We start from the raw sequence: 71409 nt of genomic DNA on the forward strand, positions 1-71409 counted from the left end.
CTTTTTTATCTAAGGGGTCCCTTAATACACCAGAGTCTTCTAAGGGAAGGGATAGCTTTTTAGAAGATTTAGCTACTGCGCCATCAATTTTAGGCACTTTATCCCAAGTCTCGGAATCCTTCTCCTCAAAGGGGTAACGTCTTTTAGAAGCCGAGGGCAGATTACCCGATTTCTCCGGCTTTCTCCATTCTTTCTCTATAAGGGCCTTTACTTTGGAGTTAACAGGAAACGTACGTTTTCTTTTTTCCTCCAAACCCCCGAACATAATGTCCTCCAGAGATTTGGTTGTTTTCTCATCTTTTAGGCCCATTGAAGCTCTAACGGCTTTAACCAACTTGTCCATGTTCTCGGTAAGAAAACACGGACAGCCCCCAACATCACTATCTGAAGAGGAGCCAGAGGACCTATAGGAGGAGGAACAGGGAGACAATGGTTCCTCCTGACATTCCTCATCAGAATGAGAAACCTCGGATACAGAAACTGGTTCTGGGTCTCTACTACCCTTTTTCTTAAGGGCCGCTTTAACAGAGCCTTCTACTTCTGCTCTAATTATTGCCCTAAGACTAGAGGCAAAGTCAGGGGTCTCTTCCTGGATGGTCTTTTGGATACAATCTACACAAAGATTTTTCTGCCACTGGACTGCCAACGGAACTCTACAGAGGGCACATTCCTTATTCTTTGTCTTGGAGCTAGCCTTCCTCGGCGCCTGCCAAGTAAACAGAAAATGTAGCCCATTACCACCAGGGTGACATTCACGAAGATCACTCACCACCCGCTGACCACAAACGGTACCAGATTCCGAGGCGGACTAGGAGCACGGGGAATGTTTCTCCTGGAGGTAGAGGAATCCTGAGACGACCGACCAGGACGATTGCCACTCCTTCCACTCGAGCGGCTATCCATTTTAGTACGCTGGTGGTCAGGTGTATCACCTGAAAGGGGCTCTTGCTGCTGCTGAAGCTCCATACGATCCTCCATCTCTGGAATAGCTGTATGGAAATGAGCGTCGTTTCAGCGTTGATTTACCCTTAATAAAGGGTCCTCCTCCGTGCTCTCCACCTCTTCCGGTGACCATTAAGCTATTTTTCTCCCTCTGAACACCGCCGGGAAGCCTGCAGCGTTACCGGCATTTTTTTTGTTTTTTTTTCATGGGCGCCGCCATCTTGGATCCGGCGCGCAGGTCTGACGTCACGCGGGCACGCCCACTCCCAGCGTACCTTGCGCGCAACGCCAGCCGCGCGCCCGGAAGTCGCCCAGCTGAGGGGGAGAGAGCGGCGTGGAAGACAAAGACCGGCCCCAGGAGTCCGGACTGTGCTGGACCGACGCCCGCATGTGCGCAAGAGCCCCACGGGATCTGCGAACGGCGCTACCGTCTCCTTAAGGCCGACATACAGGCGTCCTGCCTGTGCTTCCAGTGCCGGGACAGGAGCGGGTAAGTGGATCTTCTATCAAAAAAAGAAACTGCCGTCTTTCAGCACAAGGGTTCCCATCAGGACAGGAAACCCAACTGAAGCGAGGGAGAGGTACTGCCCTTTTATTTCAGTAGGTTTCCTGTCCTGACTGGGCGGATCCCTCTCTCAGGTGTGCTGTCATGGGAGACGGGAAAAGAAGCCCTTTCCTCCCCTGGGTCGCTTGTCCAGGTTGCTCCTGTCTCGGTCTCTGTACTGCTGCCTTCAGAATTTTTGGCCTCTCCAAAAGGAGCGACGAAAGGGCTGAAATGGCTGTTTCGGAAAGTTGTTCTTTTTATCCCCGGCTTTCTCCAACCCCTCGTCTAATGCCGGTCCAAACAGGAAGTTCCCCTCGCAATGCGAAGAGCAAAGCTTCATTTTAGCCTGAGTATCTCCCGGACAGCATTTAAGCCATACGGCACGGCATCCTGTGTTGGCTAACGCTGCTGATTTTGCTGCCAGCCTAGCCGAGTCTGCTGATGCTTCAGCTAGAAATACAGCCGCTGCTCTCATGGTTGGTATTGACTCTAGAATAGCTTCCCTGGGAACTTTTTGCTCTACCTGTTCCTCCAGGTTGTCTATCCAGATTTTAAGGGATCTGGCTACACAAGTGGCCGCGACAGCTGGCCTTAGTGCTCCTGCTGAGGCTTCCCAAGCTGTCTTCAGAGAGCTGTCCACCTTCCTTTCCAGAGGTTCTTTTAGAGAACCTAGGTCCTCGAACGGCAGGGAGGACTTCCTGGCAACTTTTGAGACCGCCACATCAATTTTTGGGCTCTGTCCCAAGATGAGGACGCATCCTCTTCAAAAGGATACCTTCTTTTTAGGGAGGTGGTTATTTGGGACCTTTTTTCTGGCTTTTTCCATTCCCTTTTAATCAGTTCTTGTAGCTGTTCATTAACAGGGAATGACCTCCGTTTTTTCTTTTGTAGACCACTGAACATAAGTTCTTGGGCTGTCTTTTTGGCCTTCTCATCTACCAGCCCCATGGTAGAGCGAACCGCTTTAATAAGCTTATCCGTAGCCTCTGCTGGAAAAGTGTCTTCCTCCTCTGAGCTACTGTCAGAGCAGCGGGCCGTATCTGAATCCTGCTCTGACCCCGAGGAATCTCTTTGGGATCCTACTGAAGGGCTGGATCTGTCCCTAGATCTGGCATCTGTGTCAGCTGTCTAATGCTTTTACGGACCTAGAGACTTCGGACTGAATCAGAGATCTTAGGCTGTTCATAAAGGAGGGTGTTTCCTCCGCCACAGTCTGGTTGATACACTCCTGACACAGTCTTTTACCCCAAGATGTCTTTAAAGGCTTTTTACATAAGGGACACTCCTTATTTTTAGTTTTTCCCTTATACTTTTTGGGGACCTCCTATACTCCACCCCACAACGTATGTAAGAAAAGAGGGGAGAGACGGAGATGAGAAAAGAACAGACATTAGCGTGCTGGACTTTCTCGCAGTTCACTCACCACTCGGACGCTTTCAAAGTACGGGTACCGGATCCGGAGGTTGGCTGGTTTTCTCCGTGTCTCCCAATGAGACTAGGGACCCCTCCTTGGTATGACGATCCGTCCGTACACTGTCCGAGCGGCTTCTGCTGCTGCCATGGCGGATCTGGCTCTTTTCGCTTGAGCGAGACCGCCTCTCCTGCACCTCTTGCTGTGGCATCAAATGCTCTGGTGAAAAACTCTCCATTATACACACCACCCCGCAGCAAGAGCAGTCACCTTCAACCTGGCCTGGTTTAGTGACACAGGGCAGCATTTCTGGCTCGTTTAAATAGATTCCTTTTTTTTTTTTTTAATGGATCACCTGGTTGATCCTGCCTTTACTGGTCGCTTCAGTGATCAGGTGTATTTCCGCACCTGTCACGAATGATTACCTGGCTGATCGTGCCTGCACCACTTCCGGTGCTCCTATAAGCAATCAGACACCTGGTTGATCCTGCAGCCGCAAGCGCAATGCCTGCGCTGTATGATCATATCAGAGCGCGCACCAGGCAACCACTTCCGGTGCGCGCTATTAGAGCCACCATCTACCTGGCTGATCCTGCCATTGTCCGCTGCCCTGCGCGACGCTTGCGCAGTAAAGTGATGCCAGAGCGCGCACCCGGCAACCACCTCCGGTGCGCGCTCCATTCACCTGGCTGATCCTGCCTCCGAGTGCTGCCGCCGGGTCCCACGCGTGCACACGGCTATTATTTCCGGTGCACGCTCATTCACTTCCGGGCGCACACCCGGCCTTTACTTCCGGTGCGCGCCGAAGATTCTGGTCCCCCTGCCCTTCTGCCCACATTAAACGTTCTGCATGCTGCCGCCGCACGTACCTCCATTCCCGGATACCTGGTGCTGGCTGGAGGGAGACTTCCAGGAGTGTCCACGCCACAGACGTCAGGCAGCGCCGTTACTTCTTCACTCCCCACTCTCCGGACACCGCTCCAAACCGCTCTGCCTCAGGTACCGTCAGGGAGGAGGGGGAAGGGGGGAGACCTGCTATGAAACTCAACAGGGAGGGCCCCAACCTCCGAGGAGACTTACTTAGCCCGGGCACCGATGTGCCTCACGGGCTGCATGGCCACCAGTAGTCAACAGGGGGGGCACCATAAGGTGACCCCCGTGGACAACAGGATTTTAAAATCAACAGGGGGAGAGCGCCACCTGCGGTCCCCGTGGATAATTTTCACCCGGGCGTTCACCTCGCGGGCTGTGGCCATGCTTCGCTCAGGGGGGGCATGGTATACATTGACCCCCGAGGCGACTATGGGTACCTGGTGCAGCAGACCAGCGCCCGCCCAAATCCACCCGACCCAGGCATCCTCTTCTATCTTCAGACGTCTTGCATCTTGAGGGTTCCCCGTCAAGGACAGGAAACCAACTGATGTGGAGAGAGGAGCCGCCCCTTTTATCTTGAAGGTTTCCTGTCCTTGATGGGTGGATCCCCTCTCTCGTGGTGCCGTCATGTATGATGGAAAAAAATCTTTAAATGAGGTGTGTCCAAACTTTTGGTCTGTGGTGTGTGTGTGTGTGTGTGTGTGTGTGTGTGTGTGTGTGTGTGTGTGTGTGTGTGTGTGTGTGTGTGTGTGTGTGTGTGTGTTTTTTAATAAATGTCACTTTAAACTATCACTATCAACGTCTATATATTTATTAATGTCTATATTTATTATCTATCTCGGGGTGTTACACCGACACCTAATGACTGTAAATGGGGTCACGTTACAGCAGTCCCAAAAAGTCCAACCCTGATTGATTGTTGGACAGTCAGATCACATAAACCATTTCAGAAACACAACTGAGAATTGGTGTCCTGTCACCAGACCACCATGTAGCCCTCCGGCCTTATAAGCCAATCATCAAGAACAGCTAAGAGGGCGGGGAGGAATGGATGACGGAAACATTTTATTATTACATGTAATAAATACGGGCCCATAAGAAATCAGCGGGAAACTTGGAAGAGGTTTCTCGTGTATATACATTTTATTGGAAGCAGATATAAGATATCCATGGTTAACAGGTCATCTCAGTCGATATTCTCCAGGCCCTGAAGAAAAAAAGAAAAAATGGAAAAACAAAATGGTTAATAATATTTTTTTTTATATAGCGCCAACATATTCCGCAGCGCTTTACAGTTTGCACACATTATCACCAGGGCCGCGCCGAACATCTCCGGCATCTCCCACAGAGCAGAGCGGTGACGTCACCGCTCTGCTTTATGGCCGGCACTTACACAGGATGCAGGAGGAGTGCAGGGAAGCGGACGCCGGGCACCGGAATGTGAGTATGTGTTTTTTTTTTTTACATTTACAATGGTAACCAGGGTAAACATTGGGTTACTAAGCGCGGCCCTGCGCTTAGTAACCCGATGTTTACCCTGGTTACCAGTGAAGACATCGCTGGATCGGTGTCACACACACCGATTCAGCGATGTCAGCGGGAGATCCAGCGACGAAATAAAGTTCTGGACTTTCAGCAACGACCAGCGATCTCACAGCGGGATCCAGATCGCTGCTGCGTGTCAAACACAACGATATCGCTATCCAGGACGCTGCAACGTCGCAGGACGCTGCGATATCATTGTAAAGTCGCTTAGTGTCAAGGTACCTTAAACCACAATCCCATTTCAACAGATTTCTAAAGTCTACTATGTATCTACATCTCCCTCTATAATATATATGTATTTAATTTATTTTAAAATAAAATAGCCAGCCTGAATTTTGGTGCACCTTGACGCTTAAAGTTTTTTTTTTTTTGTTTGAAATCGAAAATGATGTTTAACAAGTACGTCATCAGCTTTTTTAATGCATGAGAAAAATGGACAGTTTCATCAGTTTGTTTTTTTCTCTGATTGGGGGGGGGGGGGGGGAAATTCTCCACCTTCTACGAGTGAAAAACATACAGCACACAGACGCCATCTGATTACACTGACCATAGACGTTCATTATGTATTTTGATCCAACACTTGAATCAATATTGGAAATGTTTCAGTGATTTTGCACTCCGAAGAAAAAAACGTGGACATGTGAACATGTACTGCCAATGGTATGATTGCAAACAGTGGAAAAAAAACTCGGATAACACTGGTATGTGAATAACTGACATGCGATTGTGCCATGAACATAAAAGTCAGGTCAGCTCAGATTAAATCAATGGGAGAAGGGGAAGAGTGTGTGCTGGTATAAAGTGTTGGTGGCCCCTAGCCCCCCAACCGAGAAGTCATGTCTTATGGGCATAATTCTAGAAGACCGTAGCTCTCCTCCAGTGATGATATTTTATTATTTCATCAGCTTTAAGAAGCAGCCCATCATAACTGCAACATTTAGATCTAGTCCCGGGACACCGTCACAGTCGATCCATTTGCAAAACACATGGATAGAAACTACTATAACCAGCTCTCCTCCCAGTACCTGCGCATTAGAGGATAAAGACAATACTTTTGTTTGTTTTTTTTTAACATTTACATTTTTTTTTTTTTTTTTTAATAAAAATCATTTGATGCAATTGGATTTCACACAACATCTTGCAGTTTGCCTTTTATAGCTCCTGTGCTGAACAGTTTTTTGCTGGCTGCAGAATGATTTAAGGAGAATCCATCAGTGATCTCATTCTGATAGGAGAGTTTATTACGCTCATCTTCCTTTTTCTCTCAACTCCTCTCAGCTGATTTATAACTACATGAAATTGACTCAAGTTGAACTTTTGGTGGCACCAAAAAAAATTGAATAAAAAATCTACTCCAGCACGTCGACTGAAAAACACATCCCAAGTTAATTCTGCAAAGTAATGCGGGCCATTATCACCAATATTCCACGTAAAGTCATCTTACAGCCGAGTTAGACTATTACTTACTTTTGATTTATAGTAACGCTGCTCCCCAGAAACCCTCTTGTCTCTTTGTAAAAGATACCACTGGTAGGGGAGCCGGGCAATCCGCTTGTCCTGTGTACGGCGACACATTAAATAAGTGACACATGAGAAATGTCTTACCTGTACCTTTAATATAGGAAATATTCTAACACCTGCATTATAGAAATTGTAACCACGTGATCTCCATCTTACTCCGTGCCCTGACTAGGACACTTCAGAATGTAAAACTATAGCTCCATCCACATTGGAGAATATACCAAACCTGCATGAATTACGCTACGTTCACATTTGCGTTGTGCGACGCAGCGTCGGCGATGCAACGCTCAACGCAGGAACAACGCATGCACAACGCTGCGTTTTGCGACGCATGCGTTCTATTTTTGAACGCAAAAAAATGCAGCATGCTGCGTCCTCTGCGCCATGACGCTTGCGCCAAAAAGGACGCATGCGTCCCAAAACGCAACGCAACGCATGTCCATGCGCCCCCATGTTAAATATAGGGGCGCATGACGCATGCGGCGACACTGCAGCGTCCGACGCTGTGGCGCACAACGCAAATATGAATGTAGCATTAGATTTCTACTCACCATCACACACGCTGTTTTTTTAATTACTTGATAAATACATATTTTAAGGGGTTGTTAGGGGCGAGAAGAAAAAAAAAATATTATTAATTATGTGGGGCTTGTATAGATATAAAAACAACAAATCATAATCTCCTGCTGTCACCTTACTGGATCCAGCGCAAGAGGCTCTGTGGTCTGCACAGAATTGCTGCCACTAATAATTGGCTGCAACGCTTAGATAACGTAGAGCTGTGTGTCAGAAGAAATACATCCAATGACATCTGGTTCAGGTTTATCTGACTGCTGTAACCCATTACAAGCAGGGGTCAAGTGGCTGGTTGATTAAGGATGAGATCGAAGCCTAGTGCAGATCATAGAGCAGCGTGCAATGGATCCAGGAGGGTAAGAGCAAGCATGATTAATTCTCTTATGGTTTAGAGAATCAACCCTCCCCGCCCCCAGGTAGGTCAACTTGCAAAAGCAAGTGTTATATAGATATTTATAAATACTAATGTGAAATAGTAAATACATCTATGTATCACTTAGGCTAAGTGCACACGTTGCAGAATTGCCGCGGCAATTCTGCAACTCCCTGCTGTGGGTATAACGCATGCAGAATTGGCATGCGTATTCCCGCTTAACACTAGCGTTTTGCAAGCGTAATTAGCTTGCAGAATGCTAGCATTTTCCAAGCGATCTGTAGCATCGCTTGGAAAACTGATTGACAGGTTGGTCACACTTGTCAAACATAGTGTTTGACAAGTGTGACCAACTTTTTACTATTGATGCTGCCTATACAGCATCAATAATAAAAAGATCTAACGTTAAAAATAATTTAAAAATTCGTGATATTCTCACCTTCCGGCATCCCCCACAGCCTTCCCGCTCCTCGCGATGCTCCCGTTCCCAGTAATGCCTCGCAGCAATGACCCCAGATGACGTAGCATCACGCGAGACAGCACGTCATCACAGGTAATTGTCGCAAGGCATTATTGGGAACGGGAGCATCGCGAGGAGCGGGAAGGCTGTGGGGGATGCCGGAAGGTGAGAATATCACGATTTTTTTTAAATTATTTTTAACATTAGATCTTTTACTATTGATGCTGCATAGGCAGCATCAATAGTAAAAAGTTGGTTACACTTGTCAAACACTACGTTTGACAAGTGTGACCAACCTGTCAATCAGTTTTCCCAGCAATGCTACAGATCGCTTGGAAAACGCTAGCATTCTGCAAGCTAATTACGCTTGCAAAACGCTAGTGTTTAGCGGGAATACGCATGCCAATTCTGCATGCGTTATACCCACAGCAGGGAGTTGCAGAATTGCCGTGGAAATTTCCACTGCAATTCCGGATGTGTGCACATAGCCTTATTCTTATTGAATGGAGGCAAAAAACCAAAATGGCTTTCCAAGTTTCTTCTAGTATTAGCCAATGAAAAACAGACATTACACAGACGCAACTCGGATGGCTCCGTGTGCAGTTTTTTTTCTGAACAGATTCACTGAATGGTTAAGTTTGATCCAGAAATCGGATCAAAATCTGAAATGTCTGTAAGACGGCGCAGACTACAATAAATTAAATACCTTTGTAATATGCGAACAAGAAGAAAAATGGCTAAGAACGATACGCTGGGATGTGTGTATGGGGCTGAAGAGACAGCAGCAGGGAGGGGGAGAAGGTCGTTTATAGATCAGCCTGCAGAGGGGAGAAATCATCTCGTGACCAATCAAATTGTCTGAGGAGGTGTACACAAATTTTTTTAATTTTTTTTTGCAGAGCTGCTCCAAGACCCTCTACGAAAAAAAAATACTTGAAAAACTGTTTTAATTCCTTTGAGAAAAGAGGAGCTTTGAATTATTATTTTTTTAACTGAAAAGTTTCTAAAAACACCTGGTAAAAAACAAAAACAAAAAACCAAGAACAAACAAAAAACAGTCACTTCTTTTAAGGAGATCTGCACCAAACTAGGCACAGTCCAATCAAGAGGAGGAAAAAACACAAAAAGTTTTAGAAAACAAAAAGAAAAAGACTTAAAAAAACGCAGCATTTTCTTAAGCAGCCTCCACTTGAAAAACATGTAGTTTTTGAACACTTAATAGAAAATCCATGTGAACATTGCCTAATGGTAGTAAGGATAAGGCAGCAGGTGCTAGCCGCCCGGGGAATATAACCATAAGGAGATGACTGAAATTAAAGGGAATCGGTGTACAATACCTACCCTACACAGCTGACAGTGGTACACCTAGTAGGAAAAGCCACCTACAGATGTCCTCACTGAAAAAGGCCTTAAAGGGGTTGGCCAGGCTTGGGGTGCAAGTCTACAGTGCTGGTGTTGGGCAGTCATGTGATTTGTGTATTTCCAGACACATTCCAACTAGACTGTATCCGGCCTCGCTCAATTCACTTGCGCTGAGCAAGGCCACATGACTGCAGTCACAAGCCCCCCTGCCCCCAGCAAGTCCTGAAGATTTACAAGTCTGCAGTCACAGAAAGTGACTGCAGACTTGCACCCCAAGCCTGGACAACCAATCTAACAAGACCCTGTCACCAGGACAGACACTAGTTAAGAGGTGTTGCCTGATTAAGAAAAAAAAAGTGATGACTTGTTGATCAGTGGCGGTCACATCGCTAGGACCTGCACCGATCAACAGCAACGTGTAACCTGGTTACAAGATGAGAACAGGTGGGACGCCCGACCACTATTGTATTCTCTACGCAGATTAACAAGGATAAATGTTCCAACTTGGGACCCGCACAGATCTGTATGCTGTCACCTGTCCAGAGCACTGCTACATCTGCAGAGAAAACAGGAATATTATCACAACTGCAGCAAGCCGCTCAGTGACACATTGCTGGAATCAGGGTCTCTGTCTCTACATCCTGCTGCTCTCAGAATAGGTGGCGACAGATGAGTTATGTGCCGGATTCTCTCCAGAGAAACCTCACTGTACAGATGCCACCTCTGCGGTGAGAAAACCGTCACTGCTCGTCAGTAATAGGATAAGACTATAGAACATATAGTATATAATAATACAGCCGCCGCCGGCCGGTGTGACCTGTGCCCAGCACTCACCTTGCCCCCGTTAGTCAAGCGGTTAATATATATGGTGGACAGCCCGGGCACCATGAGGCAGCCGGCCATCAGCGCCACCCCGGGCAGGATCTCATACCACATGGCGCCGCTTCTCCAGGGAGAATCTCTGACTGCACCACAGACCCGACAGCAGCTCAGGGTCACAGCGCTCGCCCAGCATGCTCTGCGCTAATACTGTCACACATGGCCGCCATATTTGTTACTGGCAGTGTCGCTAACAAATGAAAGAATGATGACTATAAACCGCTATATTTTCACTCGGTGTCTATGGTTGATGTCAATTTATTGATAGGGTATTATTTTGTGTAAAATGGAGAAAATAAAATATTTGACCATGTCAACAATGGCGCCTGAATACCGGAAGTCAATGAGTAACAAAATCTCGCGACATTTTCGCGAGACTTGACATCGCTAGAGAAAAAAAAGGTGAATGCACAGCAACAGATGACGTCAGTGCGCAGCCATGTTTTGAAGGGAAAAGTTACTACAGATGATAGGTAACCTATGCGTAGAAACAAGTTGTGCGGCCAAGCGAGAAGCGCACGGTGCTCCGGCCTCCGGTGTCCACAGAGGAAGGCTCGGGATTTCGCCATTGGTATCGGTTAGTATGTGTTAGGTGATTCCACGCCCAATGTGGCGGCTGGATGGTGCTACTGCTGCTGGTCACGTGACGCGGTGCTCGTCCAATCACAGGACGCGGCAGGAGACTGAGAAGTGCAGCGCTGGAGTCAGTTACTAGGTAGTTGTGGCCGTCAGCGCTGGTGTCCGCCTGCACGAAGAGAACCATGAAGGAAGACAAGGAGAACACGAAGCCCAGGGAGAAGCGAGGGGAGCAGGAGGAAGGAGACCGGCCCGAGAGGGTGAAGGAGAAGAAGGAGGTCATGAGCAAGGTGAGGACGAGGCCTCCTGAACACAGGGGGCCATAGTGACACTTGTCAGCAGGATGCATCTGTCACCCGTGACCCTGCGGGCTGTGTATGTATAGCAGCGGGCACCAGTGGGCCGTGTGTATTGTATGTAGGTTGTGTGTGTGTGGTCATAGGGGAGGCTGTGGGGTGTGTGTGTGTGTGTATGGTCATAGGGGGGGGGGGCTGTGGGGTGTGTGTGTGTGTATGGTCATAGGGGAGGCTGTGGGGTGTGTGTGTGTGTATGGTCATAGGGGAGGCTGTGGGGTGTGTGTGTGTGTGTATGGTCATAGGGGAGGCTGTGGGGTGTGTGTGTATGGTCATAGGGGAGGCTGTGGGGTGTGTGTGTGTGTATGGTCATAGGGGAGGCTGTGGGGTGTGTGTGTATGGTCATAGGGGAGGCTGTGGGGTGTGTGTGTATGGTCATAGGGGAGGCTGTGGGGTGTGTGTGTGTGTATGGTCATAGGGGAGGCTGTGGGGTGTGTGTGTGTGTATGGTCATAGGGGAGGCTGTGGGGTGTGTGTGTGTGTATGGTCATAGGGGAGGCTGTGGGGGGGGGGGTGTGTATGGTCATAGGGGAGGCTGCGGGGGGGTGTGTGTATGGTCATAGGGGAGGCTGCGGGGGGGTGTGTGTATGGTCATAGGGGAGGCTGTGGGGGGGGGGGGTGTATGGTCATAGGGGAGGCTGTGGGGGGGGGTGTATGGTCATAGGGGAGGGTGTGGGGTGTGTGTATGGTCATAGGGGAGGGTGTGGGGTGTGTGTATGGTCATAGGGGAGGGTGTGGGGTGTGTGTATGGTCATAGGGGAGGGTGTGGGGTGTGTGTATGGTCATAGGGGAGGGTGTGGGGTGTGTGTATGGTCATAGGGGAGGCTGTGGGGTGTGTGTATGGTCATAGGGGAGGCTGTGGGGTGTGTGTGTGTGTATGGTCATAGGGGAGGCTGTGGGGTGTGTGTGTGTGTATGGTCATAGGGGAGGCTGTGGGGTGTGTGTGTGTGTATGGTCATAGGGGAGGCTGTGGGGTGTGTGTGTGTGTATGGTCATAGGGGAGGCTGTGGGGGGGGTGTGTGTGTATGGTCATAGGGGAGGCTGTGGGGGGGGTGTGTGTGTATGGTCATAGGGGAGGCTGTGGGGTGTGTGTGTGTGTATGGTCATAGGGGAGGCTGTGGGGTGTGTGTGTGTGTGTATGGTCATAGGGGAGGCTGTGGGGTGTCATGGGGGAGCCTGTGGGGGGAGGGGGTCATGGGGGAGCCTGTGGGGAAGGGGGTGTGGTCATGGAGGAGCCTGTGGGGGTGTGTGTGCGCGTGTGCGGTTATGGGGGGAGCCTGCGGGCTGTGCGTGTGCGGTTATGGGGGGAGCCTGCGGGCTGTGCGTGTTGTAACTGGCAAGCACTGCCCACCGCTGGATGGGTATTGCGCACATTAAGAGCATTGCATTTTGCAGGAACTTCTGGGTATCCATGGTTACGACCACTAGCAACTAATGAACTGTCACTTTATCAGTGGATGTAACCATGGATACCTAAGGTCCTGCAATGCCTGCACAATAAGGAAAGAGACATAGCGAAACTATGCTAATTTCTAATTGGAGGTATTTGCTAATATTATTATTATTACACCCACTACATATTGGGATAGGATCTTGGACATGGGAATATATATTGGAGGGGGAGCATGATGGGTGCTATGTACCACTTCTAATATGTTGTGATACTTTCTGTTTACTCCCATTTCACCCCTTAATGACAGCCAATACGTCTTTTGACTGACCTGAGATATGAGAATAACCTCCCCATACAGGTGACAATCCAGCAGCTGTCGGCTGTACACTATAGCTGACAACTTGCTACATCAGCCATGATCAGTGTTGGCATCGTCCATGTCTGTTTAACCCCTTAGATACAGCTGTCAAGTGACTATAGAATATAAATGGTTAAGGTGTGTGGGGGCTTCCTCTTTATCCCCATCAGCACCCTGAGATCATGATTGTGTGGTCCTGATGTTTGCAATGGCAATTCAAGACCAAATAGCGGCCTTATCAAATATAAAGGAGGGACAGCACCACAGCAGTTGTGAAGACGAAAAAATTACGTTTTTATTCCACCTCCTGCAACGTTTCGGTCCGCAGACCTTTTTCAAGCATGACATAAAAACACTCCAACCACCATTATATACCAATAATCCCGCCCCAGCAATTGACTCACAGCCAATGGGACGGTTCAATACAAACAGAACAGATATAAATTACATCAAAACCATGACAATACAGTTAAAATTCATAAACTATGCATAGCCCACCACATATAATCACCCCCCCAAAAGTTACAGCCTCCCTGATCGCTCTTTTAATATACAGCATCTCCAAAAAAGCCAAATATAAACTCCCCACGTTCTATTTGTGTACACCGGCGATCGCACCAATCCATTCAATGCGTCCACCCCTGCCATAGTAACAGGGCATGTCCATGATTACGCCGGTCCAATCACATCAACAGGAGTCCAGCCCAGCAGATAGACGTCATAACACCGGCATGCAACGCTCTCTCCAGCAGCCGCTCTTTAATGCGCATGTCCATGACGTCATCTTCCCTTCACTCCTCTGTGCACAAGTCACCATTCCGGATTACACACCCTTCCAGCGTCGGGAAACACAGCGCAGCTGCGCACATTATACAACCTTCCAGCGTCGGAAAAACAGCGCAACAGAGTACATTTCATGGGAATCTCCTCTAATGGCATCTCGAGATCCCAGATATGTAAATTGGTCTAACCCATAACTCAGGAGCTTCAAAATATTTCACCATTTCAGGTCCATAGGCAGGGAACAAACTCAACCACATCTCATGGACCTGAAATGAGAAATCACATGTACAAGGAGAAACCAACATAGATCTATGCAATAGATAAAGGCTTAAAGGGACATGCATTACCATAGAATTATGGTGTATAAACATATTCCAATGGAGATACATATACATATATATATAGTTAATCATAAACCATCAATAACATCATTATCCCCATATAGAGTCATCCATGGAAAAATTAAATGCATAATGTCCCCAATGGAGGGTAATTTCATAATACTGGGGCTATTCCAATACATATCATAAAACACTATATAACAGAGGTTAAAAACAAAATTACACCAGCAAGAAGCTACAATAGAGCACCAGAGCGTTTACAGAAGACAACCCTGTGGATAGTCGATATTTAAACCCCTAGGGGAGAGTGTATCCAACTCATATATCCACTTCAGCTCTTTTCTTTTAAGCAGAGAAATCCGATCCCCCCCACGTCTAAGCATTGGTACATCGTCAATAACACGATACCTAAGTTGATTAATTGAGTGTCCCAAGTCATGAAAATGTCGGGGTACTGGGAGGTCAATGAGTTTTTTTCTTATCGTACTTTTGTGTTTAGAAATTCTCGCTCTGACCTCCATTGTGGTCTCCCCTACATAGTAGAGGCCACAAGGGCAGCTCAAGACATAGACCACATAACTGCTTGTGCAAGTATACCGTTTATGTATAGCATATTTTTTCCCAGTATGGGGGTGATGAAATGATGCCCCCTTCAGAAGATTGTTGCAACTAGCACAGCCGAGACATGGGAAATTACCCATGCTCGGACGGCTCAAAGTGGTCTGTAGATCTCTCCTTGAACTACCCACATCAGAGGTCACCAACTTGTCCTTCAAACTCCTATTCCTCTTATACGAAAATAAAGGAGGAGATTGAAACTCATTGACATTCCCATGTCCCCTACTCAGTACCGACCAATGCCTCCGAATAATTTCTGAGATCCGTCCACTTTGATTATTAAAAGTTGTAACAAATGGAATCCTCCTTGCCAAAATAGGAGCCACCCTGGGGGTCAGGAGCTCATCCCTGTTTTTACTCAATGTTTTTAATTTAAATTTGTCCAAATCTCTCCTTGGATATCCTCTTATTAGAAATTTTTGACACATTTCATTCAGTCTAGTGTCTATTCTGGACTCATCAGAGACGATTCTCCTGACCCTCAGGAGCTGACTCCATGGCAAAGACTCCACCATTTTACGTGGATGTTCACTAGTAAAATATAACAGATTATTTCTGTCGGTCTGTTTAACAAATAGGTCAGTATGTAACAGCCCCTCATGTTTGTAAACATTCGTATCGAGAAATTGTATACTTGTCTGGGAGCTCTCCATGGTGAAACCCAAGCCCGGATAGATGTTATTCAAAAAGGAGTGGAACCGCACAAGCTCATCATACCCTCCATCCCAAATTAGGAAAATGTCGTCGATGTAGCGCCGCCAGCCCCTGACATGACTCCAAAACGGTGACTTGTACACATGCTCGCCCTCCAGGACAGCCATATAGATATTAGCATAAGTGGGGGCCACGTTGGACCCCATGGCTGTCCCGCGGCGCTGAAGGAAAAATTCATCACCGAAGAGGAAAAAGTTCGGTGGGCTTTCGTTTTGCCCTTCAAGTAATGCGAATTGGTTTAACATTGACAATGATTTGTATTTGTTCTTTAGACGGTTAAAATTAGCGGCATTTTTTTCAGAGAAGGAGAGGTTGGTGACACCAGATTCCAAGACACAGCTTTCCCTTGATGAATTAGGTCTCTTCAACAAAAGTGATTTTGTGCCTCCTGTTCAGGATCCTGTTGTGGAGACCTTCTGTAAATTGGTAAAGGCTGATGTAGCCAGACTTAAACATGGTGGTAATGGTAGTGGTTATGGTAATGGTCGTCCAAACCTAACGTATGCAGAGCGTAGGGAGATTGATGTCTTGAAGAACAATAAATCCATCACCATCAAGGCGGCCGACAAGGGCGGAGCCTTGGTGGTGATGGATACCACATATTATGTGGAGGAAATTAAATCACAACTTGCTGACATGAATGTCTATGAGAGGCTCCAGGTGAACCCAGCCCAGAGGTTTAAATTGGAATTGGATTTGATTATTGAGGATGCGCTTATTAGCGGTTTAATCGATGGTAAACTGGCTAAATATCTTAAAGTAGAACATCCAGTGGTTCCTGTCCTGTACACCCTGCCTAAGATACATAAGGATCTACAAAGACCCCCTGGTCGCCCGATTGTATCGGGTAGGGGGTCCCTTTGTAATAAAGTAGCAATTTTTCTGGATCACTTGCTGAGGAAATTTGCGATTGCAGCACCATCCTATGTTAAGGATACAAGTGATTTCATTAGATCCTTGCAGGGTGTACAGGTCAGTGAGACCACATGGTTAGTGTCATTTGATGTGACATCATTGTACACATCCATTGAACATACGAGGGGATTATCTGCCGTCGGTGTGGCGCTGGCCGGCTCCGACATGGCTCCTGACTGTACACGGTTCGCCCTGACGCTGTTGGAGTTCATCCTGGGGAGGAACTTTTTCCTCTTCGGTGATGAATTTTTCCTTCAGCGCCGCGGGACAGCCATGGGGTCCAACGTGGCCCCCACTTATGCTAATATCTATATGGCTGTCCTGGAGGGCGAGCATGTGTACAAGTCACCGTTTTGGAGTCATGTCAGGGGCTGGCGGCGCTACATCGACGACATTTTCCTAATTTGGGATGGAGGGTATGATGAGCTTGTGCGGTTCCACTCCTTTTTGAATAACATCTATCCGGGCTTGGGTTTCACCATGGAGAGCTCCCAGACAAGTATACAATTTCTCGATACGAATGTTTACAAACATGAGGGGCTGTTATATACTGACCTATTTGTTAAACAGACCGACAGAAATAATCTGTTATATTTTACTAGTGAACATCCACGTAAAATGGTGGAGTCTTTGCCATGGAGTCAGCTCCTGAGGGTCAGGAGAATCGTCTCTGATGAGTCCAGAATAGACACTAGACTGAATGAAATGTGTCAAAAATTTCTAATAAGAGGATATCCAAGGAGAGATTTGGACAAATTTAAATTAAAAACATTGAGTAAAAACAGGGATGAGCTCCTGACCCCCAGGGTGGCTCCTATTTTGGCAAGGAGGATTCCATTTGTTACAACTTTTAATAATCAAAGTGGACGGATCTCAGAAATTATTCGGAGGCATTGGTCGGTACTGAGTAGGGGACATGGGAATGTCAATGAGTTTCAATCTCCTCCTTTATTTTCGTATAAGAGGAATAGGAGTTTGAAGGACAAGTTGGTGACCTCTGATGTGGGTAGTTCAAGGAGAGATCTACAGACCACTTTGAGCCGTCCGAGCATGGGTAATTTCCCATGTCTCGGCTGTGCTAGTTGCAACAATCTTCTGAAGGGGGCATCATTTCATCACCCCCATACTGGGAAAAAATATGCTATACATAAACGGTATACTTGCACAAGCAGTTATGTGGTCTATGTCTTGAGCTGCCCTTGTGGCCTCTACTATGTAGGGGAGACCACAATGGAGGTCAGAGCGAGAATTTCTAAACACAAAAGTACGATAAGAAAAAAACTCATTGACCTCCCAGTACCCCGACATTTTCATGACTTGGGACACTCAATTAATCAACTTAGGTATCGTGTTATTGACGATGTACCAATGCTTAGACGTGGGGGGGATCGGATTTCTCTGCTTAAAAGAAAAGAGCTGAAGTGGATATATGAGTTGGATACACTCTCCCCTAGGGGTTTAAATATCGACTATCCACAGGGTTGTCTTCTGTAAACGCTCTGGTGCTCTATTGTAGCTTCTTGCTGGTGTAATTTTGTTTTTAACCTCTGTTATATAGTGTTTTATGATATGTATTGGAATAGCCCCAGTATTATGAAATTACCCTCCATTGGGGACATTATGCATTTAATTTTTCCATGGATGACTCTATATGGGGATAATGATGTTATTGATGGTTTATGATTAACTATATATATATGTATATGTATCTCCATTGGAATATGTTTATACACCATAATTCTATGGTAATGTATGTCCCTTTAAGCCTTTATCTATTGCATAGATCTATGTTGGTTTCTCCTTGTACATGTGATTTCTCATTTCATGTCCATGAGATGTGGTTGAGTTTGTTCCCTGCCTATGGACCTGAAATGGTGAAATATTTTGAAGCTCCTGAGTTATGGGTTAGACCAATTTACATATCTGGGATCTCGAGATGCCATTAGAGGAGATTCCCATGAAATGTACTCTGTTGCGCTGTTTTTCCGACGCTGGAAGGTTGTATAATGTGCGCAGCTGCGCTGTGTTTCCCGACGCTGGAAGGGTGTGTAATCCGGAATGGTGACTTGTGCACAGAGGAGTGAAGGGAAGATGACGTCATGGACATGCGCATTAAAGAGCGGCTGCTGGAGAGAGCGTTGCATGCCGGTGTTATGACGTCTATCTGCTGGGCTGGACTCCTGTTGATGTGATTGGACCGGCGTAATCATGGACATGCCCTGTTACTATGGCAGGGGTGGACGCATTGAATGGATTGGTGCGATCGCCGGTGTACACAAATAGAACGTGGGGAGTTTATATTTGGCTTTTTTGGAGATGCTGTATATTAAAAGAGCGATCAGGGAGGCTGTAACTTTTGGGGGGGTGATTATATGTGGTGGGCTATGCATAGTTTATGAATTTTAACTGTATTGTCATGGTTTTGATGTAATTTATATCTGTTCTGTTTGTATTGAACCGTCCCATTGGCTGTGAGTCAATTGCTGGGGCGGGATTATTGGTATATAATGGTGGTTGGAGTGTTTTTATGTCATGCTTGAAAAAGGTCTGCGGACCGAAACGTTGCAGGAGGTGGAATAAAAACGTAATTTTTTCGTCTTCACAACTGCTGTGGTGCTGTCCCTCCTTTATATTTGATTTGGACTTGGATACCGGGATGGATCCCCTGGTAAGGACGTGCACCCCTATATCCATAGAGATATGTAGTTTTTAAACTTATTTATACGGGTGCGGCTGGACCAGCGTTCTATTGGTTTCAAATAGCGGCCTTAGTCTGCCGGCTACAGTAACCTGTTCAGAAGTTAGCGGCATTTAGGTGGTAAAATTACAGTTTTTCATTCCTGTCTTGTCACTTTGCATTAATTCCTGAAAATCACCTGAAGGGTTACTAAACTACCTGACAGCAGTTTTCAGTATGTCAGGGGGTGCTGTTTTTAAAATGGTATCACTTTTGGAGGTTTTCCAATATATGGGACCCCTAAAGTGACTTCAAACCTGGATAGGTCTCTCAAAAAAATTTTGGGGACATTTCCATGAAAAAATGATAAAGTGCTGCTACATTTTAAACCTCCTAAAATGCTAACAAAATACAATAGCATTTTACAAATTGTGCTGATGTAAAGCAGGCTTGAGGGAAATGTTATTTATTAATGATTTTCTGTTGTATGACTATCTGGATTAAAGGGATAATCATTCAAAGTTTGAAAATTGCAAATTTTTTACATTTTTGTCAAATTTGATATTTTTTTAATAAATAAACACAAAACATAATTACCTAAATTTACCATTATCATAAAGTATAATGTGTCACAAAAAACAATCTCAAAATCACTGGGATTTGTTCAAGCTTTTCAGAGTTATTACTACATAAAGTGACACTCGTCAGATTTAAAAAAAATTGGGCGCTGTCACTAAGGGGTTAAGTCAATAAAATCATAAAATGCCGTTCTCACATTAGAAGGTTATTGCTTATGACTAGCATATACCATAATGTTTAGGATAGTATGAATAGAGGGACCAGGGTCCCTTGCACAGCTTCGCTCCTGACAACTGCTGTACACGCTTTCATTCTGAAGGTATTTTGCGTCCCAGTAAATGGACCAGGAAGTGATAACATTTCCAATGAAATTCTTATTGTGGAAAGGCCACATTGACCAGTTTCGGCATGGGCCATTTGCCTCCGTTGCTGACCAGGCACATTTTTTTTCTTCATTCATGCAGTCTAAAGACTTGTAAAGTTTTTTTTATTTGGTTCAAGTAATTTTTACATCTTTTTTTCATGATATATGGAGTTTTATTTTTATTCACAGTGCACGGACTGGCCCAGCACCTCTCCTGACCTGAACGTGACAGCGTGATGTATTTCTATGCAGCTATCACGCTCAGGATAGGAGATCCAAAGGTTGGTCAGTCCGAGGATTCCAATGCGATCCTCGCACGAGAATTCCGGCCGTCTATCTGCCCCCTAACTGTGTACACAGCACTTGTATAGCGCTGTGTATACAGCCGCAAAGGAGGCAGATATGGTAATAAACCCTCTGTGCCTTCTCTATGGGGACTGCTGCTGTCTCGGCACGCTGGGTCCCTGCTCCCGCAGCTTCACGATGATCGTGTGTGGTTGTGGTACAATTTAGTGACATTTTAGAACATTACTGCAGAGTAGGAGCCTGAATGCCCAAGTATTTATAGTCTATCTGCAGTCAGGAAGCTGTTAATATAGCTGAAAAATAATGCTAATTTTATTTTAATAGTCTACTTTGGTTTGTTGGAGAGCTACGGATTGTCCTACATTACAAATAAAGCTTTATTTAACTAGAAGTTTTTGTTTTTAAAGGTTGTGATCCGTCGTTTGCCTCCAAGTCTTACCAAAGAACAGCTGGAAGAGCATCTTCAGCCTCTGCCAGAACATGATTATTTTGAGTTTTTTGCAAATGACACCAGGTAATAATCATTAATTTTGGCACAGTCCTCTCTGGTTATCAGTAAATCTTCACCTTTGCAGGCTATTTCTTTTTGTTACTTGTAGTTTTGTCTAATTCTAATGTCTTCTTGTTCCTTAGCTTATTTCCTCATATGTTCTCACGGGCATATATCAATTTCAAAAGTCCAGAGGACATCATGCTATTCAGAGATCGATTCGATGGCTATGTGTTCATTGATCATAGAGGTACGGTATGTTGTCTATATTATCTCTGCTGACTTCAGTATTCGAGAAGATCAACGATCGAATGAGGACTTGAAGCACTCAGGCTCCTAATCAAAACCTATCATGACATATAGAAGGTTTAAGTTGGATTATTAGTAGAATCATATTAAATGTCACATGTCTCTCACCCATACTAATATTGTTAGACTGCCCCATCCTGTACCTTGAAAATTGGTACAGGACACCCTAATCTCCCGTTTCTTCTTCCTGAAGAGGAATCCTACACGTAAATGTTCACACTGCTGCTTCATAGATCTCCATGGGAAAAATGGAAGCAATTGCAGTCTTGCTCCTGAGAGTAAACGGAGAACTGAGAGCCCAGAGCAGTGTGTGGACTCAGTAGTAAGGCTTTGTGTCCTTACATTGCTCTGATAGTGTAAGTAATCTCCCACAAACCTACTATTGAACCCGTACATTACTCTGTTCATGTAGCTCATGCAAGATCTGTGCATTTCAGGACTTGGACCTTTACCGATCAGCAAGACTATGCAACGCATGCAATATATAAAATAATTCTATTTGCAAAATAATAGATACATTTTAAGTGAGTTTGCCTTCAGATAGAATATATATTGGGTGTTAATGTAAACCATAATTGTATTCCTTTTTATCACAGGTCAAGAATATCCAGCTATTGTGGAATTCGCCCCTTTTCAAAAAGTGGCAAAAAGAAAAAGCAAGAAGAAGGATTCTAAGACTGGGACTATTGATGATGGTAAAAAAAACTTTCTGCATTATCTCGGGGTTCTTTTTACCACTTTGTAAGGACTTTAACTCTAATTAAATCAGGTTTTGCAATTTAGTTTCTATTTGTTTACACTCAGATATTCAGGGTTTTCGAATGGAAAGTTGTCTAAAATTTTGTACATAACTTTCGATGAGAGTTGAAATCCTGGTGGCGCAAATGAACATACTTAAAACAGGGCTAAATGCTATGTGAACTGTAAGGAGGGCTTTATCATAAGTGGCTCAGGCTGCTGCTCCCACGCCCTCATACTTTACATTGCAGTTCTGTTTGTTCAGACAAAACTTTCTCTATCGCCTCTCATTGGGGGACAAAGGAACCATGGGTGTATGCTGCTGACACTATGCAAATAAAAAAGTTAGCTCCTCCTCTGCAGTGTACACCCCACCGACAGGAAGTAGGATATCCAGTTAAGCTTAGGCTAGGTTCACATTGCGTTAGGGCAATCCGTTAAGCGCATAGCGCTAGCGGATTGCACTAACGCAATGTTTCTTTAGGGTTCGCGTTCATCGTTCCTGCTAGCGCAGATCCCCGATCTGCGCTAGCGAGGACCGGACTTCGGACGCTGCAAGCTAGGAAGTGCCGAAAATGGCATGCGCTAGCGATGCGCTACAGAGACAAATCACATTGCTGTCAATGGGTGCGCTAACGGACCCGTTGCACGGCGTTAATTGCGACAATTTCGCTGTGCAACGCAGTCCGTTAGCGTTAACCCATTAACGCAATGTGAACCTAGCCTTAGTGTCAGTAGGAGGTGGACACAGGTCTTTCATTAGACCCTTATCTACCTCAGTGTGCGTCGTTCCTTTTCAGATTTTCTGGAGGGATACAGGGTGAACAGTCATACCTGTAATCCCACATTATGGACTATGAGTACAGCATGTACTGCCAACCCGTATCCTCATAGATCCCACAGCAGGACCAAGATCCTAGCACACAAGCGTGCTTAGAAGTCCTGTCCTAGCTCCCTGGACGTCTGATATTTTCCCCGGATTGAGGTTAGTAAGGACGGCGTGGGATGTTTTAGGTGAGTATTCCACATACCCTACCCTCAAAGTACCTCTGAGTCCCTTCTCAGTTCCTGGGTAGTCATTTGGGGGTCCCTTGGGATATTTTTCCAGGCTGCCTTGGCCTCCCCGTCGCGTGGCAGCCGCGTTACTTCCTTCGGCGGCCGCGCAGTTCTCCGGCGCGGTGGCCTTACAGGCGACCGCGCTGCCTTTTTCCCCGGCCGCACTGTATTCTGACCCTGCGTGGCTGCCGTGTAGCAGCCGCGCCACCTTCCCCTAAGGCCGCACTGTTCCTGTCCCGGCGCGGCGGCCTTACAGGTAGCCGCGCTGCTTTCTCCTGCGGCCGCACTGTTTTCTGTTCCGGCGTGGTGGCCTTGCAGGCAACCGCGCCGCTTTCTCTGGCCTGGCGATTCCTCCGGCCGCACTGTGCTTTTTTGACACGGCGAGGCCGCTTTTCCCGGCATCTGCACTTCCCCCACCGCCGCGGCCCTTCCCGGCGGCCGCCGTCCTCAAATTCTCCCGTTGCCGCGACTCCTCCCACTTTCTTTCCCTCGGGCGGGCTTTTCTCCCGCCCAACTATTATCAGCGAGCTCCGCCCACCGGCGCCATCTTGGTGCTCCTGGCCTGGCGGTTAGCCGCGCCCACCACTCCCCGTGCAGCCGCAGTTACTTATTTCAGCGCCAGGAACTTTTTTCTTCGCCCATCTTAAGAGCGCGAATTTCTGGCGTCCTCGCATCTCCCCACTGCTGTTCTTCAGGCCTGCAGCAAGTTTCGGACAAGAGGGTGCCCCAGATGTGACTGCCTGAACAGGCAATCGTTCCTGAGGATCATCTTCCAAGCCGTGCAGCCTTCCATCTGGAAACCGCAGCGTCTGCCGTGAGTAGCTCTGCACCGCAGATTGACACACTCCCCTGCCCCCCTGTCCCCTAACCTTCTGACATTTTCCTCAGGGGCCCGTTCGGTCTTGTTTTAAGGGAGGTCGTTCCCGGCCTACTTTTTTCCCTACCTCCTATGCCTTAGTGAAACACTTTCCGGGTTCATCTTGTATCAGGCAGGCCTGCAGCAACCCACATTATGCTCACCGCCCAGGATCCCCCCTGCTGTACCGACTGAAAGCGAAGTCCTCACCCCAGGCTGGGCCTCCTCTCTGGACCTTGTGTCCATGCTCGATCGGTTGCCCCTGCAGTCTTCAGTAGTAGCCAGCGGGTCGCAAGACACTCCATCCGAGACTTCCAATACAGGCCGCGAAAGATCCAGACAGGAACGCCGGTCTGAGTTCTCTTCTTGGTCCATCTCACCCCACAGTCCTTCTCTGTGGTCGACTTCCCCCTGGTCCTCCCCACCGGAGTCAGGTGAGGCTTTCTCTGATGTGCCTTCGGAGGATAATTTGGGGCCGGATTCGAATCAAATCGCCTAGCATGAGGGATATGGTTCAAAGCCTCATTGGAGCGACCAATCAGACCTGTGGCATCAGATTCCTCTACGGAACCCACAGATCAGGCGGTTTCGCTTAGACGGTCTAAACTACCTCCCAAGGTATTCGCTCCTCATCCTGAATTCGAGGAGCTTCTGGCGAGAGAAAGAGAATTTGACCAGACGTTTTCAAAGAGGCAAGCGTCTTGGAGACTCGTATCCCTTTCCTCCGGATCTCATCGCCAACTGGAATGAGAGACGATAGAGAACGACTTCTCCTTCTGTGGATCCGCCGGCTTATAGACTTGCCACCAACACAGTCCTCACGCTGTCTGGTGGGGCGTCTCTGAAAGATTCCATCGATGGGATCATGGAATCCTTCGCGAAGTCGGCTTTCGAAGCTGCCGCATCTTCCCTATGCCCGTCCTTTACTTCCACTTGGGTTTCGAAGTCTGTATCCGAATGGGCTAAACAATTCCATTGGGGCATTCAAGCCGGAGCTCCACCAGATCGGCTGGCGGAACTTGCCACCCAGATTGCTCACGCCAGGGAATATTTGGTTCCCCTTCACTGGACGCCGCGTCTTCTGCCGCTCAGGCTCCCAGTAATGTTGTTGCCAGCCGTCACGCCGTTTGGCTCATGACCTGGCAGGCGGATTTGTCATCAAAGAAGTCCCTCACCAGGCTGCCTTTTCAAGGATCACGTCTTTTCGGTTCCAAGCTAGACCAAATTATTAAGGACGCCACCAGTTCCCTTCTCCAGACCTCGCCTACCTTCCCCTAGGCGACAACTTCGGTCTTTTCGGCCTTTTTCGTCATTTCGTGGCATCAGATTCCTTTTCCACAACAGCAGAGGCCACAGGCACGTTAAGAGAAGAAGGTATCCTTCGGACTCACTCCTTCCTGGCGTTCCCGCTACTCCTAAGGTAGATCCTCCAGGTCTAGGACTGGAAGATCCACCTAGGGTGGACTCGGAGTTCTCTGGCCTCGGCCGAGGTTTCCAGCATCCTCCTTTGGGCAGAGGCAAAGGTCCTGGTGAGTTCCGCGGTGCATGTCCTCGGCGTGGACACTTAGGCCGCCGACTTCCTCAGCCGCGGGGGCCTCGCGGCAGGGGAATGGTCCTCACTTCAGGAGGTCTCCCATCGGATTTCTCTTCGATGGGGGACTCCGGAAGTGGACCTCACAGCGTCCCGATTGAACAGGAAGGTCCCTCGGGTCGTCCCAAGGTCCCACGATCCTCTCGCAGTGGTGTTGAAGCTCTGGCCATTCCTTGGTCCCAGTTCGTGCTCCCCTATCTGCTCCCAGCCCTTTCCTTGCTTTCCAAACTGTTGAAAAAGATCAAGGCAGAAGGGGTGCCGGTCATTCTGATCGCCCCGGATTGGCCCAGGAGATCTTGGTTTGCGGAGATTGTCAATCTTCTCTCGGACGCCCCCTGGCGCCTTCCAGACAGACCCGATCTGCTGCCTCAGGGTCCGATCTGCCACCCGAATTCTCGGTCGCTCAGTTTTTTTTTTTTTTTAAATCAGATATTTTTATTGTGCAAAATAAAGACATCAGTATCCATACACATAAACAGGGCACATCTGTGTTTTTTGATTTAAAAGAAACCTCCCTTTTCCCCCCCCCCTCCCCCCTCCCCTCTGAAGACCCAACTCCGCCCAAACCTTACTCCTGGAAAGAATAGAAAAGAAAAGATATAACACATACATATTATAATATATGCAACTTTTTACCACAGTCTCTTAATTGTTCCCGTCCAGCCATGGCTGCCACAGCTTTTGAAAGAAGCTCATTCTGTTCCTTTTATTATATATACTTTTTTTGAGCTGGACAATATGATTAGCCTGTGCAATAAACTCCCGTCTAGTAGGAGGTTCCTCCCTAATCCAATAATCTAGCTATAGCCATTTTGGCAATTTCGTCGGTCAGGATTTCCTCCACATACCCAAGTACACAAACCACCGGATCCCTGGGAATCGAGCACCCATAGATCACCCCAATTTGGTTCAGCACAACAACCCAGAACGCAAATAGTCTGGGACAAAGCCACAACATGTGTAGTATGCCCGCCTGAGACTGAGAGCATCTAGGACACCCAGAATCGTCTTTCAATCCGGCTTTAAACAACATATCAGGTGTCCTATAGGCCCTATTTATCACATACAATTGTGACATTCTCCCAGGTTCACTCATTGATAACCTGGGTACGTATTCTAAGATAGATTCCCACCTATCATCTTCTATTTCCCCCAATTCGGCCTCCCACTTCCCTCTGGCCTTTATAGGGTAATCTAGTAGAAAGGTGTGTAGCAGATCTCCATATACTTCGGATATAGCCCCTTTTGTTCCATTATTATTTAATATAAAGTCCAACATTAGATCCTTCTGGATCACTATAGGCCCCCTCCTCTTCTGTGCCTGAAATGCGTGTTGAACCCGTCTGTATTGGTATAGTTTTAACCCCGGGAACTGGAACTCTTGCTGCAGCATATCGAAAGGCTTAAGGCTCCCATTCTGCATCAACTGACTTATCAACCCAATGCCTTTTTCTCTCCACTCCCCCAATCCTTCCATGTGGTTGAATTCTTGAAAGGAAGGGTTATCCCAAATAGCTGAAAATTCTGTGAAACCCTCAACCCCTCTTATTCTTTTAAGCGTCTGCCATACCTTATGAATTAAATTTATAGTGTGAAGACGAGCCCCCAATTTCTTGAATAGTCCTAATTCTAGGCCCTGACCCAAGGGCCACATGCCAATAATATACATCAAACTGTTATGACCCCGACCTTCCTCAAGCTCTTTCCCCCATCCCCTAAGATGTTGGCTCTGCGCCGACAAAAAATACAACCAGGGATTAGGCAGGGCAAGTCCCCCTTCATCTTTAGGTCGCTGCAGTATCTCTTGCCTAATTCTCGGGCACCTCCCACCCCATACCAACTCTCCAAATAATGATTTAAGTTTACGAAATCTAGTCCGTGGGATCCAAACCGGAGAGTTATGTAAAATATACAAAACCTGTGGCATCACAACCATCTTCAGGAGATTTACTCTACCCACTACCGACAAATGCAGCTTATTCCACGCTGTGATTTTGGCACGTAATTTGGTTATTAATGGCTCAAGATTGAGCTCCTCAAATCTATTCAAAGGGAGAGACACCTGAACCCCTAGATATTTAAATTGTGAAACCACCCTTAATTTTGTACCCTCTTCCACCTCCCTAGTACAATCCACTCCTCTATCCACCTGTAAAACACTTGATTTGTCCCAATTGATAATCAACCCTGAAATTTGCCCAAATTTTCCAATTAATGTAATTACATTCCTCAAGGGTTCCCCAGGACCCTCAAGAAAAAGCAGAATGTCGTCAGCATACAGAGCAATTTTTTCCTCCGTTTTCCCATACACAAACCCTTTTACCAACTGAGACCTTCTGATAGCCGCTGCCAGAGGCTCCACCGCTAGAGCAAACAGCAACGGGGACAACGGGCATCCCTGCCGCGTACCCCGAAACAACTGAAAACCATCTGACAGTGCATTGTTCACCCTGATTTTTAGCCACTGGAGAGGAGTACAGGAGCCTCACCCACGATACAAAAACCGGCCCAAACACAAAGCGACTCAGAACCGACCACAGGTATTGCCATTCTATACTATCAAAGGCTTTATGCGCATCGAGGGAGACCACCACCCTCCCCCCCAGCATTCTCCGCCGGTATCTGCATATTAAGAAATAGCCTTCTCAAGTTGATGGCAGTGGATTTATTAGGCATAAAGCCCGATTGGTCCGAATGGACCACCTTTTCTATCACCCGGGTCAGTCTGTTCGCCAAGGCTTTAGCCAAGATCTTAACATCTGTTGTTAGGAGTGATATTGGTCTATATGACTCCGGCAGTCGTGGGTTCTTCTCAGGTTTAGGGATGACCACAATAATGGCCTCCCTCATGGAATCAGGCAATATTCCCCTCTCCAGTGACTCCTCAAACACCCCCAACAATCTGGTCAACAACTCCTCAGAAAGGACACCGTAGATTTCAACAGGGACGCCGTCGGCTCCCGGGGCCTTCACCCCCCGCCATGGACCTCAAGGCACCCTCCAACTCCTCCACCGTAAGCGGCCCATCTAACCATTCTCTATCCTCAGCTTCTAATCTAGGTAAACTTGCCTCTTCTAAAAATCTGTCAATGTCGCCTTCTCCCTGCCCGGTATGCGATTCATACAGTTTGCTATAGAATCCCTTAAAACCATCTAAGATTTGGGCCCCCTGTGTTACAATACTACCATTCTCTAGTTCTAGAGCATGTACGTGTGACGAATCCCTTTGTGCAGACGTTACCACTGAGAGAAGGTGACCCACCCTCTCTCCTTCCGCGTAAAAGGCCTCTCTTTGAAAAGCTCTCGCCCTTTCTGCTTTGCGTAGATGTAATTTGTTTACCTCCTCCTGAGCCGTTTTCATACGATTCACGGTGTCCTGTGAACGTAAATTACTAAGTGCGGCCTCTGCTGCCCTCCATTCTTCCAATATCACTTTGTCAGCTTCCCTTGTTTGTGTTTTATGTCTAGATATCTCTTTAGATAATATACCCCTCAAAAAGGCCTTCATGGTGTCCCAAACCACATGTTTCGCTGCACTACCATCATTAAATTTAAAGAATTCCTTTATCTCTTCCCCAATCTTCCCCATATCAATAATTTGCAACCAGAAGGGATTCAACTTCCAACCCAATTTAGCCATCCCCCCAAGGCCGTCAATTTGAATTGTTACTACCACTGGACTGTGATCCGACACTATTCTAGGCAAATAATTCACCTCTTGTACCAGCCTATCCATTTCTTCATTACCTAGGGCCATGTCAATACGAGATAAAGAGCCGTATGTCGCTGAATAGCATGAGAAACAGTATGTATTAGTATTGCGCACTCTCCACAAGTCTTTCCATGCCACTTCTTTCAAATAACTACCAAACGCTGTCAAATTCCCCTCCTTCCTCAACATAGCATGCTGCCCCCTATCCCAATGATCATCAATGATATTGTTAACATCCCCTATTATAAGTAATGGAACTCCTCCCCACCTACCAGATATATTTAGGATTTCCTGTAGTTTTTTCCCTGAGTACGGTGGGGGAATATACACCGACACGACACATACCAGTCTAGCAAACACCTTACACACAAGGAATACGTACTGTCCATCACTATCTGTTACCACCTCTACCTCCTCGAACGGTACGCCTGTATGCACAAGGATTGACACTCCCCTAGCATAGGCCGAGAATGTCGCATGGTAAGCCTTCCTCACCCATCTCTTATCCAATATACCGGTTTTCCCCTTTACTAAGTGAGTTTCTTGAAGGCACACCAGCGAGGGTCTCTGTTTTACAATATACTGCAAAATAGCCTTACGTTTTGTAACATTCGATAATCCTCTAATGTTCCAGCTCAAAATTTTAACTCTATCTCCCATCATTTTGCATAATAGTTAACTTTCTCTTCTTTTTCCCATTGGTCTTCTTTACCCCCCTAAACTGGGCCCTCCTACCCAAACCTCCCCCCCAGCCCCTCATTATTACAAAATAACCCCTGACCCTACCCTTCCCTTCCCTTAATAACTTCTCCCCCAACAACATTATAACAATCAACGTATAAACTCCTACTCCCTCTCTGTATGAGAAAGGGGAACGCGCTGTTGCTATCCCAGCAGTGGCTCAAAAGCCGATACCACCACAAATAGATTTCCCTCTATCTTCCAGTCGTTCCTCCCCCCACCCTTTAGAAACAGGATATATAAACAGTTGCGCCGCCGAACACAACCCTAGCGCACAAGGACCACACCCCAAATTCTTTTAGTAAGGGTACCGTCACACAGTACCATTTTAATCGCTACGACGGCACGATCCGTGACGTCGCAGCGATCGTATGAATATCGCTCCAGCGTCGTAGACTGCGGTCACACGTTGCAATCACGGCGCTGGAGCGATGCCGAAGTCCCCGGTAACCAGGGTAAACATCGGGTAACTAAGCGCAGGGCCGCGCTTAGTAACCCGATGTTTACCCTGGTTACCAGCGTAAACGTAAAAAAAACAAACAGTACATACTTACATTCTGGTGTCTGTCCCCCGGCGTTCTGCTTCTCTCCACTGTGTAAGCGCCATAGCCGGAAAGCAGAGCGGTGACGTCAGACGTCACCGCTGTGCTCGCTTTCCGGCCGGCGCTCACACTGCAGAGAAGCTGAGACGCCGGAGGACAGACACCGGAATGTGAGTATGTACTGTTTGTTTTTTTTACGTTTACGCTGGTAACCACGGTAAACATCGGGTTACTAAGCGCGGCCCTGCGCTTAGTTACCCGATGTTTACCCTGGTTACAAGCGAACACATCACTGGATCGCTGTCACACACAACGATCCAGCGATGTCAGCGGGAGATCAAGCGACGAAAGAAAGTTCCATACGATCTGCTACGACGTACGATTCTCAGCAGGATCCCTGATCGCTGCTGCGTGTCAGACACTGCGATATCGTAACGATATCGCTAGAACGTCACGAATCGTACCGTCGTAGCGATCAAAATGGCACTGTGTGACGGTACCCTAACAGATCACTATTAACCATCAACTCAATTTTCTCTCCCCCATCTATCACAATAGCCAGAAGACCGCATTTAAACCTCTTCAGCGGGTCTTTTCTGCTCCAATACGTTTGGTATTCAAGTCCAGCCAATGTGACACTTCCTCAGGATTTTGAAAAAAGTGAACCCTGTCCATGGCCACCACACGTAATTTAGCCGGATACAGCATAGAATAGGCCAGTCCTAATTCATGCAAGCGTCTTTTAGCCTCACCAAACTTCATCCTGAGCTTCTGTACAATTGTAGAATAGTCAGGATATATAGATACACGGTTACCGTCAATAGTCAATTCCTCCACATTTCTGGCCTTCCGTAGCAGAATATCCCGGTCTCTGTAATTTAGGATTTTAGCTAGAAAGGTCCGTGGGGCGGAGCCAGGGGGCAGAGGTCTAGTCGGCACCCGGTGAGACTGTCCCCTCCAACCTTAGTTTTTAGCCATGTCTCTATGAACTCAGTGGGATTATTTCCTTCTGCCTTTTCAGGTACACCAATAATTCTCAAGTTGCTCCTGCGCGAACGATTCTCCAAATCATCAGTTTTAAACTCTAACTCCGCAATGCGCTGGACATATTTTTTCTCTCTCTTTGCCATTTCAGCAATCTGATCTTCCGCACCTCCCACACGTTCCTCCAACAGTTCAACTCTCCCCTCCATTTTATGCATAGCTGTGCGAAAAGAGGCAACTTCCCCTTTAAGGTCGTCCACCTGGACAGTTAGGGTTGTCAATGCAGTTTTGCAGAATAATACTGCAGAAAATATATCCTTCAGGGTTGGCTCCCCAGTCCCATCAGCACTGCCAGTCTCCATTTGTGAAACATATTCTGGAGTCAGCTCAGCTACATCTTTCAATGGAGGATTTCTCACATCTGGTGTAGTAATAGGTGTTATAGGGGATCCACTCACCATCCCCTCTGCCTGTGCCCCAGACCTCGTCCCAACCTGCTCCCCTGAGATCCCCTCCTCTTCTATCACCTTTCCAGCGGCTCCCTGCATCATCCGTCCTGCCTCCTCTGTCCTCGCAAACTGCTCCAACCTGGCGATGACCTCCAGCCTCTTCTGGTATGCAGCACTTGCTTTTGCCGCGTCTTCAGCAGCGCTGTCGGCGCCATCTTGGGAGCGCGTGCTGCCCGCCATCCCGACTTCTTTCTGCCTCCTTCTTGTCATCCTGCTGTGTGCGCACAGCGCGGTCAGCTCCCTCCACTCTCCGGGCACTCAGGAGTTCCTCCACCGGTATGTGGCGTTCGGCGGCGCCTCTGATATTACCGGATCAGCGTTCAGGCAGCGGGAGAGGTCCGACACGCGTCCTCTCACATCTCCTGCTAGGCCACGCCCCCGGTCGCTCAGTTTAATGGTGTGGCTGTTGAGACTGCAGTTCTAAGAGCGTCCGGCCTTTCTGTCCGGATGGTTCACACTATTATCCAAGCTAGGAAGCCTTCGTCTTCCAGTATCTACTATCGTACCTGGAAGGCTTACTTCCGTTGGTGCGTGTCCAACCGCTTTTCACCTATGTCCTTTTCCCTGCCTTCCCATTTTGCTTTTCTTATAGCAGTACTGGATTCGGGCTTCGCTCGTAGTTCCCTAAAGGGCCAGGTTTCTGCGCTCTCCTTCCCTTTCAGAAGACGTTATCATCTCAGCCACAGGTTAAGACCTTCCTTCAAGGAGTAGCCCACGCTGTCCCTCCGTACAGGGCCCCTGTGGATTCATGGGATTTAAAGCTTGTTCTGGACATTCTGAGGGGTTCCCCCCCTTTGAGCCTCTCAGGGAGTTTTCCCTGTCTGTTTCTATCTTGGAAGGTGGCTTTTCTTGTGGCCATCACTTCAATCCGCCGCGTTTCCGAGCTGGCGGCCATTTCTTGCCGACCTCCTTTCTTGGTTATCCACCAGGACAAGGTGGTCCTTAGACCTCCGCCTTCCTTCCTTCCCAAGGTGGTTTTTCACCTTCCACCTCAACGAGGACATAGTTCTACCTTCCCTTTTTGTCCAGCTCCGACTCATCCTCTGGAGCGATCGTTGAACAAGTGGGACCTCTTCAGGGCAGTGAGGATCTCCCTGGCTAGAACGGCCGCTTTCTGGAAGACGGATTCTCTTTTCGTCATCCCTGATGGCACGCGTAGAGGCCTGCCGGCTTCCAAGGCGACTATTGCTTGCTGGATCAGAACTGCAATTTTTGGAGGCTTACCGGGTCAAGAACAGAGTGTCCCCTCCTGGGATTAAGGCTCACTCTACCTGGGCAGTCGGCGCCTCCTGGGCGGTGCACCACAGGGCTTCCGCCCTACGGCTTTGCAAAGCGGCAACCTGGTCTTCCATCCACACGTTCGCCAAATCTTACAAGGTCCGTACCTATGCTTCGGCAGGCACCAGCCTGGGCAGAAGGATCCTGCAGGCTTCAGTGGTGAGTCCTCTGACCTGGTTTTTCCCACCCCAGGGACTGCTTTGGGACGTCCCATGGTTCCTGTGTCCCCCAATGAGAGACGATAGAGAAAACAGGATTTTTGGTTGCTTACCGTAAAATCTGTTTCTCGGAGCCTTCATTGGGGGACACCGCACCCTCCCAAGTTGAACAGCTCTGTTTATTGTGTTATACTGTTAACGTTCGAGTTCTTTGAACACTCTTTGAGTGTTTGAAACTGTTAAACTGTAAAGCGCTGCGGAATTTATTGGCGCTATATAAAGATTATTATTATTATATTATTATTCTTTCTCTTTTACACGTTGCTTCTCCTACTGCTTTCTCACTAACTGAATATCCTACTTCCTGTCGGTAGGGTGTATACTGCAGAGGAGGAGCTAACTTTTTTTATTTGCATAGTGTCAGCCTCCTAGTGGCAGCAGCATACACCCATGGTTCCTGTGTCCCCCAATGAAGGCTCCGAGAAACAGATTTTACGGTAAGCAACCAAAAATCCTGTTTTCAAAGTGCTGTCCACTACAGACTACCCCTTTTTAAACTGAACCTGTTAGCATTTTGGTAGAGGAAAGATGACACTGGAGGTGCCTGCACAGTAGCAGCTATCAGAACTATGCTACTGTGCAGGCACCGCCAGCACAATCTTGATTGAACCTTTTTTTTTTTTCTTTACAAAAATGGCACCTGCACAGTAGCATCTATTGGAACGCAATAGATGCTACTTCGTGGCACCATTTTGATATTTTTTTTATTTTTTTGCAGCAAAACTATATTTCTAAATAACATAAAAAGAGCCATATTATCCACCTTATCATGATGCTGCATGTGACTGATGAATGTGATTTTTTTTTTTTTTTTATCAAGCCACAATTCTATGCGGTATCTAAAATAGGGGCCAGGTCACTGAGGGATCAGGGGGCCAGGTCACTGAGGGATCAGGGGGCCAGGTCACTGAGGGATCAGGGGGCCAGGTCACTGAGGGATCAGTGACCTGTCATAAGCCCATACTGATGCATATAAAAGCAGAGCACCACATAAAGACCCCACACTCCCACAGGTCGCCTGGAGCACGAGAATCTCATAAACTGAAAATACAGATTAAATAGCACCACAAGACAGATTTCATCAACCAAGGCATCATGTTAATCAGTATAATGACGCCAACCTGACAGTGTCTGTAGGTTACTGAACACAATCCTGCTGACAGGTTCCCTTTAAATACCTATGTACCACAGTGTAAAATAAAAAAAACAAACACTCACCTTCTGCACCACCTATGATGCAGAAATGTCCACCAGGGTCTCCCAGGACTTGTGTACACAGGGAGTTGTAACGGTCGCTGCTTGCTACACATTGCGCGGCTGTGATCGCACACAAGCAGAACACACAAGCTGTAGAGCTGGCTGTCAACCCGTGTGCTGGGGAGTGATTACAGTCGGGTTCATTGTGTAGTGATCATTGACTAAATAAAACATACATTTCTCCTTTTAGCCACTGTTCCAGGATATAAATACTATCTGCTTGCAGATTGACCCCATAAATAGCGTTTCTGGAATTGACAGGTTCCATTCAAACTTTGGTTTGGTGTATTTCACTGTACCTACTGTAAAATATCTTGTGGTGTAATTTATATATTTTTCTATTTCTCTTTTTTTAGATCCAGAATACAGAAAGTTCTTGGATTCATACAGTATGGATGAAAAGAAGCTTACCTCCACCCCAGAGACACTGTTGGAAGAAATAGAGGCGAAAAACAAAGAAATGATAGGTATTCTGAAATAAGGACTAACTCAATAACCCGTTTCACTTGTACAAGCAAGCACTGCACAGGAGTCAACTTTATACTGCCATGGCTCTGACTATTAAAGAGGATGTTACATCAGAAAATGACCTGTTTACATTAGGTTTTCATGTTAAATGTATTTTTAAGCAATATTTGACAATTTGTGTTTTTCCATAGCAAAATCTTTAATAAAAATTAGAAATGTTGCAATTTTCACACTAACAACTGCAGTTCTTTTAGACCTTAATTTCTTTTATGATACATAGGCTATTGTGAAGGGAAGAGGCGCAGGGTCAGCTGTGACATCTCCTATTGTGAATGGTGAATCCTGTGTAAGGCCACGTTCAGTATGTGGTCAGTATTTTACATCAGTATTTGTAAGCTAAAAGCAGGTGAGGAGCAATCAGAGGAAAAGTATAAGGGTATGTGCACACGTTCAGGTTTTTTCGCGATAAAAACGCTATAAAAACTCATTAAAAACGCATACATTATGCATCCTATCATTTAGAATGCATTCTGCATGTTTTGTGCACATGGTGCGTTTTTTTCCGCGAAAAAAACGCATCGCAGTAAAAAAAAAAAGCAGCATGTTCATTAATTTTGCGGATTTTCCATGTTTTTCCCGCAATTCTATGCATTTGGGGAAAAACGCGGTAAAATCGCGGTAAAAACGCATGCAGATTTCTGGCAGAAATGTCTGGTTTTTGTCAGGAAAATTTCTGCCAGAAATCCTGACGTGTGCACATAGCCTTATAGAAACACGTCACCTCTTCTGTATTTATTACCCACTGGTTTTGGCTTACAAATACTGAACGTGGCCTTACAGAGCTGCTAGCTGGCATTGTAATCCTGCCTCTTCAGACCGGTTGTATGACTCTAAAATAGCCCCAGTGGCCAGTGTGAAAATTGCAAGATGGCTCATTTTAGTTTTTTAAAATAAAGATCGTGATGTTAAATTTTTTTTTTTTTATCACAAGAACCTGATTTAAACCAGAAGTCATTTTCTGAGGACACATTCCATTTAAAGGGGCTTATCCAGCTAAATAAAAATTGATTTGGATGTGATGAAAATGTTAAATGTGTTAGAAGTTCATGAAAGGGGCTCGATTTATAAGTAGGTTGATAAGTTGTATTAATTTTAAACACATCTGAAGTGCATAATACGTAGCTGCACAGGCACTTGAAGCAAATAATAAGAACATTACCAAAATCATATGGATTCTCAGACTGTTACACGGGAAATATTTTGACAACTAATAATTTTCCTTTTGTTATACAGCTAAGAAGACAACTCCACTATTAAGCTTCTTAAAAAATAGGCAGGTAAGAATTTCATCTTTCTTTTGATTCCAATAATTTTTCTGTTAATGATTCTATTGTTTCATTTTTATATTTTTAAACTTTTTTCATTCTATATTGGAGCAGGTAAGCTAAAAAGGGCTTTAGGGGCAAGCAATCGCTTGTGCTGAGTTTATGCTGTCACCAGTTTTAGCCGATATAAGATACGGTCACCGCCTTTCAGGGCTGATATACTGCATTCTATAATGCTGTATATCTGCCCCCAACCTGACCTGTAAGAAGAAAAATAACTTTTATTATACTCGCCGGCGGTCCGGTCCGAGGGGTGTCGCGCTTCTTGGTCTGGGGCCTCCCATCTTCTTGCGATGCCGTCCTCCTGCTTGCTTCGTGTGGATGGCGCATCGCTGCATCATCCACACAGTCTCCTCGGCATTGCGCTCCTGCGCAGGCGTACTTATTTGCCCTTTTGAGGGCAGAGCCAAGTACTGCAGTGCGCAGGTGCTGGAAAAGGTCAGAGCCCTGGCAGGAGGACTGCATCGCAAGCAGATGGGAGGTGCTTGACCAAGAAGAGCGACACCCTCGGACCAGACCGCTCCACAGGTGAGTATAATAAGGGTATGTGTACACGTTCAGGTTTTTTTGCGTTTTTTCGCGATACGTTATGCATCCTATCATTTAGAATGCATTCTGCAATTTTTGTGCACATGATGCTTTTTTTTTTTGCGAAAAAAACGCATCGTGGTAAAAAAAAGGAGCATGTTCATTAATTTTGCGGATTTTTCGCGTTTTTCCCACTATTCTATGCATTGGGAAAAAAACGCAAAAACGCTGCAAAAACGCTGAAAAAACGCATGCGGATTTTTAGCAGAAATGTCCGCTTTTTGTCAGGAAATTTCTGCAAGAAATCCTGACGTATGCACATACCCTTAAAGTTATTTTTCTTCTCTTGCAGGACGGGTTGGGGGCAGATATACAGCATTATAGAATGCTGTAGATAAGCCCTGAAAGGTGGTCGCATCTCATGTCGGCCAAAACTGCTGACAGGTTCCCTTTAATTACTGTACAGATTGTTTGGGAAAATGAAGTCATTAAACCTGTAGGCAACGAAAGAATGGCTACAGACTTTTATAATTCCTTTTTATGCTTGACTTTTCAGAGAATAAGAGATGAAAAGCGTGAAGAGAGAAGAAGGAGAGAACTTGAACGTAAAAGATTGCGTGAAGAAGAAAGGAGGAAGTGGAAAGAAGATGAAAGAAGAAAAAGAAAAGAAGCAGAAAAACAAAAGAAATATGAAAAAACTCCAGAGAAAGAAACTGAAAGAGGAAAGGATGAGCCTAAAATTAAGGTACTTAGGATGACACATGGGAATCTGACTTACTGATTAGGTGATTAAAAAAAAAAAAAAAAATGCTATTTAATTTGCAGCCTACACAAGAGTCAAGATCCTGCAACCATTAAACCGCAGTCGGACAACCCATTTTTAATGGTCCCAGTGTGCTGCATTAAAAACAAATATATATTTCTCTATCGCTTCGTTGGGTGACACAGGAAACCATGAGTGTATGCTGTTGCCACTAGGAGGCATATGATATATGATACACTGCTGATTCTGCAAGTTTTCCCACTTACAAAAAATGGAGAGGTTTGTAATTTTTATTGTAGGTACACTTCAACTGTGAGAGACAGAAGACATAATCTAAAAATTAAACAAAAAAAAACAACACAGAATCACATTGTATAATTTTTACATAATTAAATTGCATTTTATTGATCGCCTACGAACCAGTAAGAATTCTGGCTCTCACCCAATTTAGTTTTTCTCTAAGAAGCCCTCCTACTCTTCACTCATTACCTGAATTAATTCCACCTATTTGAACTCGTTCCTGTAGAAAAGACACCTGTCCAAACACTCAGTCACACTCCAACCTCTCCACCATGGCCAAGACCAGAGAGCTGTCTAAGGACACCAGGGCCAAAATTTTAGACCTGCACAAGTCTGGGATGGGCTACAGGACAATAGGCAAGCAGCTTGGTGAGAAGGAAACAACTGTCACAATTTTTTAGAGAATTGAAGAAACACAAGATGACTGTCAATCTTCTTCAGTTTGGGGCTCTATGCAAGATTTCTCCTCGTGGGGTAAGGATGATTCTGAGAAAGGTGAGTAATCAGCCCAGAACTACATGGGATGGCCTAGTCAATGACCTGAAGAGAGCTGTTACCACAGTCTCAAACATTACCATTAGTAACACACTATGCCGTCCTGGGTTAAAATCCTGCAGGGCACGCAAGGTCCCTCTGTTCACACCAGCATATGTCTAGGCCCTTTTGAAGTTTGCCAGTGACCATCTGGTCGATTCAGATGGGGCATGGGAGAAGATCATGTGGTCAGATGAAACCAAAAAAATAACTTTTTGGTATCCACTCCACTGTTTGGAGGAAGAAGGGTGAGTACAACCCCAAGAACACTGTCCCAACCGTGTCGCATGGTAGGGGAAATATCATACTTTGGGGGGCTTTTCTGCAAAGTGGACAGGATGACTGCACCATATTGAAGGGAGGATGGATGGGGGTCATGTATCACGAGATTTTGGCCAACAACCGTCTTCCCTCAGTAAGAGCATTGAAGATGGGTCATGGCTGGGTCTTGCAGCATGACAATGACCCAAAACACACATCCAGGGCAACGAAGGAGTGGCTCTGGAAGAAAAAAATTCAAGGTCCTGGAGTGGTTTAGCCTGGAGGGAGCTGTAACTCATTGATGCACAGTGAGAGCCCCGAAGCCTGAAAAATCTGGTAAAGATCTGTATGGAGGAGTGGGCCAAAATCCCTGCTGCAGTGTGTGCAAACTTGGTCAAGAACTACAGGAAACATCTAACCTCTGTAATTGCATACAATAGTTTCTTTACCAAATATTAAGTTCTGCTTTTCTATTGTATCAAATACTTATTTCGTGCAATGAAATGCTAATTTATTATGTAAAAATCATACAATGTGATTGTCTGGTTTTTATTTTTAGTCTGTCTCACAGTTGAAGTGTACCTATGACAAAAATTACAGACTTCTCCATTCTTCGTAGGTGGGAAAACTTGTGAATTTGGCAGAGTATCAAATGTTTATTTTCCGTGTGTGTGTGTGTGTGTGGACAGCCAAAGAAAAGAGCTTCTTCCACTCAGACACACATGTAAAGTTACAGCTCATCAACAGGCAAATTATTTGTCACGTGATTGCTAGGGTACACAGAGCTGAGAATGGAGGAGCTTTGCTGCTGTGGGAGGTGCCTATTGTTACGGCCGTAACAGCTGCCCACTCGCTGCTGGTATAATGCTGCTGGCTTTGCTTGGTGTCGGTATTGATGTTAGTTGTGGTTACTGACATTCTGATGTTGTTGACTCCATAGCTTCTTAAAAAGCCTGAGAAAGATGATGAGCGAGAACCAGAAAAAAAGTTTAAACCCAGAAAGCTGGAGAAGGAGAGTGTCAGAGAAGAGCGTGTCTCAACACCCAAGAAATCAGAGGCAGAAGCTGGAGAGGAAAAGCTGAAACGGTACGGTATTCTCGTCTTCTCCCGTCATTGGTTTTTACCATATCGTGTACTGGAAAATGGGAAAAAAAAAATTCTAAGTGCGTCCTGACTTCATTATGATACCACCCCCGTCCCATGCATGTCACACTGACCTGTGACGTGTAGTTGTGGCACCGTAATCCTGCACCCTGCACAGACGCGTTCTGGGTAGCTGATCTGCCCTGCTATGGGCAGTGTCTTCATTCTGCTTCTACGCAGTAGCAGTAACTCGCTACTTATCGCTAACTTATTGCGGCTTAGCTGACAAATCACTGACCTGCCTCCTATTTTAAATATTGCAGTTTATATTGTGGGCTTAGGAAAAAAAAAATACGTCCAGCAAATTGGCGCCAGCGTCTATCACTTACTGATAGATGCTACTGTGCATGCGCCACCACCATCTTGCTGGAGTTAAAAAAAAAAAAAAAAAAAATGTTTTTGCTCCAACAAAATGATGCTGGGGCATGCGCAGTAGCATCTATCTGTAACCCCCACCCATTGGTGGGCGATGCTTGCACAGATTGAGAGCATCACTTGCCAATAACCTGTGCAAGCACCGCCCAGCAGTGTGTGGGGGTTACAGATAGGTGCTACTGCGTATTTTGCTAGAGGTAAAAAAAAAAAATAGGCATTAGACCAACCGGTAATTATGTTTCCAGGAGTCCAGCCTGACAGCACTCTGGAGGACGTCCTCCTCCTCCTTGCTGGGACAGGAAACACATGAGAGTTTAAAGGTCCGGTCCCACCCACAAATCCTCAGTGCTGTAACAAGAACCATCTCATGGAAAAATGCAAATAAAACCTTTAATGACAGAATCACCTTACATTATATATATATATATATATATATATATATATATATATATATATATATATATATATATATATATATATATATATATATATATACACACACACACACTATCTATCAAGACTGGGGGGGGAACTACGAACTACAAGTGCGGTCAGGATGGACACCTGGGAACATAATTACCGGTAGGTCTAATGCCTATTTTCCAGGACGTCCCTCCTGACAGCAACCTGGAGAGTACCAAAGCACCTCCTTAGGGTGGGATTACTGCTTGGAGGACCTTCCTTCCAAAAGCAGTCTGCTGACCGGACATAACATCAAGTTTATAATGTTTACAGAAGGTGCCAACACTGGCCCATGTCGCGGCCCTACAGATCTGTTCTACTGATGCTCCTGCCCGCTCAGCCCAGGAAGCAGAAACACCGCGTGTAGAGTGGGCCCGTAAGCCTACTGGAGGGGAAATCCCCTCAGACTGATAAGCATCTGATATTACCGTTGTGATCCAACGCATAATTGAGGCCTTCTTACCCCTGTTATTTCCCCCCAAAAGAATAAAGAGGTTTGGGTCTATCCGCCAAGTATTTGTGGCCTGCAAATAATCTAAAACCGCCTGTCTGATATCCAGCGAGTGGAGGGCTTTCTCCTTCGCGTTGGAAGGGTTGTTACAAAAAAAAGGAAGCACTATCTCCTGATTCCTATTTTTGGCAGAGCCTACCTTTGGGATAAATGCTGGGTCTAGTTTCAGAATTAAACTATCATCCCTGATCTGGAGATACGGGTCTCTGGTACATAGGGCCTGGATTTCTCCAACCCTCTTGGCCGTGGTGATCGCCACGAAAAAAGCCTTTTTCCGTGTGCGAATTGAAATAGGCATATCTTCACCCAGAGCGTAAGAACCTTTACACAGGGCCCTGAGGACTAAGTTAAGGTCCCAGGATGGGGACAACTTTCTAATGGTGGGACGCATTCTCTGGGTGGCCCGAATGAACCTTATTATCCATGGGTGAGATGCCAAAGGGTAGTGTAAAAAGGAGCTTAGTGCAGAAACCTGAGAACCTTCCAGGTGGATTGCCGTTATGGATAGGACTGTATCTTCTGCCCAGCTGAAAATCGTTTCCGCTAGATCCTGCAGTGGTTGATATCTTGAGCCTCCTTGATGATTCAAGAACGAGACAGTCGTCACGTTGTCAGAAAAAATTCTGACATGACGATTTGAAAGCGTGAGCCGATTTTGCCTTAAGGCTTCCCATACGGCATATAGTTCTTTGAAGTTGGAGGATCTGTCTCCGATGCTTGCTGGCCACTTGCCCTGGAAGATTCTGCCTTGTAGATGAGCTCCCCAGCCCCATGCGCTGGCGTCCGTGGTGACCACTACATAGGGGGAGGTGGACCATAAAACGCCCACCTTTAGGTTCTCTGTCTGAGTCCACCAGTGGAGAGATCTCCGTACTGGTCCTGACAGCTTCAAGGGGGCATCTAGAGAAGTCTGACGGCGATCCCAAACAGACAGAATTTGTCGCTGCAGGGGTCTTGAGTGTGACTGTGCCCATCTGATACATGGTATGCAGGCCGTCATTAGGCCAAGTACTTTCATCGCGATCCTTATGGAAATTCGATGTTCCATTAAGTATCTGACTCGAGTTTGAATTGTCTCTTGCTTGACCTCTGGTAATAGGGGATATTCTGCGTCTGGAGTCCAGACACACTCCCAGGAAGATCTTCCTGTGTTCTAGTAGCAGGTCGGACTTCTGCCAGTTTATTACCCAGCCTAGATGTTCCATTACTGAAATCGTCCGAGTCCTGTGATCCACCAAGATCTCTACTGATCTTGCCACGAGAAGAAAGTCGTCCAGGTACGGAATTATTATAATGCCCTGGCTTCTCAAGAAGGCCACCATCTCTGACACTAGTTTTGTGAATATACGGGGAGCAGAAGCCAGCCCGAAGGGAAGGCCCTGAAACTGGTAGTGGCAGGTCTGGGTTGGCAGTGCTACCGCAAACCTCAGCAGATGCTGTGATGAGGGATGCACCGGGACCTGATAGTAGGCACTATTTAGGTCGAGTGTGCACATCACAGCATCCTGATCTATAAGATGAACTACTGACCGGATAGATTCCATTCGGAACCTTTTGTATCTCACCCAGGCATTCAAAGGCTTTAGATTTATTATAGTGCGAGTGTCGCCCGATGGTTTTGTGATAGTGAATAGGGATGAATAGTGCCCCCTTCCTATCTCCGATGGAGGAACTGGGATTATTACTGCCGCACTGAGCATGTCCTGTAAATCTGTTAGTATGGCAGAGTCTGCTGTAACTATGGTCGGCGCAATGTACCTTTCTGGAGGAGGGGAGTAAAGCTCTATGCTGTATCCCTCTGACACGGTTCTGTGAACCCACTGATTTCGAGTGATCTGGGCCCAATTTTTTGCAAAGTGACGAAGCCTTCCCCCGGTGGCGTCATTGTGACTTAGTTCTGGAGGTTGGACTAAAGAAAAAACCTCTGCTCTTATTACCCTGTCCATGGGAGCCTCTGTAGGATCCTCTGCTGGACCTACTCTGTCCCCTGAAATCAAACTGCTTTCTGGAGAAGAATCCTCTCCGAAAGGGCTGGGACCGCTTAGGTTTGTCCTCAGGGAACCCCTTCTTTTTATCAGAGGCTGACTCAAGGATAGTGTCTAACGCTGGTCCAAACACCCTCTGCCCTGAGAACGGAATGGAGCAGAGCTTGGTCTTAGAGGCATTATCTCCTGACCAGGACCTCAGCCATACAGCCCTCCTAGCCGCATTAGATAGGGAACTGTTTCGAGCTGAGACTCTAACAGAATCTGTTGTCATATCAGATAAAAATGCCATAGCTGACTTCATAATAGGCAGGGAACTCAGAATATCTGGTCTAGGGGTGTTATTGGATAGATGCTCTTCCAACTGACCATCCATAAGTACATAGATCTGGCCACTGAAGTGGCTGCTATGTTTGTCCTAATTAGGGCCGCAGAAGCTTCCCAGGCCCTCTTTAGGAGAATGTCAGCTTTTCTGTCCATAGGGTCACGCAAATTAGAAGAGTCCTCGAAAAGTATGGCAGTCTTTTTGGTGACCTTCCCTACAGGAACGTCAATTTTAGGGACCTCTTCCCATAACTTGACTTCCTCAGGGTCGAATGGTAAACGACCTTTAAAGTCACGAGATAGCACCAGCTATCTGGTTTCGTGACACAAGTCCCCCGAACATCTAATCCTGTCTGGACTGTGGCTTAGAGGTGTCCTCGATCTGCATGGTACTCCTCACTGCCTGGACAAGCTTGTCTGTCTCCTCTGACTGGAAAAGGTACTTCCTGGCTCGATCCTGGTTTTCTGCTGGAATCTCTCCCTCTTCTTCTGACAGAGTCCCTTAGATCGGAACCTTCATCAGAAGAATACTCTAGCTCCCCATGGTCTTTCTCCCGTCTGGCCCTCTTCCGACCAGAGATGGGACTGGCCGGGTGTAAATGTGAAAGGCTGGACATAGAGGCCTGAACCTCCTCCCGGATTAGGGATCTCATCTCTGAAAACAGCGATGACTGCTCGTCTTTCATGACCCTAGAAGTAGAGGGTGGCAGAGAGTCTTGCCATGGGAGTCTGGGAGTTTTACGTGGCATACAGGACATCTGTTGGACTTCACCGAGACCTTTCCACGTTTTTTAGCCGTGGCCGGGGGAGCAGCGGGGTTTCCCTTATCCTTAAACGACATAAGATAGGGAGTAATAGGCTAGATGGCGTGCTGTGGTCTTATCTGAGGTGAGGGTGGACTGCACAAGGCGGACTTACCCCTCCATCCTCGATCATGTCTCCTTCCATAGAGCTGGACTGAAGCCGGAGCCAACGAAGAACACCCCTGCACGATGCTGTACGCTATTGCCAGTACTTAGCGACCGCGTTGCTGTGCGTTCACCTGATGGAGCGCCTGCTCTCCCCGCTCTCAGAACGCCACCGGAAGTGACGTTTCACCGGCCCCGACGAAACCGGAAGTGACGCAGCTCCTCTGGTTTCCGGAAGCCGCACGCTGGGTGTAGCGTCGCCAGGACAGCGTGCCTTCGCTGTCTGGAAGAACGCCGCGTCCTGAGCGGAGAGCCTCCCACCGGGAGGAGCGGCTCTATCCCGGAGCCTCGTCCTGCTCCAGGCCTTTGGGGTAGAGGGACTCCCCACTGGGAAGTTTCGACCCTGAGCTTCTTGACATAGGGAAGGATATTGGAGGACCGCACGATCCCCCTGAGCTCGGTAAGCTTGCGCAGCTCTCCTCGTGTGTCCCTCCATGCAGGGACAGGAAAAACTCTGAGGATTTGTGGGTGTGAGCGGACCTTTAAACTCTCGTGTGTTTCCTGTCCCAGCAAGGAAGAGGAGGACATCCTCCAGGGTGCTGTCAGGAGGGACGTCCTGGAAAAAAAATTTCAAACCCAAAAATAAGGCATAATAATGAAGATGAGAGAGCACCAAATAAAGCCCTGCCCCAGAGCTCGAGGATCTCATTATCTGAAAACTACAAGCACAGATTAAACAACAACAACAAGACTGATTTCATCAACCCAGGTATCATTTTAATCAGTATAATGGCTCCAATCTGACAATGTATATAGGTTACTGCGCAAAATCTTGCTGACAGGTTCACTTTAAATATCTAATCACAACTAAATGGAAAGACCCTAACCCTCCCAATATAACAACTAATAGAATTTCGATACACAACACATTTGAATACAATTTAGCAATAAGGGATAAACAAACGAAGAGATATTTGTCAAGATGGAACTTACGGATTAATAAATTTACTCCAAAACGAAGTATAAATGAGTCCATTGATTAAAACTAATTAAACCGGTTTAATGTTAATTGTATAAGCAGATTTTTTTTCTGCTGATCGCTCCAACTTATGTAAACTGCTTCCTGCATTTCCCCATATATTCATTCCCCCCCCCTAATTTCCCTTTTTTTTTTCTCCTACGTTTCCCCAGTCTTACCTTATATTTCCTTATTATAATATAAATCATTTAAAAAAAAAATTGAAAACCATACAGTTCCCTAACTGGGACTTACTGCATGCAAATGATACTAATGCCAGGCTATTTGTCAGCTCTTATGTGGCTCCCCTAGGGTGCTTATTGATTCCCTGTATGTCGGGTGCATATTTCCCTTAGTAGTTCAAGTGTATTAATGACATTATTTTGATGTTTCTGAGCATTATCGATTATACCTGGTGCTAGAAATTGTTAAACATAAGTGATCTAATGTGTTTCTGGAAAAGGGTAATTTCTTCTCCAAAAAGCATCAGAAGTCCTTTTATGTGAAGTTTTGTGTGCTCCTCTTGCAGATGTGAAGATGACTATGTGAAGGATTATAGAGACAAGGATTACAGAGATAAAGATTTTGATCTAGAGCGACGTCCAAGGGAAAAGGAGAAACTGCGATACCATGAAGATGAACGTCGTAAGCAGAGAGATCGATATGAGAAAGAGCGAAGTTTCCGAAGACGTGATGATGACTTCAGGAGAGAGCGAGAAGTAGTAAGAGAGAGGGTGAGGAAGCAGGATTTTAGCGACTCTCAGTTGACCTCTGATAAAACGGAACGTCCATCCCGGGAAGAAAAAAAAGAAGATATGGCCAAAAGAGATCGAATAAGGAACAAGGTGGGACTGGTGGGCTTTATGCTTCTCATTAGTGGGTGGGAAGAACAGGATCTGTGCAGAATCTGTACAGCAGCATCAGTCGTTGCTTGTGGATTTTCCCCTTTAAAGGGAATCTGTCACCAGATTTTTTGCAGTGTAATCTGAGAGCAGAAGCATGTCGGGGCATAGATCCTGATTCCAGTTTCACCTTGCTAGGCTGCTTGCTGTCAATCACTGTTTTTTCGGCTGAAGATCTAACATTTCTCTGGATACGGAGTTCTGTATGACTCCTCCCACACCACTGATTGGAAACTGTGTGTGTACACTGTGCATAGGCAGAAAGTTGTTAATTGTGGGAGGTGGGGGAGAATTACACTGAGCAGGAGAACTAAATGGCACAACATGACTTGTCGTCTATTGATAATCTCCTGATGATGAAACACTGATTTTATTGAAACAGTAACACCCAGGTTGGTACATCATTAGAATCAAGGTATCTTACATCATACTGTTCTCACATTGCATAGCTAAAATCTGCTGACAGATTACCTTTAACCATTGCTATCATCATATATTTTAGGTATTGCAATGTTATGTTCATTATAATTTTTCTTTCTCTTTTTTTTTTTTTTTTAAAGGATCGCCCCGCGATGCAGTTATATCAACCTGGGACACGAAGCAGGAGCAGGCTAACGCAGTGTGATGAGAGTCCAACCAAATCCAGCGATCAGACCACTGAAAAGAAGCAGGAAAGCGAAACCAATGATACACGAGTAGGCGAGTAAGGAGCTGGAAGACTTGGAGTGTCCTGCCCCTTGTGACAACCAAAGAAAAAAAAAACTCTGCAATCCAGAAGTGCCTTCACAGAGAAGGAATCAGGAATAGGCAGGAGCAGTGTGTGGAGGAGAGGCATAGAGGCGCCTGTGAGGGGTGCAGTTTGCAGAGATTGGCTCAGGATCCATAATGGGATCAGATGGCAACAAAAATGCTGGTGGAAAGTTTAGTATATTGTACTGTAGTGGTAATGGTGTAAGCCAAGAGGGGAAATCTCAAGTTTACAATCTCTTGTCTTGTGGCCTTAATGAAACCTGAGTCCTCCATTCCGGTATTGGCAGAGATCTATGACAGAACAGTATTTTTCATTGTTCGGCTCGGTGTTACATGGGCTGTTTCCATAGAGCTTGCCCTATTTTTCAGTTTTGCTGTGTAAGCGTTAATAAAGACTTGGCTTTTTATTCCTTTCTCTCACATTGGATATTCTGGAGACCAGAATGATCGCTGCTGTAAAATACTGACAAAACTAAGAGTAATGCTGTAATTTTTGGTTTTCCTAATTATTTTCATACTGAGATCTTTATTACTTGCAAAGAGAGAGGTCTACATTGGCGTATTCACAGGCACGTGGCAGCTTATTTTATCACGCCAGGATCATATAAAGTGTTAACTATCTATCTTAAATGTTACCTATATAATTTCTTAATGTTTTTTCTAGGAAAAATAAAAAAGATTTTTGAATCTAAAACTTTTCTTTATTCATTTTTGCTTTCCGCAGTGCCTAAGAATATAAAACAGTAAATTTCATCAAGCAGAATAATTTCAGATCTAAAACTGTATAGGTTCTTCACCCACTATAGTTAGCAGGTTCTAATCTCTCAGGATTTAAAAATTATATAACATCGTAAGAATCTTTAAAGCATAACTTTTAATGGTAACATAAAATACACAAATAAGCCTGGTCAAATCAGGAAAAGCCTTAAGCCCATGGTAGGGCTAACTCAACTCTATATAGGAATCAGGACCACAAACCAGATACAAGAGACTACCAAGCACCCTGATCAAACAGGTGAAGATCATCGGCCCACAACTGGGCTAAATTCAACCCTATAGCAACTGGTAGGATAAAAAAATAGTTATAGAGTGTCATAGTGCATAAACAAGTGCAAAAAGTGTCTCTCACCCATCTGAGCTTTAAGAGATGTCACATCCAAAGGGGTTTCCTCCATAGTCTTGGGCAGTTGGTTCAGTTTCTCTGCTCTGTCGTGCCCTCCGCTTTTGCTCTCGCCCCAAGGGCAGTACCCAAGTGTAGCTCTCATGATGTATGAAAGTCCCAGAAAAAATCCCTCCCAAAGCGTTTCTTTTCTCAATAATAAGAGGTCATCCAGGGGAGTTGACTTTTTTAAGGGGAAAATAAGAAATAAATGTAATGAGGTCTTCACGCTCATTGGTCCATAGAGCAAAATGTGCCTCGGTGCCTATAAAGTGTTTCAAGAAACAATGGGAATCCCACAATGGTGGGTACTCATTCAGTAGATTCAGTGTGCTGCCACCCCCTTGTAGTAAAAATGGGGAGATGCCTACACTGGTTTATTTAGACCACAACCACTGAGGATGTCCTACCTCATTTCCGGAGGATGGATCCCAAATCTCACATGTGGATTAAATGCCATCTTGTGTATCATCACCATGGCAACATACAGTTATATGAAAAAGTTTGGGCACCCTATTAAACTTAAGCTTAATGTTTTATAAAAATTGTTTTTTTTTGCAACAGCCATTTCAGTTTCATATATCTAATAACTGTTGGACACAGTAATGTTTCTGCCTTGAAATGAGGTTTATTGTACTAACAGAAAATATGCACCTGTCAAATTTTCTTTGAATGCAGATTGCACAAGTATGGGCACCCTTATCATTTTCTTGTTTTAAATACTCCTACCTACTTTTTACTGACTTACTAAAGCACTTTTTTTGGTTTTGTAACCTCATTGAGCTTTGAACTTCATAGCCAGGTGTATGCAATCATGAGAAAAGCTACTTAAAGTGGCCACTTGCAAGTTGTTCTCCTGTTTGAATCTCCTCTGAAGAGTGGCATCATGGGCTCCTCAAAACAACTGTCAAATGATCTGAAAACAAAAATTATTCAACATAGTTGTTCAGGGGAAGGATACAAAAAGCTGTCTTAAGAGATTTAACCTGTCAATTTCCATTGTGAGGAACATAGTAAGGAAATGGAAGAACACAGGTACAGTTCTTGTTAAGGCAAGTGGCAGGCCAAGAAAAACATCAGAAAGGCAGAGAAGAAGAATGGTGAGATCAGTCAAGGACAATCCTCAGACCACCTCCAGAGAGCTGCAGCATCAACTTGCTGCAGATGGTGTCACTGTGCATCGGTCAACTATACAACGCACTTTGCACAAGGAGAAGCTGTATGGGAGAGTGATGCGAAAGAAGCCGTTTCTGCAAGCACGCCACAAACCGAGTCGGCTGAGGTATGCAAAAGCACATTTGGAGAAGCCAATTTCTTTTTGGAAGAAGGTCCTGTGGACTGATGAAACCAAGATTGAGTTGTTTGGTCATACAAAAAGGCGTTATGCATGGCGGCAAAAAAACACAGCATTCCAAGAAAAACACTTGCTACGCACAGTAAATTTGGTGGCGGTTCCATCATGCTTTGGGGCTGTGTGGCCAATGCCGGCACCGGGAATCTTGTTAAAGTTGAGGGACGCATGGATTCCTCTCAGTATCAGCAGATTCTTAACAATAATGTTCATGAATCAGTGACAAAGTTGAAGTTACGCAGGGGATAGATCTTTCAGCAAGACAATGATCCAAAACACCGCTCCAAATCTACTCAGGCGTACATGCAGAGGAACAATTACACTGTTCTGGAATGGCCATCCCAGTCCCCAGACCTGAATATCATTGAACATCTGTGGGATCATATGAAGAGGGCTGTCCATGCTCGGCGACCATCAAACTTAACTGAACTGGAATTGTTTTGTAAAGAGGAATGTTCAAAAATACCTTCATCCAGGACCTCATTAAAAGCTACAGGAAGCGACTAGAGGCTGTTATTTTTGCAAAAGGAGGATCTACTAAATATTCTAAATATTAATGATGCTTTTCTGGTGAGGTGCCCATACTTATGCACCTGTCAAATTTTGTTTGAATGCAGATTGCACATTTTCTGTTAGTACAATAAACCTCATTTCAAGGCAGAAACATTACTGTGTCCAACAGTTATTAAATATATGAAACTGAAATAGCTGTTGCAAAAAAAACAATTTTTATAAAACATTAAGCTTAAGATTAATAGGGGTGCCCAAACTTTTTCATATAACTGTATTATATGATAACGTCTGGTATTCTTTTTTTTTTTTTTTTGCTCAAATTTTTTTCATTAAATATGAGTCCAATAAAACATTTCACATTAAGACACAAATTTCCATTTTCCCCACTCTTAACCCCCCCTTACCCAGCCCGCCCCCCTCCTTCCCTTTTAGACAGCTCACGCTTTCCTCTTAACATATCCTACGGTATTATATACGTTAACCATATACAATAACTTTTATTTGTAAACGAATACACCGTAAATATATAGGTGAACCCTCCTCAGGCCTAACTTCTCTTGGCCTCCCCTAGCCTAGTTCCAACCAAGGCGTCCACAATTTTTCGAACAGGCCCATCTTCCCTCTTTTCTGATATACACCCTTTTCCAGGGTAATGACCTGCTTCACATATTTAAGATATTCTTGACTTGGTAAGAACAGAATAGGAGGTCTGCGGTCCTACATGGGATGATATCCATTCAGTATTATTGATGGTGGCGATATTGGAAGAGGTGGGCTGTCTTCTTGGGCGGGGGCGGGAAAAGTTGGGAATGATGGGGTTTGGTTAGAGGGGAAAGTTTGTATTGAAAACAAGAATATAATATGTAAAATGTGCTGATATTCTTAATAAAAATTTACTTGAGTTAAAAAAAAAAAAAAAAAAAAAAAAGAAAGATATTCTCCCCTCGAGGGAGGCTCCTCTTTGATCCAATTTCTGGCTATGACCTTCCGAGCCATGTATAGTAGTCTAGCGATTGCTATTTTCAGCTTGTTATCCACAGTTATCTCTTCCACGTACCCCAGCACGCACACCAAAGGTTCTCTTGGAATTACACATCTGTATGCCCCTTCTATCCGGCTTATAACCACCAACCCCAAAGCAGTCAATCTCTGACACGACCATAACATATGAAACATTTCAGCACTATCATTCCTACATCTAAGGCCGGTTTCACACGTCAGTGGCTCCGGTACGTGAGGTGACAGTTTCCTCACGTACCGGAGCCACTGACACACGTAGACCCATTAAAATCAATGCATCTGTGCAGATGTCATTAATTTTCTGCGGACCGTGTCTCTGTGTGCCAAACACGGAGACATGTCAGTGTTCGTGGGAGCGCACGTATTACACGGACCCATTAAAGTCAATGGGTCCGTGTAAAACACGGACCACACACGGACGGTCTCCGTGTGCAGTCCCTGTGGCGTGCAGGAGACAGCGCTACAGTAAGCGCTGTCCCCCCACATGGTGCTGAAGCCGCGATTCATATCTTCTCTGCAGCAGCGTTTGCTGCATAGAAGATATGAATAGTGTTTAAAATAAAGATCTATCTGTCCGCCGCCCTCCCACCCCCTGTGCGCCCAAGCCCCCCCCCCCCCCCCCCCCCCCCCCCCCGCTGTTCTGAAAATACTCACCCGGCTCCCTCGCAGTGTCCTGTGCTGGCCGGCCCTTCTACTGTATGCGGTCACGTGGGGCCGCCGATTAGACTCATGAATAGGTGGCTCCACCTCCCATAGGGGTGGAGCCGCCTATTCATGACTGTAAATGAGCGGCCCCACGTGACCGCATACAGTAGAAGGCGCGGCCAGACCAGGAAGCATCGACAGCCAACGAGGGACGCGGGTGAGTATTTTCAGAACAGCGGGGGGGCGCACAGGGGGTGGGAGGGCGGCGGACAGATGGACCTTTCTTTTAAACACTATTATTCATATCTTCTATGCAGCAAACGCTGCTGCACAGAAGATATGAATCGCCGCTTCAGCACGATGCAGTGTACCACACGCGTGGGTACCACACGCTCCGTGTGGTACCCACTCGGCACACGTGTGCCGCACGTATGGCTTACGTGAGCTCACGGGCACACGGACACGGATAACTCCGGTACCGATTTTTTTCCGGTACCGGAATTATCTGGACGTGTGGGACAGCCCTAAGGCATTCTGAGTCAGATCTCAGCCCAGCTCTATACAGGACATCCGGGGATCTATACACTCTGTACAATATAAAGCTGTGAAAGTCTATGTGGCTCATTCGGTGATCGTTTCGGTATCCATTCTAATAGATTCCCACGTTTCATCCTCTAAACGACCCAGCTCTTTCCCATTTAGCCCTCGCGCCAATCAGATATCCCAATAGGTGAGTGTGAAGTAGATAATAAATAATAATCTTTATTTATATAGCGCCAACATATTCCGCAGCGCTTTACAGTTTAACAGTTTCAAACAACAATCATAGGTAACAATGTTAGCAATACAATAATAACGCAAAATAAGATGTAACCTTGCAAAGAATACCGACCTTGGACGTTGGTATAAATCGTTTCCTTCGCTTTACCTGTGTGTGGCATCATATCCAAATGCGGCAACACCCTCGTATTCAAAGGATCTCAATGGAGATTTGAATTCCTGCGACGTCCTGTCCTGGGGCGAACAGGCACGCATCACCTGGTGTCCTAGATAACCATAGAGAGACGGCTCCCATCAGCGTCAAATCTGGGGGGCAGGGCCAGAGCGTTGCTCCATGTCCAGAGCATCCAGCTACCTCCAAGGTAATCCAGTCTCATAGTCTATAGGAGACGTCTCTTTTGCATGCCAGAGATATAAACGGCTGAGGAGAAAAAAGCAGCACAAAACAGGGACTTTTCCGATCGTAATGACTAAAAATGGTATCAATATATGCTGACCTGATCCCAGGTTGTATGGCTGCTGAAGATCCAAGGGTGATTGCACCAGAGAAATACGTAACAAATGGAAAGCTTGTGGTCTGTAGCCGTGCTGCCAGGTGATGAAGAAACCTCAAATGCCAGGGATAATATAGAAAAATTTTACAATGACGATAGAGGTCTGCTGGAGACCACTGGTTGTCATGCCAGCCTTTCAGCGACCGATGGGTGGGATTATTGACGCACTTCCAGTGCAATCACATTAAATGCCCCTGTCAGAGATTGACAGCAGCACTTAACAGGTTAACAGCCGCGGGTGGATCACAATTCCATCAGTGGCTGTTGCAGGCACATGTCAGCTGTATAGCTCAGCTGACATGTACCCGGAAAGGGGCGGGCTCAGCAGAGCTATTTCAACCACCCTCATCCTCCATTTGTCAAAAGGTCAAATACAGTTTCCTATCTTTATAATTGTATTGGATCCGTGAAAAACACATGTCGTGAAGTGTAACCTGTATGTGACATTACGCACTCATTGACTTATCATGGGGTCGATTTGTAAAAACGTTCATGTGATCTATCCCATTGACTTGCATTGGTCAGTGTGCTGTCTGTATGCCATCAGTTTTGCACATGGACAGCACACAGACATGTAATATGTTTGTCTGAACAAGCCCCTACTTAATGTAAGTTCTCAAGCAAGTTCACGGCGCGTTACCAGATGTAAAAACAAAACAAAAAAAAACACAGAATCCAACTAACCTAACTATAAAATATCCATAATTCCTCTAAGACCACATTCTCATGGTGATATTTGATGAGTAATTGTGAGCCAAAACCAGAAGCGGAGCAGAGAAAAGCATAATGCAAACACTTGTACCTCTTATGGATTTTTGACGCACTCCTGATTTTGGCATATAAAAACTATAGGAAAGTCTAATCAAAATCCTGCAATGTGAATATGGTCCAAATGCTGCATCAGTCTGCTTGTTAGGTGACGTTCAGATGAGTTATTTTTGGTCTGTGTGATGTCCATGGGAAATAATGGACTGCATACACATAATTGGTAATCGGTGTGCTAATTCACATGAAAGTATTTCCTCATGGACTGAAGGACTGTAAGAAAAAAATCACATTGGAGGAAAATGCATTGGCCAATTATAGACGTGTCTGAACACCGCCTCATCTGCATAGTGGACGAGGAAAGGAGCTGCCTGCGTCAGGGTAAGTGCACACGCTGCGGATCCGCAGCGCATTGGACGCTGCGGATCCGCAGCAGTTTTCCCAAAGTTTACAGTACCATGTAAACCTATGGGGAAAAAAAAACGCTGTGCACATGCTGCGGAAAAATCCGCGCTGAAACACAGCGGATTATTTTCCACAGCATGTCACTTCTTTCTGCGGATTCCGCAGCTGTTTTCAACCTGCACCAATAGGAAAGTGCAGTTGAAAACCCGCAGAGGAATCCGCAGACGAAACCGTGTGAAAATCCGCAGTGAAAACCGCAGTGGTTTTGCACTGCGGATTTTCCAAATCCGCTGCAGAAAAATCCACAGCAGAATCCGCAACGTGTGCACTTACCCTTATAGTCACTGGTATGATCTGTGAATTAGGACAGAGGGCTGTGAGGAAAATCACCCGTGTGCACACTACGAGGTCATCCGAGTGCGTTCTGATTTTTCTTCACAGACCCAAAGACTTGGATTGGGGATTTTGTTCTGACCCTTGGATAAAAATCAGATGTCTCCTATATTTTCCACGGACTTGTACAGAGATCGAGCACTGGAGTTTCTGTTAGGCCACGGTCACACCTTCAGTATTTGGTGAGTTTTTTACCTCAGGATTTGTAAGCCAAGACCAGGAGTGGGTGATAAATACAGAAGTGACGTGCTTCTATTAGGTTACGTTCCCACAATGAGTTTTTGGTGGGTTTTTTGGCACAGGATATTTCTCCTCCATTAAAAACACAGCGTCTTACAGCTCCAGCAAAGTGGATGGGATTTATGGAAGTTTCCTCTGTGCTTCTTTACCTCAGTGTAAACTGACCGGCGGTGCGTGTTTCCAATCCGCAGCATGTCAATGTCTCTGGAGGGTACCCTGAGTGTTCTGTGCAGATTTTCCCCATTGACTTGCATAAAACACAAAAAACCCTCCGGTAACGGACGCACATGCGTTTTTAGTGCATTTACATAGTGGAAATACATAAAAAACACATGTAATCTGCACCTAAGTATAGCAATAAAGGTTTGTCAAAGCCAAATACCAGGAAGTATCAAAAACAAAGCAGCTTTATTTAAAGCCTGACACATCAACCAGAGACAAAAATGCAAAGAAAAAACTCAAGTAACTGAATTTAAATAAGTGCAGAAATTCTACAGCTTCATCGTGGCGACGCAGCTTTTCCTCTGATAATTCCACCCCCGTTTTTGGCGTACAAATCCTGATGTAAAATACTGACCCAATCCTGAACGTGTGAACGCGGCCTTAGAAGAATCTGCTGCAAGTTCCCCTACTTTGGCAGGAAGAAAAAGAACAGAGTGCAGATTTTTCTGTTAAAATGACGGCCTCCGAACTGAAAACTGAAAGGGCCCCGCTATAGTCGATGGCGTCTGTCTGGGGCCTCTACTGTACCTATAGGGATAGCGTGTTAGGTGGATAGTAGACGGAATACACATATAAGCCTTCTTAATAGACCATGATTTACTGGAACATTACTGGCTGTACTGGTGATACTGGTGACCTTTCACTCAATATTTCTTAATTTTATCGTTTTCTCCTAAGAAGAAACATTTGAGAAAAGCCCTGCTGCCATGTGTCCTCCGACCGATAGGTGGAGCCCTGCTTTTGCTGCTCGTGTTCGGAGAGCGTCTATCACTGTTTCGCTCTCTCTTTCCCTGCGCCGCTAACCTCTGCCCCCTGACTTCCGGCTTCCTCTTTCCCACCCGCCATTGTGGAGATAGGGTCGTAGCTATTCGCCATGGTGAGTGAATCCGATGTCATCCTTCTCAGCGGCGCCTTATCTCCGGCCCGGGGCGCGCTGTGTAGTGACGGAGACCCGGGGCCGTGCTCTCCTGTGTGTATTGGGCCGGAAAAGAGGGAGGTTTCCTGTAACGCTGGGGTCTAATAGCGGCTAGTGCTGAGGATGAGACGCGATACAGGGCCGGTCATGTGCTGCGCAGTGTCTGCAGTATTCATATCACTCTGAGAACTAACACACCCAGCATGTCCTGCTACTGCCTGAGAATAGTGGCTGTATGGGGCGGGGGATCTCTGTGGCCGGTAATGGTGGGGGGATCTCTGTGGCCGGTAATGGTGGGGGGATCTCTGTCTGTATGGGGCCGGTAATGGCGGGGGGATCTCTGTCTGTATGAGGCCGGTAATGGCGGGGGGATCTCTGTCTGTATGAGGCCGGTAATGGTGGGGGGATCTCTGTCTGTATGGGGCCGGTAATGGTGGGGGGATCTCTGTATGAGGCCGGTAATGGTGGGGGGATCTCTGTGGCCGGTAATGGTGGGGGGATCTCTGTCTGTATGGGGCCGGTAATGGCGGGGGGATCTCTGTCTGTATGAGGCCGGTAATGGCGGGGGGATCTCTGTCTGTATGAGGCCGGTAATGGCGGGGGGATCTCTGTCTGTATGGGGCCGGTAATGGTGGGGGGATCTCTGTATGAGGCCGGTAATGGTGGGGGGATCTCTGTCTGTATGGGGCCGGTAATGGTGGGGGGATCTCTGTATGAGGCCGGTAATGGTGGGGGGGATCTCTGTCTGTATGGGGCCGGTAATGGCGGGGGGATCTCTGTCTGTATGAGGCCGGTAATGGCGGGGGGATCTCTGTCTGTATGAGGCCGGTAATGGCGGGGGGATCTCTGTCTGTATGGGGCCGGTAATGGTGGGGGGGATCTCTGTATGAGGCCGGTAATGGTGGGGGGATCTCTGTCTGTATGGGGCCGGTAATGGTGGGGGGATCTCTGTATGAGGCCGGTAATGGTGGGGGGATCTCTGTCTGTATGGGGCCGGTAATGGTGGGGGGATCTCTGTCTGTATGGGGCCGGTAATGGTGGGGGGATCTCTGTATGAGGCCGGTAATGGTGGGGGGATCTCTGTCTGTATGGGGCCGGTAATGGTGGGGGGATCTCTGTATGAGGCCGGTAATGGTGGGGGGATCTCTGTCTGTATGGGGCCGGTAATGGTGGGGGGATTTCTGTCTGTATGGGGCCGGTAATGGTGGGGGGATTTCTGTCTGTATGGGGCCGGTAATGGTGGGGGGATCTCTGTCTGTATGGGGCCGGTAATGGTGGGGGGGATCTTTGTTTGTATGGGGCCGGTAGTGGCGGGGGGATCTCTGTCTGTATGGGGCCGGTAATGGTGGGGGGATTTCTGTCTGTATGGGGCCGGTAATGGTGGGGGGATCTCTGTCTGTATGGGGCCGGTAATGGTGGGGGGATCTTTGTCTGTATGGGGCCGGTAGTGGCGGGGGGATCTCTGTCTGTATGAGGCCGGTAATGGTGGGGGGATCTCTGTCTGTATGGGGCCAGTAATGGTGGGGGGATCTCTGTGGCCGGTAATGGTGGGGGGATCTCTGTCTGTATGAGGCCGGTAATGGCGGAGGGATCTCTTTGTCTGTATGGGGCCGGTAGTGGCGGAGGTAGATCTTTGTGTGTATGGAAGCTGTATAATATAGGCCATACCACTGGTGACAGAAACATTGGGTTTTTCAGATGCATGCAAGGAAATTCTACATCAAATACAATAGCTGGAATGTGATGGGATTTTAAAGGGTTTGTGTGGAATATACATATTGACCTATCCTCAGTGCTGCCATAGCATACTCAGTTGCTGGAGCATTGTGAGGACAGGGTGACTGTGCTGTATCATTAAGGTGTTTCGACAGAGCAGCTCTATTGTCACTGAAAGGGGTGTCCTAGTTTTTTTTTTCCAAAAAGGGTTATCTGTGCTTACGATATGATGCTGGTGTTCTGTCCACACTGCTCTCGGGATCTGTGTGTCTTCAGACTGTAGCATGTCTTGACGAGTAGAGTTGAGCGAATATGTAAGGAAACGATCGCCGAATCTAAATTCGCCATTTTTGTACTTTATTTGTGCAGAATTTATATTTGATGATCGGTTCCGAACATATTTCCTGAACTCTACTCCCATTGACTCCAATGATGTTCGGCAAATATTGCAAGTACAATATTCGCTGACAAACGTAATCTACTGACAAGTCACTAGGATGCGCTTCAGTTTGAATTACCTGACGAGGGCCATTTTATTTCATTTTTGGGAGAACCCCTTTAAAAATCACAACATTGTTTAGATCAGTGAGGATTTTTAATTGCATATAAATTGTGAAGTAGCTTGTTTTCACAGGCGCTATGTAATTGTACATATTTAAAGGGAACCTGTCACCTTGAATAACGTTGTTAATCTGCAGTTTACCAGCGTTATTATGCTGCACGCAGCAGGGAGAAAATTAACTTTATTCTCCCCTCCAGTATTCGGTATTCAGTCATGGAAGCTGGGACAGTGCAGGTTCAGTCACTGCTTGTGAGTATACAGGGCGATCGCTGTAACTGTGCCCCCTAATATGATGTATTTTATTTTTTCTCATCAGTCGTCGCACAAGACCTTCAGAATTAAGAGGTTTCTTGCCAAAAAGCAGAAACAGAACAGACCAATCCCACAGTGGATTAGAATGAAGACTGGCAATAAGATCCGGTATGTCTAAAGCTCATCAGACTTTGAGTTTAGTTACCTTATTACACTTGCTTATAGGGAATCTGTCGCCACATTTGACCGATCTAAACTATTAGAGGTTTTCCATTACTATTTTCTCCCCTTTCGTATGTCTTAATTCTTCCTAACTTAACACTTTTCTAATACACTTTTACTACCTACCTGCTCCTGTAAACTCACCTCTGTGGGTCATATATCCTTCTGTTTTTGATTCTGGCTCTGCTACTTCCGATCTAAGGACCGGAATCGGCCACACGGAGCTGGGCGCATCACTAGCGGGGGAGGGTCTACATCTCTGTGCGTGTCAGCAGTAAGAGCAACAAACTCCGATCAGGCTTCACTGACCTCTGCCATTGAAGTGTCGTCCATTCCGCTAACAAGCTCTGCGATGTCCTGAGTACATCAGAGGGCTTTCCAGCTGAAGGGACTGCACTTCAAAGCCGCTTTCAGGCATAGGAGAGTGAAGCCTGATGTGAGCTTGATCTTGCATGGTGCTGTCTGACTCTGCTGATGCTTTGAAGTGCCGTGCCTTCTGCTGACAAGCCCTGTGATATACTGTACTTTATAATAACAAGCAGCACATTGCAGGGCTTGTCAGCTGAAAGGACAGTACTTTGAATCAGAGAGGAGAGTGAAGTGTAATCTCAGCATGACTGCTCAGACTGCTGTCAATCGCAGATATGTAGCCCCTCCATCATCAGTGACGTGTTCTGCTCTGTTCGTCCGATTTCTGTCTCCAGATCGGAAGTAGCAGAGCCAGAATTAAAACGGAAGCTGCAATGTGCAAAAATGAGTTATGAGACAACCAAATGGTCTCTTATCACCTGTGAGGACCATACATACAAGAATGGGTCTCCAGTGTGATACAAAATGATGCTGCTTGTCACCCAAAAATAAACATGCCCACAGTTCCGCTGACAGAAAATTTAAAACCCATTGCTATCAGAATCTTACACATAGACAAATAAGTGTTTATTGTACAAAAGTCATAAAGCATAAATACAGCCTTATAAATCTATCATTGCCATAATTAATACTGGATTTGTGCAGCACGGTGAAGGACTTGTGCTGAATTCCTATTTTTCTTTAGAGATGTACATAATTTTCACCTAGGGCTAAGTGTACTCTTGTACTGGAGCCTTCATTGGGCTTCATTGCAAGTTCTGTCTTTTGTATTGGAGTTCCTATAAAGGAACAGAAAAACTGAGCTCTGAACGCCAGGACTAAACACAACCTAATGTCTATCCAATATGTCAAATATTAATGCCTAACATCTGCATTTAAAGAGTAACCATCTTTTATTTTTTTTATTCATAAATTAATAGTACACATGAAAATGAGACCCTTGGAGAATGAATGATCATCCTGGATTAGAAAGGAGCAGATTTCTCTGATAAAAATAAGCAACTTTGTAATATGTCTTTGGTGTACTATTGGTTTATAAAATAAAAATGAAAAGTCAGTCTTTAAAGAACGTCTGTTCATAAACGCAAAGGATATAAACTTTTCTAAAGCTATTGTATGTCCTTGAGCCTGGTTTTACACATCTGCTTTTTGCTGTCCAAAGTACAGCGCTCAATGGCTGACGTCAACTCGAAAACTTCATATATACCTATGAGGCTGTTGAGTTGAAGTTAGACCGGTGGCTGGTCCGTGCATCGCAGTCGTTACTTGGATGGGAAACACTGATAATATGTGAAACCGGCCTCACATTACTTCTGTTAGCTGAACTGTGGGAACAGACACAGGATGGGGAGGAACCAATGCAGGTTGCAATTACAGTGCTTCATTGTGGTGGGAGTGCTGTCATTATCCTGCAGAGATTAACGATGTCAGTTCATTGATGGTCTTTCCTTCATCCAAGGAGAATCCTTCAAGGCTGATGGCTACATATTGCTACATGCTGTAGATTTATTATGAATAGTGCACATTTAGTGGTGTGATAGTAAAATGCATATTGTAATCACAGGTACAACTCCAAGAGGAGACACTGGAGAAGGACCAAGCTCGGCCTGTAAAGAAGACAGTCCAACATTCTGGGTTCCTTGTGAAGACCTGATAACATCTTATTATACAGCTATCATTTTGTAGAATTATCTATGTGCTGTTGAATAAATGAAAACATAAGCATATGTATTTATCTGGTACTGATATATTGGACCAATGCTGGCAATAAACTGATGTGAGATCAGAGAACTCAGCCTGTACATGGGACATGTAATTATTCATTTCAATTTCTATTGTTTCTTTTATTATTGTCATTTATGGACCCATAGAAACATTCAAACACTCTGTAAAAATTGACTTTGACTATTATTCGTTTTTGTGCTTAAGTCATCCCTACCCTACACACAGACACAATTGTTCCAAGAGCCATAATTTTTTTTTTCCGCCATCTACATAGCTGTATGTGGATTTGTTTTTCTTTTGCTTGGCAAGCTGTAAGTTTGTGTGACACCTCATTTTACCATTTGTTGTACTGGAAAATGGAGGGGGGGGATAAATGCAGTGAGATTGCTGGGGAAAATGCAATACCTCAGTGGTGTGAACTTAGTTTCTGAGCCCATTTTGTTCACCTGAATGCTCCCTATGATGCCATGGGGTGGGAATGGGTTAAGATTAGTGATGAGCAAGTATTCTCGTTGCTCCAGTGGTCTCTGAGTATTTGTGAGTGCACGGAGATTTAGTTTTTGTCCAATGCCAGCTGCATGATTTGCGGCTGCTAGACAGCTTGATTACATGTGGGGATTCCCTAGCAACCAGGCAACCCCCACATGTACTCAGGCTGGCTAGCAACAGTAAATCATGCAGCTGCGTCGACAAAAACTCTCTGAGCATTTCAAATACTCTGAGACCACCTGGGCAACGAGTATACTCGCTCATCACTAATTAAGTTTTCAATTGGGAAGAGATCTTAATCACCACAAGAAACTTAAAACCTTTCAAACTCGGACAAAAAACACTCCGTCCTACTGTGTCACCCCCAAAAATAAGACTTGCCCTGAAAATTAGCATTAGCCTATTTTTTTTTTTTTTAGGTTTTTGCGAGATAGCTTGAAATATAAGCCCTAGTTGCAGTTTGTGAAGTGTTCAGGCAGGTACCAGTATACATGTAAAATACTAAATAGAATAAAGCATGACTGATACAGTAGACCCTTCACCAAGGAAAGAAGACACCCCATAAAAAGAATAAGGGTTGGCTAGTGCCGCTGTTAATACTCCAGCCATGAGCCTTGAGCGTTGTGACTACTGCTAGGACACTTGGGGTAGCAAACTGCTACACTTGGCTGCAGTAGAACGGCAAGGGACTGGACTGTGGAGCAGCTTTTCACAGGAGTGATGTAGATCTGTGTGTGAGAGCACATCCACCATCGGCACATGCCAACTCGAATTGTTTTGTGTCTGGTGTGTGTTTCTTTTGGGAATGTCTGCTTTTCTTTATGAATAGACATCCGTTGTTTACAAAGGTACACTACCATACTAACCAGTAAACGGAGGAACAAGAAATACACTGTACAGGTACATTTTGACCCCCAGATGGAAAAAGAAATGGCTATTTTCTCTTCGCCACGACAGCACCCATTGAGAGAGGGGATCTGCCCCTAGGAACAGGAATCCTATAGAGATTCCCCCCCCCCCCCCCCAACCCCTCGCGCCTCAGTTGGTTTCCTGTTCCTAGAGGGGAACCTGCAGAGATTGTTCTCTGAAGATTGTCCTAAGAAGAGGAATACTTGCCTGGATTGCTGCCTGTGCAGTTTCTGATAGAGCGGCAGGGGCTCCAGTGCTGGTGGCAGGGTCGGGGGAATGTTCCTTTAGGGCTCCCCCCTTCTCTGTGTAATATGACGAGTCATTTATTAACATTACCTCCAGAGGATGGATCCAAGGGGCATGGAAATCTCCTTGTGGACACGCTACAGCAACAGTTTCCCTATTGGGACACTGATTGCCGGGTATACCTTGCGAGGGATGCGCTGCCTCAAGGGGCCAGAAGGTAAGGCATGCGCTGTATGAGTTGATCACAGGCACCTACCTGAATTACTTGGCCGGTCTGGTGGGAAGCTGCAGCTGAGGAGTCGCGGCAGTGAGAAGCCGTGTGCATGCGCGGTCACTGGAGCCCCCCGTAAGTAGTCGGGTATACTTCCGGGGGCGCTATGGGGAATGCGGTGATGTAACCTTCGGCGGCCGCTATTCCGGAGGAGGCGGCGATTCTGACAGATTGGGACACCGGAAGTAGCATTGCTGGGAATACCGGTAGAAAAAAAAGGTGTGTGGATGTCCTGCCTCCATGAGCTGGTGCTATAGAAGGCAGAAACGGGGAAGTGGATGTGTGTCCACTACCATGTCATCTCCTAGTGAGAATATCGCGCCCCCACTGGAGGAGCTAATGTTACCTACTCGTGACATTGGCAAGAAAGGTGGAAGTGGACACTAAACAGTGATTCCATGGATAAGACTGGGAAAGATAGAAAATCAGCCCGGTCCACACCCCAGTCTAAACAGTCATCCCTACAACCGGTATTTTTTCAGGTTATTTATATCTGTCTTTTTGATCGCGTGTTATTTCATTTTTTTGTTCGGCAGTATGATGATAAAGCATTGTTTTTTTTGCTTTTTTTTAAAAAATTTTTTTACGGTGTTCACCGAAGGGGTTAACTATTGGACAGTTTTATAGGTCGGGTCCTTACGGGATACTAAATATGTGTACTTTTATCGTTTTTTTTTTTTTATTTACATAAAGAAATGTATTTATTAGAACAATATTTGTTCTTTATTTAGGAATTTAAAACAAAATATTTTTACACAGTATAATGTGTGTGTGTATGTATATATATATATATATATATATATATATATATATATATATATATATATATATATATATATATATATAATTTGTTCCAGGGTGGGACATCACTATATAAAGTCAGATTGCTGATCTGACACTTTGCACAGCACTGTGTCAGATCAGCGAAGGACGCTTCTCAGGCACTGAGAAGCCACCACCCTGCAGGACCCGGAAGGACCCCGTGGCCATCTTGGATTCCGGGGTCTGCAGGCAGGGAGAACCCTAGAACAACACGATCACATTGCGTTGTTCTGAGGGTCTCAGGGAAGCATGCAGGGAGCCCCCTCCCTTCGCGATGCTTCTCTATGCCACCAGAACGCTGTAATCTTGTTTGATAGCAGTGTTCCGGGGGTTAAAGTGCCGGGAGCGGTCCGTGACGGCTCCTGGCACATAGTTCCAGCTGTGATAATCAGCTGACACCCGGCCGCGTTCGGTCGCACTCCCCCCGCGAGCGCGGCTGATCGCATGTGACGTACTATCCCGTTGATGGTCATACTGGCCCGGGTCACCTTGACGGGATAATACGTCTGATGTCAGAAAGGGGTTAAGCTGGAAGATGCGTTTTGCCTTGTAGAGATGTGTATAGTGTCTCTTCAGAGAGAAGAGAAGTAGAGCACAAATGCCACCTATTAGCAGCAGAAATCCTAACTCTTTATCGAGCCTTGCCACATAACTCGGGATAAAAGTCAGACCAGAATCTCAGATTCTGAAGAAACAATTTGCATAAATGTGAACTTGCATTCAAGTCCTTTGTTGATGGCATTGACTCTTCTAAATATCAACTCTCCAGCATGTTTGCTATGGATGAAACTGCAGTGTTGTTGGGCTAAGGACAATTGATCAGCTGGGTGCCTCCTCAGTCTATGTTCCCTCCACTGGTTACAAATGTTACTTGTATTTTGGCAATTCGTATGGATTGAAATGAAGCCCCAACACTAATTACTAAGGACAAGAAGAAGATTCAACGTGTTTCAGGTATTTATATTTTTTACATCTAAAAAGGCTGGTGCACACAAGCAGTTATAAGGAAGCGGGTCGATGCAATGCTGACGCTTGTTTTGTGAGGTGGCCAAAGAGGCCTGCTAGTCCGAGATTCAGCCAGTACACACCGTGCTAAAGACATGAAGAACTACCTTCATGATAGAAAAATAGATCGAATAGTGATTTCTGCTGGAATTACTGCCTATCTCCCGACTCGACATTGCAATACACAAGCCATTGAAGGACCAATTGTACATGGAAATTAATGACTACATTGAAAATAGAATAGAGAGAAATCTGCGAGGCAACTTTTTGAAACCTATACTGCAAGAGGTTGTGTCTTCGATGAATAATTCATGAAGAAAATCACATATGTTTGTGTTGGCAATGTGCTACAAGCAGGCTATATACACTCACTGGCCACTTTATTAGGTACACCTGTCCAACTTCTTGTTAACACTTAATTTCTAATCAGCCAATCACATGGCGGCAACTCAGTGCATTTAGGCATGTAGACATGGTCAAGACAATCTCCTGCAGTTCAAACCGAGCATCAGTATGGGGAAGAAAGGTGATTTGAGTGCCTTTGAACGTGGCATGGTTGTTGGTGCCAGAAGGGCTGGTCTGAGTATTTCAGAAACTGCTGATCTACTGGGATTTTCACGCACAACCATCTCTAGGGTTTACAGAGAATGGTCCGAAAAAGAAAAAAAATCCAGTGAGCGGCAGTTCTGTGGGCGGAAATGCCTTGTTGATGCCAGAGGTCAGAGGAGAATGGGCAGACTGGTTCGAGCTGATAGAAAGGCAACAGTGACTCAAATCGCCACCCGTTACAACCAAGGTAGGCCTAAGAGCATCTCTGAACGCACAATGCGTCGAACTTTGAGGCAGATGGGCTACAGCAGCAGAAGACCACACCGGGTACCACTCCTTTCAGCTAAGAACAGGAAACTGAGGCTACAATTTGTACAAGCTCATCGAAATTGGACAGTAGAAGATTGGAAAAACGTTGCTTGGTCTGATGAGTCTCGATTTCTGCTGCGACATTCGGATGGTAGGGTCAGAATTTGGCGTAAACAACATGAAAGCATGGATCCATCCTGCCTTGTATGGAGCATCTTTGGGATGTGCAGCCGACAAATCTGCGGCAACTGTGTGATGCCATCATGTCAATATGGACCAAAATCTCTGAGGAATGCTTCCAGCACCTTGTTGAATCTATGCCACGAAGAATTGAGGCAGTTCTGAAGGCAAAAGGGGGTCCAACCCGTTACTAGCATGGTGTACCTAATAAAGTGGCCGGTGAGTGTATATGCTATATGGACAAGAGGTGCTCATTTAGGGAAAGAGGAATTGCTAGAGATGAGAATTTGGGGCCAGTTATTCTAAAGGCAATAGAGTCACAAGAAATTAACGAAGGAATTCAAGCGCATTTGATTGGGTCCTTGCATATTCTGCAAGCTATAGCGCTTACCAAATAAGCTGGAAAGTGAACCCGGATGCATGGAGTGCACCGGCTGATCAGCTGTCCGTAGCTGTATGTGTCCTGGCTGTGTGACAGTCACAGCACATGAATGGAGAGCCTGTTTGTTGTTGACTACCTGTGGCCAAGCTTATCCTGCCCATCAGAGGCTCTAGTGAATACCGGTAGTCACTTATGCCCCTCCAGGGTAACCCCCATCAGCGTTGCATTACCTTGTTACAAATTTTGTTGTATGCTACATTTGTGCTAAATTTTGTGGCTTACTGTTTTATCCTTCTCAACTTTTAACAGTGGGTGGGGTTAAATGAAGAGGACGGGTCTACTGTCGATCAACATTTACTATAATGCTAGAAATTGGTAAATATATGGTGAAAAATTATCCATTTCTGGTGCACAGACAGGCAAGAATGTGATGACTGGAATATGACATGCCAGACTTGTTAAATTTCACCCAATGTGTTTATTTGGAATTTAGCTCTGTATTTCTCGGCATTGAGGACACCAAGAAATGGGCAACATTGAGGATTGTAGACACAGTACTTGGCTGAGGAAACGTAGAGATCAGAAGATGCCCTGCAGGGCCATCAGCTCAGAACTGACAGCATCCAATGGAACTCAGCTACACCCATCTCCTGTTCAGAGAAGTCTGACCAGAAGTGGTCTTCAGCGCTGCTCTGAGCGGTCTCCAGGAGTTTGTGACCTGTTGGATCGCTTCAGTGTTTGCTGGGAAATCCAGAAGTCAGTACTAAATGTAAGTATGTGAGCAGAACAAGCACAAAGCAAGGTTCCCGTCGCATTACATTGAGAGCTTGTGACAGATACCTATGACTTATGGTCAGTCAGAAGTCGTGCTCAGAAGTTGGTGGATCTGGTGCGGAACGGCTTCGGGAAGAACTGAAGATCATAGCCAGTAAGTATAATAATAGAGGCCAGTAACTTAGATTAGTGACACCACTCCAGTGTTGAAATAATAATAATTATAATTAAAAAAAAAAGCTGGAGTGTTTTATCCTCAGCTATACTACATCTGTATGTGCAGTCAAAATCAGTAAACTTGGGACAACCGTCTAAGAAGGCAGAAGTCCTATTCTAAAATCTCAAATCACAAACTTTAATACATTTTGCATTATGTCGTTCTGCAAATACGGAAGTCATTGTCAGTGGAGCATGCCAGAAACCACAGCAGTTTGTGTAAACTTTCCATTACACACACAGAAGGTTATGATTGAAATATGTGGGACCGTGGAGAGAGAGAAAAATCTAGTTCAACAATCAGTAAAATGAAGTCTCTACACAGAGACCTTCGTTACAAAATCTTTGAAATCTTTGGTTAGAGTTCACATTATGTCCATGCCCTCTTATTTCTCTGGGGAACCAATTGCAATATTGATAATGATTTTTTTTTCTGTGTGGAGGAGGAAGGTTGCTGGTGATGACGGTGAGTGTAACTGTATGGTCCTCAATTCTTCAGCAGAAAGCCCAGAATAAAGTCTTGCCATTTTGGTCAGCTCGAGCTGCAGAATTTCTCTGCAATGTATGAATGCGATATAATGAAATCTCACCCACAATGCTGGTACTGTGCTTAAATCTGCACTGAAAATCCTGATAATTCACCGCATGTCACTACCCTCAAGGTGCTCGTACTCCCCTCTCATTAGGGCATACATGTGTTTTCAGTAGGGAGAGGGAAGTAAGTTGCTGCCGGAAACCTTACCTACCATGAGGCCGGCGTCACACTGGCGAGTTTTACGGACATAAGAGCGCAGAAACTACGTCCGTAAAACTCGCATAACATACGACACAATTATTCTCAATGGGGCTGCTCCTATCAGCCGTATATTACGGTTCAGTATTATACGGCTTTCTACGGCCGTACAAAATCGCAGCATGCTGCGTTTGTCAGCGTATTGCGCAAAAAAATCGCCAATGAAAGTCTATGGGGCGAGAAAAATACGGATTACACACGGACCAGCAGTGTGACTTGCGAGAAATACGCAGCGGTGTTAGTGAAAAGTCGGTAATTCAATTGCCGGCTTTTCATTTCTCCTGCACAAACCCGACAGGATATGAGACATGGTTTACATATAGTAAACCATCTCATATCCCCTCTTTTTTTGCATATTCCACACTACTAATGTTAGTAGTGTGTATGTGCAAAATGTGGGCGCTGTAGCTGCTGAAATAAAGGGTTAAATGGCGGAAAAAATTGGCGTGGGCTCCCGCGCAATTTTCTCTGCCAGAATGGTAATGCCAGTGACTGAGGGCAGATATTAATAGCCAGGAGAGGGTCCATGGTTATTGCCCCCCCCCCCCGTGGCTAAAAACATCTGCCCCCAGCCACCCCAGAAAAGGCACATCTGGAAGATGCACCTATTCTGGCACCTGGCCACTCTCTTCCCACTCCCTGTAGCAGTGGGATATGGGGTAATGAAGGGTTAATGTCACCTTGCTATTGTAAGGTGACATTAAGCCAGATTAATAATGGAGAGGCGTCAATTATGACACCTATCCATTATTAATCCAATTGTATGAAAGGGTTAAAAAACACACACACACATTATTAAAAATTATTTTAATGAAAGAAACAGCGGTTGTTTTAATAATTTATTGCTCTCTCAATCCATTTCCAGGCCCTCGCTTGGCAAAATAATAAACGCACAAGATACATACCTTCTGATGTCCTATCACGTCCAAGGAGGTAATCCATCTGAAGGGGTTAACTAATATTACAGGCACGAGCTGCGATAAACCACTCGCTCGTGCCTGTAATCCCCGGGTGCTGAAAGGAAAGCTGGATCTGTACTTACATTGAGTCGCGGTGATGCGCCCCTGCTGGATGTTCTCATGAACTGCAGCCTGGGAACTTTTTCCCACGCTCCAGGTCATATGAGGACATCCACCAGGGGGCGCATCACCGCGACTGAAGGAAATGTACGTCAATGACCTACATTTCATTCATTCGCCGGGGATTACAGGCAAGGAGCACACAGCTGCATTAGCAGGGCTCCTGCCTGTAAAATAATGAACCCCTTCAGATGGATTACTTCGTGGGACGTGACGGTTCAGCTGAGGGTATGTATCTTGTGCGTTTATTATTTTGCCAAGCGAGGGCCTGGAAATGGATTGAGAGAGCAATAAATTATTAAAACAACCGCTGTGTTTATTTCATTAAAATACTTTTAAATCATGTGTGTGTGTGTTTTTTAACCCTTTCAGACAATTGGATTAATAATGGATAGGTGTCATAATTGACGCCTCTCCATTATTAATCTGGCTTAATGTCACCTTCCAATAGCAAGGTGGCATTAACCCTTCATTACCCCATATCCCACCGCTACAGGGAGTGGGAAGAGAGTGGCCAAGTGCCAGAACAGGCGCATCTTCCAGATGTGCCTTTTCTGGGGTGGCTGGGGGCAGATGTTTTTAGCCACGGGGGGGCCAATAACCATGGACCCTCTCCTGGCTATTAATATCTGCCCTCGGTCACTGGCTTTACCACTCTGGTGGAGAAAATTGCGCGGGAGCCCACGCCAATTTTTTCCGCCATTTAACCCTTTATTTTAGCAGCTACAGCGCTGAAATTTTTAATATTACAGTCATGAAGCACCAATATACTCTGTATAACTGAGTGGTAAGTACCAACTCTCTCTAGGCACTCCTCGGGTGCCCTTCTGGGACTACTCCAAAACCAATACATAGACAAAAACACGGAGGAAAAAAGTCCACTTCAACATATTTAGAAAACAATATACAAAAGATTTATTAAGTAATCAATACAAATACAAATATGTAAAATACAAAACATGGGTGTATTGTTAATACCGCCATATAGCAGAAGACACATAGGAGGAAATGTGGCAATGACCAAGTCAGGGGGGGAGTTCACATATACACCTTTTGGGTGGCAGCGTCAGCTCAGAAAGTAAAGAGAATGTACGACCAAATACAATCACTACGTCTAACTCACATGGCACAAGTAGCCCAAAGTGCAAAGGTCATATCTTCATAAGCACATATAATTGCTGCTTACCCATTATGGATCAGGTGTGTTCTCCCCACCTCACTCGGTCCCCCCGGACGCGCGTTTCGCGTGGCTTTTTCAACAGGGTGTCACATTGTGCCATGTGAGTTAGACGTAGTGATTGTATTTGGTCGTACATTCTCTTTACTTTCTGAGCTGACGCTGCCACCCAAAAGGTGTATATGTGAACTCCCCCCCTGACTTGGTCATTGCCACATTTCCTCCTATGTGTCTTCTGCTATATGGCGGTATTAACAATACACCCATGTTTTGTATTTTACATATTTGTATTTGTATTGATTACTTAATAAATCTTTTGTATATTGTTTTCTAAATATGTTGAAGTGGACTTTTTTCCTCCGTGTTTTTGTCTATGTAGCGCTGAAATTTTGCATACACACACTACTAACATTAGTAGTGTGGAATATGCAAAAAAAATGGAGATATGAGATGGTTTACTGTATGTAAAACATGTCTCATATCCTGTCGGGTTTGGGAAGGAGAAATGAGAAGCCGGCAATTGAATTACCGGCTGTTCACAGATATCGCGCTGAATGAAATCTAAATACAGAATATATATATATGTGTCTCAATGACATATATATATATATATATATATATATATATATATATATATATATATATATATATATATATATATATACAGTGCCTACAAGTAGTATTCAACCCCCTGCAGATTTAGCAGGTTTACACATTTGGAATTAACTTGGCATTGTGACATTTGGACTGTAGATCAGCCTGGAAGTGTGAAATGCACTGCAGCAAAAAAGAATGTTATTTCTTTGTTTATTTTTTTTTTTTTGAATTGTGAAAAGTCTTTTCAGAGGGTCATTTATTATTCAACCCCTCAACCCACCAGAATTCTGTTTAGTTCCCCTAAAGTATTAAGAAGTAGTTCAGGCACAAAGAACAATGAGCTTCACATGTTTGGATTAATTATCTCTTTTTCCAGCCTTTTCTGACTATTTAAGACCCTCCCCAAACTTGTGAACAGCATTCATACATGAAACACCAAACA

The 71409-nt window shown here is 45.6% G+C and overlaps 3 protein-coding genes and 1 non-coding gene across 5 annotated transcripts; 3 read left to right on the forward strand and 1 right to left on the reverse strand.

Annotated features, from left to right (window-relative positions):
* Nucleotides 1-4894: 4894 nt before the first annotated feature.
* Nucleotides 4895-10629, reverse strand: NDUFA1 (NADH:ubiquinone oxidoreductase subunit A1). The gene is made up of 3 exons (XM_077285175.1): nt 10442-10629; nt 6783-6872; nt 4895-4977 (listed from the first exon to the last, which is right to left on the reverse strand). The coding sequence occupies exons 1-3, from the start codon at nt 10541-10543 to the stop codon at nt 4957-4959; spliced, it is 213 nt and encodes a 70-aa protein (XP_077141290.1). The 5' UTR covers nt 10544-10629; the 3' UTR covers nt 4895-4956.
* Nucleotides 10630-10866: 237 nt separating this feature from the next.
* UPF3B (UPF3B regulator of nonsense mediated mRNA decay) lies at nt 10867-47765 on the forward strand. Of its 2 annotated transcripts, XM_077285173.1 has the most exons (11): nt 10867-11063; nt 11156-11352; nt 20870-20976; nt 21096-21202; nt 21858-21956; nt 35100-35210; nt 36505-36548; nt 37681-37869; nt 39923-40068; nt 46238-46553; nt 47171-47765. In XM_077285173.1, the coding sequence occupies exons 2-11, from the start codon at nt 11248-11250 to the stop codon at nt 47315-47317; spliced, it is 1371 nt and encodes a 456-aa protein (XP_077141288.1). In that variant the 5' UTR covers nt 10867-11063; nt 11156-11247; the 3' UTR covers nt 47318-47765. The 2 variants fall into 2 exon arrangements, with proteins under 2 accessions (XP_077141288.1, XP_077141289.1); XM_077285174.1 differs by having other exon boundaries at nt 10867-11352.
* Nucleotides 47766-56145: 8380 nt separating this feature from the next.
* On the forward strand, nt 56146-61246 carry RPL39 (ribosomal protein L39). The gene is made up of 3 exons (XM_077285176.1): nt 56146-56284; nt 58918-59021; nt 61009-61246. Exons 1-3 carry the CDS (start codon nt 56282-56284, stop codon nt 61055-61057), a joined length of 156 nt encoding a protein of 51 aa, XP_077141291.1. The 5' UTR covers nt 56146-56281; the 3' UTR covers nt 61058-61246.
* LOC143810817 (small nucleolar RNA SNORA69) lies at nt 60802-60933 on the forward strand. The gene has a single exon (XR_013223199.1). It is a non-coding gene; the product is annotated as a small nucleolar RNA SNORA69 (small nucleolar RNA).
* Nucleotides 61247-71409: the final 10163 nt, after the last annotated feature.

The sequence above is a fragment of the Ranitomeya variabilis genome, chromosome 2 (assembly GCF_051348905.1).
Source record: "Ranitomeya variabilis isolate aRanVar5 chromosome 2, aRanVar5.hap1, whole genome shotgun sequence".
NCBI classification, from domain to species: domain Eukaryota; kingdom Metazoa; phylum Chordata; class Amphibia; order Anura; family Dendrobatidae; genus Ranitomeya; species Ranitomeya variabilis.

Bases quoted from the DNA above. Each gene is read 5' to 3' on its own strand.
- UPF3B (XM_077285174.1), top strand. From the start codon at position 11,248: ATGAAGGAAGACAAGGAGAACACGAAGCCCAGGGAGAAGCGAGGGGAG. The intron at 35,211-36,504 runs GTATTCTGAAAT...TTTGTTATACAG, and splicing joins GAAAAACAAAGAAATGATAG to CTAAGAAGACAACTCCACTA. The intron at 40,069-46,237 runs GTACGGTATTCT...CTCCTCTTGCAG, and splicing joins GGAGAGGAAAAGCTGAAACG to ATGTGAAGATGACTATGTGA.
- NDUFA1 (XM_077285175.1), bottom strand. From the start codon at position 10,543: ATGTGGTATGAGATCCTGCCCGGGGTGGCGCTGATGGCCGGCTGCCTC. The intron at 6,873-10,441 runs GTGAGTGCTGGG...CGCCGTACACAG, and splicing joins GCTTGACTAACGGGGGCAAG to GACAAGCGGATTGCCCGGCT. The intron at 4,978-6,782 runs GTAAGTAATAGT...TTTTTTCTTCAG, and splicing joins AGCGTTACTATAAATCAAAA to GGCCTGGAGAATATCGACTG.
- RPL39 (XM_077285176.1), top strand. The intron at 59,022-61,008 runs GTATGTCTAAAG...TTGTAATCACAG, and splicing joins AAGACTGGCAATAAGATCCG to GTACAACTCCAAGAGGAGAC.